Genomic DNA, 72,089 nt, shown 5'->3' with positions numbered 1-72,089 from the left:
CCGGAATGTTCAGAGTTCCGGAATGCACCAAGGTTCCGGAATGTTCGGAATTCCGGAATGTACCAAGGTTCCGGAATGTTCGGAATTCCGGAATGCACCAAGGTTCCGGAATGCACCAAGGTTCCGGAATGTTCGGAATTCCGGAATGCACCAAGGTTCCGGAATGTTCGGAATTCCGGAATGCACCAAGGTTCCGGAATGCACCAAGGTTCCGGAATGTTCGGAATTCCGGAATGCACCAAGGTTCCGGAATGTTCGGAATTCCGGAATGTTCAGAGTTCCGGAATGCACCAAGGTTCCGGAATGTTCAGAGTTCCGGAATGTTCAGAGTTCCGGAATGCACCAAGGTTCCGGAATGTTCAGAGTTCCGGAATGTTCAGAGTTCCGGAATGCACCAAGGTTCCGGAATGTTCGGAATTCCGGAATGCACCAAGGTTCCGGAATGTTCAGAATTCCGGAATGTTCAGAGTTCCGGAATGCACCAAGGTTCCGGAATGTTCGGAATTCCGGAATGCACCAAGGTTCCGGAATGTTCGGAATTCCGGAATGCACCAAGGTTCCGTAATGTTCGGAATTCCGGAATGCACCAAGGTTCCGGAATGTTCGGAATTCCGGATTGCACCAAGGTTCCGGAATGTTCGGAATTCCGGAATGTTCAGAGTTCCGGAATGCACCAAGGTTCCGGAATGCACCAAGGTTCCGGAATGCGCAAAGGTTCCGGAATGTTCGGAGTTCCGGAATGCACCAAGGTTCCGGAATGTTCGGAATTCCGGAATGTTCAGAGTTCCGGAATGCACCAAGGTTCCGGAATGTTCGGAATTCCGGAATGCACCAAGGTTCCGGAATGTTCGGAATTCCGGAATGTTCAGAGTTCCGGAATGTTCAGAGTTCCGGAATGTTCAGAGTTCCGGAATGCACCAAGGTTCCGGAATGTTCGGAATTCCGGAATGCACCAAGGTTCCGGAATGTTCGGAATTCCGGAATGCACCAAGGTTCCGGAATGTTCGGAATTCCGGAATGCACCAAGGTTCCGGAATGTTCGGAATTCCGGAATGCACCAAGGTTCCGGAATGTTCAGAATTCCGGAATGCACCAAGGTTCCGGAATGTTCAGAATTCCGGAATGTTCAGAGTTCCGGAATGCACCAAGGTTCCGGAATGTTTGGAATTCCGGAATGTTCAGAGTTCCGGAATGTTCGGAATTCCGGAATGCACCAAGGTTCCGGAATGTTCCAAGGTTCCGGAATGCACCAAGTTTCCGGAATGTTCGGAATTCCGGAATGCACCAAGGTTCCGTAATGTTCGGAATTCCAGAATGCACCAAGGTTCCGGAATGTTCAGAGTTCCGGAATGCACCAAGGTTCCGGAATGCACCAAGGTTCCGTAATGTTCGGAATTCCGGAATGCACCAAGGTTCCGTAATGTTCGGAATTCCGGAATGCACCAAGGTTCCGGAATGCACCAAGGTTCCGGAATGCGCAAAGGTTCCGGAATGTTCGGAGTTCCGGAAGGTTCAGAGTTCCGGAATGCACCAAGGTTCCGGAATGTTCGGAATTCCGGAATGCACCAAGGTTCCGGAATGTTCAGAATTCCGGAATGTTCAGAGTTCCGGAATGCACCAAGGTTCCGGAATGTTCGGAATTCCGGAATGTTCAGAGTTCCGGAATGCACCAAGGTTCCGGAATGTTCAGAGTTCCGGAATGTTCAGAGTTCCGGAATGCACCAAGGTTCCGGAATGTTCGGAGTTCCGGAATGTTCAGAGTTCCGGAATGCACCAAGGTTCCGGAATGTTCGGAATTCCGGAATGCACCAAGGTTCCAGAATGTTCGGAATTCCGGAATGTTCAGAGTTCCGGAATGCACCAAGGTTCCGGAATGTTCGGAATTCCGGAATGCACCAAGGTTCCGGAATGTTCAGAATTCCGGAATGTTCAGAGTTCCGGAATGCACCAAGGTTCCGGAATGTTCGGAATTCCGGAATGTACCAAGGTTCCGGAATGTTCAGAGTTCCGGAATGCACCAAGGTTCCGGAATGTTCGGAATTCCGGAATGTTCAGAGTTCCGGAATGCACCAAGGTTCCGGAATGTTCGGAATTCCGGAATGTACCAAGGTTCCGGAATGTTCGGAATTCCGGAATGCACCAAGGTTCCGGAATGCACCAAGGTTCCGGAATGTTCGGAATTCCGGAATGCACCAAGGTTCCGGAATGTTCGGAATTCCGGAATGCACCAAGGTTCCGGAATGCACCAAGGTTCCGGAATGTTCGGAATTCCGGAATGCACCAAGGTTCCGGAATGTTCGGAATTCCGGAATGTTCAGAGTTCCGGAATGCACCAAGGTTCCGGAATGTTCAGAGTTCCGGAATGTTCAGAGTTCCGGAATGCACCAAGGTTCCGGAATGTTCGGAATTCCGGAATGCACCAAGGTTCCGGAATGTTCGGAATTCCGGAATGCACCAAGGTTCCGGAATGTTCGGAATTCCGGAATGTACCAAGGTTCCGGAATGTTCAGAATTCCGGAATGTTCAGAGTTCCGGAATGCACCAAGGTTCCGGAATGTTTGGAATTCCGGAATGTTCAGAGTTCCGGAATGTTCGGAATTCCGGAATGCACCAAGGTTCCGGAATGTTCGGAATTCCGGAATGCACCAAGTTTCCGGAATGTTCGGAATTCCGGAATGCACCAAGGTTCCGTAATGTTCGGAATTCCAGAATGCACCAAGGTTCCGGAATGTTCAGAGTTCCGGAATGCACCAAGGTTCCGGAATGCACCAAGGTTCCGGAATGCGCAAAGGTTCCGGAATGTTCGGAGTTCCGGAATGCACCAAGGTTCCGGAATGTTCGGAATTCCGGAATGTTCAGAGTTCCGGAATGCACCAAGGTTCCGGAATGTTCGGAATTCCGGAATGCACCAAGGTTCCGGAATGTTCGGAATTCCGGAATGTTCAGAGTTCCGGAATGTTCAGAGTTCCGGAATGTTCAGAGTTCCGGAATGCACCAAGGTTCCGGAATGTTCGGAATTCCGGAATGCACCAAGGTTCCGGAATGTTCGGAATTCCGGAATGCACCAAGGTTCCGGAATGTTCGGAATTCCGGAATGCACCAAGGTTCCGGAATGTTCGGAATTCCGGAATGCACCAAGGTTCCGGAATGTTCAGAATTCCGGAATGTTCAGAGTTCCGGAATGCACCACGGTTCCGGAATGTTTGGAATTCCGGAATGTTCAGAGTTCCGGAATGTTCGGAATTCCGGAATGCACCAAGGTTCCGGAATGTTCGGAATTCCGGTATGCACCAAGTTTCCGGGATGTTCGGAATTCCGGAATGCACCAAGGTTCCGTAATGTTCGGAATTCCAGAATGCACCAAGGTTCCGGAATGTGTCAGAGTTCCGGAATGCACCAAGGTTCCGGAATGCACCAAGGTTCCGTAATGTTCGGAATTCCGGAATGCACCAAGGTTCCGTAATGTTCGGAATTCCGGAATGCACCAAGGTTCCGGAATGCACCAAGGTTCCGGAATGCGCAAAGGTTCCGGAATGTTCGGAGTTCCGGAAGGTTCAGAGTTCCGGAATGCACCAAGGTTCCGGAATGTTCGGAATTCCGGAATGTTCAGAGTTCCGGAATGCACCAAGGTTCCGGAATGTTCAGAGTTCCGGAATGTTCAGAGTTCCGGAATGCACCAAGGTTCCGGAATGTTCGGAATTCCGGAATGCACCAAGGTTCCGGAATGTTCGGAATTCCGGAATGTTCAGAGTTCCGGAATGCACCAAGGTTCCGGAATGTTCGGAATTCCGGAATGCACCAAGGTTCCGGAATGTTCAGAATTCCGGAATGTTCAGAGTTCCGGAATGCACCAAGGTTCCGGAATGTTCGGAATTCCGGAATGTACCAAGGTTCCGGAATGTTCAGAGTTCCGGAATGCACCAAGGTTCCGGAATGTTCGGAATTCCGGAATGTTCAGAGTTCCGGAATGCACCAAGGTTCCGGAATGTTCGGAATTCCGGAATGTACCAAGGTTCCGGAATGTTCGGAATTCCGGAATGCACCAAGGTTCCGGAATGCACCAAGGTTCCGGAATGTTCGGAATTCCGGAATGCACCAAGGTTCCGGAATGTTCGGAATTCCGGAATGCACCAAGGTTCCGGAATGCACCAAGGTTCCGGAATGTTCGGAATTCCGGAATGCACCAAGGTTCCGGAATGTTCGGAATTCCGGAATGTTCAGAGTTCCGGAATGCACCAAGGTTCCGGAATGTTCAGAGTTCCGGAATGTTCAGAGTTCCGGAATGCACCAAGGTTCCGGAATGTTCAGAATTCCGGAATGCACCAAGGTTCCGGAATGTTCGGAATTCCGGAATGTTCAGAGTTCCGGAATGCACCAAGGTTCCGGAATGTTCAGAGTTCCGGAATGTTCAGAGTTCCGGAATGCACCAAGGTTCCGGAATGTTCGGAATTCCGGAATGCACCAAGGTTCCGGAATGTTCGGAATTCCGGAATGTTCAGAGTTCCGGAATGCACCAAGGTTCCGGAATGTTCGGAATTCCGGAATGCACCAAGGTTCCGGAATGTTCAGAATTCCGGAATGTTCAGAGTTCCGGAATGCACCAAGGTTCCAGAATGTTCGGAATTCCGGAATGTACCAAGGTTCCGGAATGTTCAGAGTTCCGGAATGCACCAAGGTTCCGGAATGTTCGGAATTCCGGAATGTTCAGAGTTCCGGAATGCACCAAGGTTCCGGAATGTTCGGAATTCCGGAATGTACCAAGGTTCCGGAATGTTCGGAATTCCGGAATGCACCAAGGTTCCGGAATGCACCAAGGTTCCGGAATGTTCGGAATTCCGGAATGCACCAAGGTTCCGGAATGTTCGGAATTCCGGAATGCACCAAGGTTCCGGAATGCACCAAGGTTCCGGAATGTTCGGAATTCCGGAATGCACCAAGGTTCCGGAATGTTCGGAATTCCGGAATGTTCAGAGTTCCGGAATGCACCAAGGTTCCGGAATGTTCGGAATTCCGGAATGCACCAAGGTTCCGGAATGTTCAGAATTCCGGAATGTTCAGAGTTCCGGAATGCACCAAGGTTCCGGAATGTTCGGAATTCCGGAATGTACCAAGGTTCCGGAATGTTCAGAGTTCCGGAATGCACCAAGGTTCCGGAATGTTCGGAATTCCGGAATGTTCAGAGTTCCGGAATGCACCAAGGTTCCGGAATGTTCGGAATTCCGGAATGTACCAAGGTTCCGGAATGTTCGGAATTCCGGAATGCACCAAGGTTCCGGAATGCACCAAGGTTCCGGAATGTTCGGAATTCCGGAATGCACCAAGGTTCCGGAATGTTCGGAATTCCGGAATGCACCAAGGTTCCGGAATGCACCAAGGTTCCGGAATGTTCGGAATTCCGGAATGCACCAAGGTTCCGGAATGTTCGGAATTCCGGAATGTTCAGAGTTCCGGAATGCACCAAGGTTCCGGAATGTTCAGAGTTCCGGAATGTTCAGAGTTCCGGAATGCACCAAGGTTCCGGAATGTTCAGAGTTCCGGAATGTTCAGAGTTCCGGAATGCACCAAGGTTCCGGAATGTTCGGAATTCCGGAATGCACCAAGGTTCCGGAATGTTCAGAATTCCGGAATGTTCAGAGTTCCGGAATGCACCAAGGTTCCGGAATGTTCGGAATTCCGGAATGCACCAAGGTTCCGGAATGTTCGGAATTCCGGAATGCACCAAGGTTCCGTAATGTTCGGAATTCCGGAATGCACCAAGGTTCCGGAATGTTCGGAATTCCGGATTGCACCAAGGTTCCGGAATGTTCGGAATTCCGGAATGTTCAGAGTTCCGGAATGCACCAAGGTTCCGGAATGCACCAAGGTTCCGGAATGCGCAAAGGTTCCGGAATGTTCGGAGTTCCGGAATGCACCAAGGTTCCGGAATGTTCGGAATTCCGGAATGTTCAGAGTTCCGGAATGCACCAAGGTTCCGGAATGTTCGGAATTCCGGAATGCACCAAGGTTCCGGAATGTTCGGAATTCCGGAATGTTCAGAGTTCCGGAATGTTCAGAGTTCCGGAATGTTCAGAGTTCCGGAATGCACCAAGGTTCCGGAATGTTCGGAATTCCGGAATGCACCAAGGTTCCGGAATGTTCGGAATTCCGGAATGCACCAAGGTTCCGGAATGTTCGGAATTCCGGAATGCACCAAGGTTCCGGAATGTTCGGAATTCCGGAATGCACCAAGGTTCCGGAATGTTCAGAATTCCGGAATGCACCAAGGTTCCGGAATGTTCAGAATTCCGGAATGTTCAGAGTTCCGGAATGCACCAAGGTTCCGGAATGTTTGGAATTCCGGAATGTTCAGAGTTCCGGAATGTTCGGAATTCCGGAATGCACCAAGGTTCCGGAATGTTCCAAGGTTCCGGAATGCACCAAGTTTCCGGAATGTTCGGAATTCCGGAATGCACCAAGGTTCCGTAATGTTCGGAATTCCAGAATGCACCAAGGTTCCGGAATGTTCAGAGTTCCGGAATGCACCAAGGTTCCGGAATGCACCAAGGTTCCGTAATGTTCGGAATTCCGGAATGCACCAAGGTTCCGTAATGTTCGGAATTCCGGAATGCACCAAGGTTCCGGAATGCACCAAGGTTCCGGAATGCGCAAAGGTTCCGGAATGTTCGGAGTTCCGGAAGGTTCAGAGTTCCGGAATGCACCAAGGTTCCGGAATGTTCGGAATTCCGGAATGCACCAAGGTTCCGGAATGTTCAGAATTCCGGAATGTTCAGAGTTCCGGAATGCACCAAGGTTCCGGAATGTTCGGAATTCCGGAATGTTCAGAGTTCCGGAATGCACCAAGGTTCCGGAATGTTCAGAGTTCCGGAATGTTCAGAGTTCCGGAATGCACCAAGGTTCCGGAATGTTCGGAGTTCCGGAATGTTCAGAGTTCCGGAATGCACCAAGGTTCCGGAATGTTCGGAATTCCGGAATGCACCAAGGTTCCAGAATGTTCGGAATTCCGGAATGTTCAGAGTTCCGGAATGCACCAAGGTTCCGGAATGTTCGGAATTCCGGAATGCACCAAGGTTCCGGAATGTTCGGAATTCCGGAATGTACCAAGGTTCCGGAATGTTCAGAGTTCCGGAATGCACCAAGGTTCCGGAATGTTCGGAATTCCGGAATGTTCAGAGTTCCGGAATGCACCAAGGTTCCGGAATGTTCGGAATTCCGGAATGTACCAAGGTTCCGGAATGTTCGGAATTCCGGAATGCACCAAGGTTCCGGAATGCACCAAGGTTCCGGAATGTTCGGAATTCCGGAATGCACCAAGGTTCCGGAATGTTCGGAATTCCGGAATGCACCAAGGTTCCGGAATGCACCAAGGTTCCGGAATGTTCGGAATTCCGGAATGCACCAAGGTTCCGGAATGTTCGGAATTCCGGAATGTTCAGAGTTCCGGAATGCACCAAGGTTCCGGAATGTTCAGAGTTCCGGAATGTTCAGAGTTCCGGAATGCACCAAGGTTCCGGAATGTTCGGAATTCCGGAATGCACCAAGGTTCCGGAATGTTCAGCGTTCCGGAATGTTCAGAGTTCCGGAATGCACCAAGGTTCCGGAATGTTCGGAATTCCGGAATGTTCAGAGTTCCGGAATGTTCAGAATTCCGGAATGCACCAAGGTTCCGGAATGTTCGGAGTTCCGGAATGCACCAAGGTTCCGGAATGTTCGGAATTCCGGAATGCACCAAGGTTCCGGAATGTTCGGAATTCCGGAATGCACCAAGGTTCCGGAATGTTCAGAGTTCCGGAATGTTCGGAATTCCGGAATGTTCAGAGTTCCGGAATGCACCAAGGTTCCGGAATGGTCGGAATTCCGGAATGTACCAAGGTTCCGGAATGCACCAAGGTTCCGGAATGTTCAGAGTTCCGGAATGTTCAGAGTTCCGGAATGCACCAAGGTTCCGGAATGTTCGGAATTCCGGAATGTTCAGAGTTCCGGAATGCACCAAGGTTCCGGAATGTTCGGAATTCCGGAATGTACCAAGGTTCCGGAATGTTCGGAATTCCGGAATGCACCAAGGTTCCGGAATGCACCAAGGTTCCGGAATGTTCGGAATTCCGGAATGCACCAAGGTTCCGGAATGTTCGGAATTCCGGAATGCACCAAGGTTCCGGAATGCACCAAGGTTCCGGAATGTTCGGAATTCCGGAATGCACCAAGGTTCCGGAATGTTCGGAATTCCGGAATGTTCAGAGTTCCGGAATGCACCAAGGTTCCGGAATGTTCAGAGTTCCGGAATGTTCAGAGTTCCGGAATGCACCAAGGTTCCGGAATGTTCGGAATTCCGGAATGCACCAAGGTTCCGGAATGTTCAGAGTTCCGGAATGTTCAGAGTTCCGGAATGCACCAAGGTTCCGGAATGTTCGGAATTCCGGAATGTTCAGAGTTCCGGAATGCACCAAGGTTCCGGAATGTTCAGAGTTCCGGAATGTTCAGAGTTCCGGAATGCACCAAGATTCCGGAATGTTCGGAATTCCGGAATGTACCAAGGTTCCGGAATGTTCAGAGTTCCGGAATGCACCAAGGTTCCGGAATGTTCGGAATTCCGGAATGTTCAGAGTTCCGGAATGCACCAAGGTTCCGGAATGTTCGGAATTCCGGAATGTACCAAGGTTCCGGAATGTTCGGAATTCCGGAATGCACCAAGGTTCCGGAATGCACCAAGGTTCCGGAATGTTCGGAATTCCGGAATGCACCAAGGTTCCGGAATGTTCGGAATTCCGGAATGCACCAAGGTTCCGGAATGCACCAAGGTTCCGGAATGTTCGGAATTCCGGAATGCACCAAGGTTCCGGAATGTTCGGAATTCCGGAATGTTCAGAGTTCCGGAATGCACCAAGGTTCCGGAATGTTCAGAATTCCGGAATGTTCGGAGTTCCGGAATGCACCAAGGTTCCGGAATGTTCGGAATTCCGGAATGCACCAAGGTTCCGGAATGTTCGGAATTCCGGAATGCACCAAGGTTCCGTAATGTTCGGAATTCCGGAATGCACCAAGGTTCCGGAATGTTCGGAATTCCGGATTGCACCAAGGTTCCGGAATGTTCGGAATTCCGGAATGTTCAGAGTTCCGGAATGCACCAAGGTTCCGGAACGCACCAAGGTTCCGGAATGCGCAAAGGTTCCGGAATGTTCGGAATTCCGGAATGCACCAAGGTTCCGGAATGTTCGGAATTCCGGAATGCACCAAGGTTCCGGAATGTTCAGAGTTCCGGAATGTTCAGAGTTCCGGAATGTTCAGAGTTCCGGAATGCACCAAGGTTCCGGAATGTTCGGAATTCCGGAATGCACCAAGGTTCCGGAATGTTCGGAATTCCGGAATGCACCAAGGTTCCGGAATGTTCAGAGTTCCGGAATGTTCGGAATTCCGGAATGTTCAGAGTTCCGGAATGTTCAGAGTTCCGGAATGCACCAAGGTTCCGGAATGTTCGGAATTCCGGAATTCAGAGTTCCGTAATGCACCAAGGTTCCGGAATGTTCGGAATTCCGGAATGTACCAAGGTTCCGGAATGTTCAGAGTTCCGGAATGCACCAAGGTTCCGGAATGTTCGGAATTCCGGAATGTTCAGAGTTCCGGAATGCACCAAGGTTCCGGAATGTTCGGAATTCCGGAATGCACCAAGGTTCCGGAATGTTCGGAATTCCGGAATGCACCAAGGTTCCGGAATGTTCGGAATTCCGGAATGCACCAAGGTTCCGGAATGTTCGGAGTTCCGGAATGCACCAAGGTTCCGGAATGTTCGGAATTCCGGAATGCACCAAGGTTCCGGAATGTTCAGAGTTCCGGAATGTTCAGAGTTCCGGAATGCACCAAGGTTCCGGAATGTTCAGAGTTCCGGAATGTTCAGAGTTCCGGAATGCACCAAGGTTCCGGAATGTTCGGAATTCCGGAATGCACCAAGGTTCCGGAATGTTCGGAATTCCGGAATGCACCAAGGTTCCGGAATGTTCGGAATTCCGGAATGTTCAGAGTTCCGGAATGCACCAAGGTTCCGGAATGTTCGGAATTCCGGAATGCACCAAGGTTCCGGAATGTTCGGAATTCCGGAATGTTCAGAGTTCCGGAATGCACCAAGGTTCCGGAATGTTCAGAGTTCCGGAATGTTCAGAGTTCCGGAATGCACCAAGGTTCCGGAATGTTCGGAATTCCGGAATGCACCAAGGTTCCGGAATGTTCGGAATTCCGGAATGCACCAAGGTTCCGTAATGTTCGGAATTCCGGAATGCACCAAGGTTCCGGAATGTTCGGAATTCCGGATTGCACCAAGGTTCCGGAATGTTCGGAATTCCGGAATGTTCAGAGTTCCGGAATGCACCAAGGTTCCGGAATGCACCAAGGTTCCGGAATGCGCAAAGGTTCCGGAATGTTCGGAGTTCCGGAATGCACCAAGGTTCCGGAATGTTCGGAATTCCGGAATGTTCAGAGTTCCGGAATGCACCAAGGTTCCGGAATGTTCGGAATTCCGGAATGCACCAAGGTTCCGGAATGTTCGGAATTCCGGAATGTTCAGAGTTCCGGAATGTTCAGAGTTCCGGAATGTTCAGAGTTCCGGAATGCACAAAGGTTCCGGAATGTTCGGAATTCCGGAATGCACCAAGGTTCCGGAATGTTCGGAATTCCGGAATGCACCAAGGTTCCGGAATGTTCGGAATTCCGGAATGCACCAAGGTTCCGGAATGTTCGGAATTCCGGAATGCACCAAGGTTCCGGAATGTTCGGAATTCCGGAATGCACCAAGGTTCCGGAATGTTCGGAATTCCGGAATGCACCAAGGTTCCGGAATGTTCGGAATTCCGGAATGCACCAAGGTTCCGGAATGTTCAGAATTCCGGAATGTACCAAGGTTCCGGAATGTTCAGAATTCCGGAATGTTCAGAGTTCCGGAATGCACCAAGGTTCCGGAATGTTTGGAATTCCGGAATGTTCAGAGTTCCGGAATGTTCGGAATTCCGGAATGCACCAAGGTTCCGGAATGTTCGGAATTCCGGAATGCACCAAGTTTCCGGAATGTTCGGAATTCCGGAATGCACCAAGGTTCCGGAATGCGCAAAGGTTCCGGAATGTTCGGAGTTCCGGAAGGTTCAGAGTTCCGGAATGCACCAAGGTTCCGGAATGTTCGGAATTCCGGAATGTTCAGAGTTCCGGAATGCACCAAGGTTCCGGAATGTTCAGAGTTCCGGAATGTTCAGAGTTCCGGAATGCACCAAGGTTCCGGAATGTTCGGAATTCCGGAATGCACCAAGGTTCCGGAATGTTCGGAATTCCGGAATGTTCAGAGTTCCGGAATGCACCAAGGTTCCGGAATGTTCGGAATTCCGGAATGCACCAAGGTTCCGGAATGTTCAGAATTCCGGAATGTTCAGAGTTCCGGAATGCACCAAGGTTCCGGAATGTTCGGAATTCCGGAATGTACCAAGGTTCCGGAATGTTCGGAATTCCGGAATGCACCAAGGTTCCGGAATGCACCAAGGTTCCGGAATGTTCGGAATTCCGGATTGCACCAAGGTTCCGGAATGTTCGGAATTCCGGAATGTTCAGAGTTCCGGAATGCACCAAGGTTCCGGAATGCACCAAGGTTCCGGAATGCGCAAAGGTTCCGGAATGTTCGGAGTTCCGGAATGCACCAAGGTTCCGGAATGTTCGGAATTCCGGAATGTTCAGAGTTCCGGAATGCACCAAGGTTCCGGAATGTTCGGAATTCCGGAATGCACCAAGGTTCCGGAATGTTCGGAATTCCGGAATGTTCAGAGTTCCGGAATGTTCAGAGTTCCGGAATGTTCAGAGTTCCGGAATGCACCAAGGTTCCGGAATGTTCGGAATTCCGGAATGCACCAAGGTTCCGGAATGTTCGGAATTCCGGAATGCACCAAGGTTCCGGAATGTTCGGAATTCCGGAATGCACCAAGGTTCCGGAATGTTCGGAATTCCGGAATGCACCAAGGTTCCGGAATGTTCAGAATTCCGGAATGCACCAAGGTTCCGGAATGTTCAGAATTCCGGAATGTTCAGAGTTCCGGAATGCACCAAGGTTCCGGAATGTTTGGAATTCCGGAATGTTCAGAGTTCCGGAATGTTCGGAATTCCGGAATGCACCAAGGTTCCGGAATGTTCCAAGGTTCCGGAATGCACCAAGTTTCCGGAATGTTCGGAATTCCGGAATGCACCAAGGTTCCGTAATGTTCGGAATTCCAGAATGCACCAAGGTTCCGGAATGTTCAGAGTTCCGGAATGCACCAAGGTTCCGGAATGCACCAAGGTTCCGTAATGTTCGGAATTCCGGAATGCACCAAGGTTCCGTAATGTTCGGAATTCCGGAATGCACCAAGGTTCCGGAATGCACCAAGGTTCCGGAATGCGCAAAGGTTCCGGAATGTTCGGAGTTCCGGAAGGTTCAGAGTTCCGGAATGCACCAAGGTTCCGGAATGTTCGGAATTCCGGAATGCACCAAGGTTCCGGAATGTTCAGAATTCCGGAATGTTCAGAGTTCCGGAATGCACCAAGGTTCCGGAATGTTCGGAATTCCGGAATGTTCAGAGTTCCGGAATGCACCAAGGTTCCGGAATGTTCAGAGTTCCGGAATGTTCAGAGTTCCGGAATGCACCAAGGTTCCGGAATGTTCGGAGTTCCGGAATGTTCAGAGTTCCGGAATGCACCAAGGTTCCGGAATGTTCGGAATTCCGGAATGCACCAAGGTTCCAGAATGTTCGGAATTCCGGAATGTTCAGAGTTCCGGAATGCACCAAGGTTCCGGAATGTTCGGAATTCCGGAATGCACCAAGGTTCCGGAATGTTCGGAATTCCGGAATGTACCAAGGTTCCGGAATGTTCAGAGTTCCGGAATGCACCAAGGTTCCGGAATGTTCGGAATTCCGGAATGTTCAGAGTTCCGGAATGCACCAAGGTTCCGGAATGTTCGGAATTCCGGAATGTACCAAGGTTCCGGAATGTTCGGAATTCCGGAATGCACCAAGGTTCCGGAATGCACCAAGGTTCCGGAATGTTCGGAATTCCGGAATGCACCAAGGTTCCGGAATGTTCGGAATTCCGGAATGCACCAAGGTTCCGGAATGCACCAAGGTTCCGGAATGTTCGGAATTCCGGAATGCACCAAGGTTCCGGAATGTTCGGAATTCCGGAATGTTCAGAGTTCCGGAATGCACCAAGGTTCCGGAATGTTCAGAGTTCCGGAATGTTCAGAGTTCCGGAATGCACCAAGGTTCCGGAATGTTCGGAATTCCGGAATGCACCAAGGTTCCGGAATGTTCAGCGTTCCGGAATGTTCAGAGTTCCGGAATGCACCAAGGTTCCGGAATGTTCGGAATTCCGGAATGTTCAGAGTTCCGGAATGTTCAGAATTCCGGAATGCACCAAGGTTCCGGAATGTTCGGAGTTCCGGAATGCACCAAGGTTCCGGAATGTTCGGAATTCCGGAATGCACCAAGGTTCCGGAATGTTCGGAATTCCGGAATGCACCAAGGTTCCGGAATGTTCAGAGTTCCGGAATGTTCGGAATTCCGGAATGTTCAGAGTTCCGGAATGCACCAAGGTTCCGGAATGGTCGGAATTCCGGAATGTACCAAGGTTCCGGAATGCACCAAGGTTCCGGAATGTTCAGAGTTCCGGAATGTTCAGAGTTCCGGAATGCACCAAGGTTCCGGAATGTTCGGAATTCCGGAATGTTCAGAGTTCCGGAATGCACCAAGGTTCCGGAATGTTCGGAATTCCGGAATGTACCAAGGTTCCGGAATGTTCGGAATTCCGGAATGCACCAAGGTTCCGGAATGCACCAAGGTTCCGGAATGTTCGGAATTCCGGAATGCACCAAGGTTCCGGAATGTTCGGAATTCCGGAATGCACCAAGGTTCCGGAATGCACCAAGGTTCCGGAATGTTCGGAATTCCGGAATGCACCAAGGTTCCGGAATGTTCGGAATTCCGGAATGTTCAGAGTTCCGGAATGCACCAAGGTTCCGGAATGTTCAGAGTTCCGGAATGTTCAGAGTTCCGGAATGCACCAAGGTTCCGGAATGTTCGGAATTCCGGAATGCACCAAGGTTCCGGAATGTTCAGAGTTCCGGAATGTTCAGAGTTCCGGAATGCACCAAGGTTCCGGAATGTTCGGAATTCCGGAATGTTCAGAGTTCCGGAATGCACCAAGGTTCCGGAATGTTCAGAGTTCCGGAATGTTCAGAGTTCCGGAATGCACCAAGATTCCGGAATGTTCGGAATTCCGGAATGTACCAAGGTTCCGGAATGTTCAGAGTTCCGGAATGCACCAAGGTTCCGGAATGTTCGGAATTCCGGAATGTTCAGAGTTCCGGAATGCACCAAGGTTCCGGAATGTTCGGAATTCCGGAATGTACCAAGGTTCCGGAATGTTCGGAATTCCGGAATGCACCAAGGTTCCGGAATGCACCAAGGTTCCGGAATGTTCGGAATTCCGGAATGCACCAAGGTTCCGGAATGTTCGGAATTCCGGAATGCACCAAGGTTCCGGAATGCACCAAGGTTCCGGAATGTTCGGAATTCCGGAATGCACCAAGGTTCCGGAATGTTCGGAATTCCGGAATGTTCAGAGTTCCGGAATGCACCAAGGTTCCGGAATGTTCAGAATTCCGGAATGTTCGGAGTTCCGGAATGCACCAAGGTTCCGGAATGTTCGGAATTCCGGAATGCACCAAGGTTCCGGAATGTTCGGAATTCCGGAATGCACCAAGGTTCCGTAATGTTCGGAATTCCGGAATGCACCAAGGTTCCGGAATGTTCGGAATTCCGGATTGCACCAAGGTTCCGGAATGTTCGGAATTCCGGAATGTTCAGAGTTCCGGAATGCACCAAGGTTCCGGAACGCACCAAGGTTCCGGAATGCGCAAAGGTTCCGGAATGTTCGGAATTCCGGAATGCACCAAGGTTCCGGAATGTTCGGAATTCCGGAATGCACCAAGGTTCCGGAATGTTCAGAGTTCCGGAATGTTCAGAGTTCCGGAATGTTCAGAGTTCCGGAATGCACCAAGGTTCCGGAATGTTCGGAATTCCGGAATGCACCAAGGTTCCGGAATGTTCGGAATTCCGGAATGCACCAAGGTTCCGGAATGTTCAGAGTTCCGGAATGTTCGGAATTCCGGAATGTTCAGAGTTCCGGAATGTTCAGAGTTCCGGAATGCACCAAGGTTCCGGAATGTTCGGAATTCCGGAATTCAGAGTTCCGTAATGCACCAAGGTTCCGGAATGTTCGGAATTCCGGAATGTACCAAGGTTCCGGAATGTTCAGAGTTCCGGAATGCACCAAGGTTCCGGAATGTTCGGAATTCCGGAATGTTCAGAGTTCCGGAATGCACCAAGGTTCCGGAATGTTCGGAATTCCGGAATGCACCAAGGTTCCGGAATGTTCGGAATTCCGGAATGCACCAAGGTTCCGGAATGTTCGGAATTCCGGAATGCACCAAGGTTCCGGAATGTTCGGAGTTCCGGAATGCACCAAGGTTCCGGAATGTTCGGAATTCCGGAATGCACCAAGGTTCCGGAATGTTCAGAGTTCCGGAATGTTCAGAGTTCCGGAATGCACCAAGGTTCCGGAATGTTCAGAGTTCCGGAATGTTCAGAGTTCCGGAATGCACCAAGGTTCCGGAATGTTCGGAATTCCGGAATGCACCAAGGTTCCGGAATGTTCGGAATTCCGGAATGCACCAAGGTTCCGGAATGTTCGGAATTCCGGAATGTTCAGAGTTCCGGAATGCACCAAGGTTCCGGAATGTTCGGAATTCCGGAATGCACCAAGGTTCCGGAATGTTCGGAATTCCGGAATGTTCAGAGTTCCGGAATGCACCAAGGTTCCGGAATGTTCAGAGTTCCGGAATGTTCAGAGTTCCGGAATGCACCAAGGTTCCGGAATGTTCGGAATTCCGGAATGCACCAAGGTTCCGGAATGTTCGGAATTCCGGAATGCACCAAGGTTCCGTAATGTTCGGAATTCCGGAATGCACCAAGGTTCCGGAATGTTCGGAATTCCGGATTGCACCAAGGTTCCGGAATGTTCGGAATTCCGGAATGTTCAGAGTTCCGGAATGCACCAAGGTTCCGGAATGCACCAAGGTTCCGGAATGCGCAAAGGTTCCGGAATGTTCGGAGTTCCGGAATGCACCAAGGTTCCGGAATGTTCGGAATTCCGGAATGTTCAGAGTTCCGGAATGCACCAAGGTTCCGGAATGTTCGGAATTCCGGAATGCACCAAGGTTCCGGAATGTTCGGAATTCCGGAATGTTCAGAGTTCCGGAATGTTCAGAGTTCCGGAATGTTCAGAGTTCCGGAATGCACAAAGGTTCCGGAATGTTCGGAATTCCGGAATGCACCAAGGTTCCGGAATGTTCGGAATTCCGGAATGCACCAAGGTTCCGGAATGTTCGGAATTCCGGAATGCACCAAGGTTCCGGAATGTTCGGAATTCCGGAATGCACCAAGGTTCCGGAATGTTCGGAATTCCGGAATGCACCAAGGTTCCGGAATGTTCGGAATTCCGGAATGCACCAAGGTTCCGGAATGTTCGGAATTCCGGAATGCACCAAGGTTCCGGAATGTTCAGAATTCCGGAATGTACCAAGGTTCCGGAATGTTCAGAATTCCGGAATGTTCAGAGTTCCGGAATGCACCAAGGTTCCGGAATGTTTGGAATTCCGGAATGTTCAGAGTTCCGGAATGTTCGGAATTCCGGAATGCACCAAGGTTCCGGAATGTTCGGAATTCCGGAATGCACCAAGTTTCCGGAATGTTCGGAATTCCGGAATGCACCAAGGTTCCGGAATGCGCAAAGGTTCCGGAATGTTCGGAGTTCCGGAAGGTTCAGAGTTCCGGAATGCACCAAGGTTCCGGAATGTTCGGAATTCCGGAATGTTCAGAGTTCCGGAATGCACCAAGGTTCCGGAATGTTCAGAGTTCCGGAATGTTCAGAGTTCCGGAATGCACCAAGGTTCCGGAATGTTCGGAATTCCGGAATGCACCAAGGTTCCGGAATGTTCGGAATTCCGGAATGTTCAGAGTTCCGGAATGCACCAAGGTTCCGGAATGTTCGGAATTCCGGAATGCACCAAGGTTCCGGAATGTTCAGAATTCCGGAATGTTCAGAGTTCCGGAATGCACCAAGGTTCCGGAATGTTCGGAATTCCGGAATGTACCAAGGTTCCGGAATGTTCGGAATTCCGGAATGCACCAAGGTTCCGGAATGCACCAAGGTTCCGGAATGTTCGGAATTCCGGAATGCACCAAGGTTCCGGAATGTTCGGAATTCCGGAATGCACCAAGGTTCCGGAATGCACCAAGGTTCCGGAATGTTCGGAATTCCGGAATGCACCAAGGTTCCGGAATGGTCGGAATTCCGGAATGTACCAAGGTTCCGGAATGCACCAAGGTTCCGGAATGTTCAGAGTTCCGGAATGTTCAGAGTTCCGGAATGCACCAAGGTTCCGGAATGTTCAGAGTTCCGGAATGTTCAGACTTCCGGAATGCACCAAGGTTCCGGAATGTTCGGAATTCCGGAATGCACCAAGGTTCCGGAATGTTCGGAATTCCGGAATGCACCATGGTTCCGGAATGTTCGGAATTCCGGAATGCACCAAGGTTCCGGAATGTTCAGAGTTCCGGAATGCACCAAGGTTCCGGAATGTTCAGAGTTCCGGAATGTTCAGAGTTCCGGAATGCACCAAGGTTCCGGAATGTTCAGAGTTCCGGAATGTTCAGAGTTCCGGAATGCACCAAGGTTCCGGAATGTTCGGAATTCCGGAATGCACCAAGGTTCCGGAATGTTCGGAATTCCGGAATGCACCAAGGTTCCGGAATGTTCGGAATTCCGGAATGTTCAGAGTTCCGGAATGCACCAAGGTTCCGGAATGTTCGGAATTCCGGAATGCACCAAGGTTCCGGAATGTTCGGAATTCCGGAATGTTCAGAGTTCCGGAATGCACCAAGGTTCCGGAATGTTCAGAGTTCCGGAATGTTCAGAGTTCCGGAATGCACCAAGGTTCCGGAATGTTCGGAATTCCGGAATGCACCAAGGTTCCGGAATGTTCGGAATTCCGGAATGTTCGGAGTTCCGGAATGCACCAAGGTTCCGGAATGTTCGGAATTCTGGAATGCACCAAGGTTCCGGAATGTTCGGAATTCCGGAATGCACCAAGGTTCCGTAATGTTCGGAATTCCGGAATGCACCAAGGTTCCGGAATGTTCGGAATTCCGGATTGCACCAAGGTTCCGGAATGTTCGGAATTCCGGAATGTTCAGAGTTCCGGAATGCACCAAGGTTCCGGAATGCACCAAGGTTCCGGAATGCGCAAAGGTTCCGGAATGTTCGGAGTTCCGGAATGCACCAAGGTTCCGGAATGTTCGGAATTCCGGAATGTTCAGAGTTCCGGAATGTTCAGAGTTCCGGAATGTTCAGAGTTCCGGAATGCACCAAGGTTCCGGAATGTTCGGAATTCCGGAATGCACCAAGGTTCCGGAATGTTCGGAATTCCGGAATGCACCAAGGTTCCGGAATGTTCGGAATTCCGGAATGCACCAAGGTTCCGGAATGTTCGGAATTCCGGAATGCACCAAGGTTCCGGAATGTTCGGAATTCCGGAATGCACCAAGGTTCCGGAATGTTCAGAATTCCGGAATGTACCAAGGTTCCGGAATGTTCAGAATTCCGGAATGTTCAGAGTTCCGGAATGCACCAAGGTTCCGGAATGTTTGGAATTCCGGAATGTTCAGAGTTCCGGAATGTTCGGAATTCCGGAATGCACCAAGGTTCCGGAATGTTCGGAATTCCGGAATGCACCAAGTTTCCGGAATGTTCGGAATTCCGGAATGCACCAAGGTTCCGTAATGTTCGGAATTCCAGAATGCACCAAGGTTCCGGAATGTTCAGAGTTCCGGAATGCACCAAGGTTCCGGAATGCACCAAGGTTCCGGAATGTTCGGAATTCCGGAATGCACCAAGGTTCCGGAATGTTCGGAATTCCGGAATGTTCAGAGTTCCGGAATGCACCAAGGTTCCGGAATGTTCAGAGTTCCGGAATGCACCAAGGTTCCGGAATGTTCGGAATTCCGGAATGCACCAAGGTTCCGTAATGTTCGGAATTCCGGAATGCACCAAGGTTCCGTAATGTTCGGAATTCCAGAATGCACCAAGGTTCCGGAATGTTCAGAGTTCCGGAATGCACCAAGGTTCCGGAATGCACCAAGGTTCCGGAATGTTCGGAATTCCGGAATGCACCAAGGTTCCGGAATGTTCGGAATTCCGGAATGTTCAGAGTTCCGGAATGCACCAAGGTTCCGGAATGTTCAGAGTTCCGGAATGTTCAGAGTTCCGGAATGCACCAAGGTTCCGGAATGTTCGGAATTCCGGAATGCACCAAGGTTCCGGAATGTTCGGAATTCCGGAATGTTCGGAGTTCCGGAATGTTCAGAGTTCCGGAATGCACCAAGGTTCCGGAATGTTCGGAATTCCGGAATGTTCAGAGTTCCGGAATGCACCAAGGTTCCGGAATGTTCAGAGTTCCGGAATGTTCAGAGTTCCGGAATGCACCAAGGTTCCGGAATGTTCGGAGTTCCGGAATGTTCAGAGTTCCGGAATGCACCAAGGTTCCGGAATGTTCGGAATTCCGGAATGCACCAAGGTTCCGGAATGCACCAAGGTTCCGGAATGCGCAAAGGTTCCGGAATGTTCGGAGTTCCGGAATGTTCAGAGTTCCGGAATGCACCAAGGTTCCGGAATGTTCGGAATTCCGGAATGTTCAGAGTTCCGGAATGCACCAAGGTTCCGGAATGTTCAGAGTTCCGGAATGTTCAGAGTTCCGGAATGCACCAAGGTTCCGGAATGTTCGGAGTTCCGGAATGTTCAGAGTTCCGGAATGCACCAAGGTTCCGGAATGTTCGGAATTCCGGAATGCACCGAGGTTCCGGAATGCACCAAGGTTCCGGAATGCGCAAAGGTTCCGGAATGTTCGGAGTTCCGGAATGTTCAGAGTTCCGGAATGCACCAAGGTTCCGGAATGTTCGGAATTCCGGAATGTTCAGAGTTCCGGAATGCACCAAGGTTCCGGAATGTTCGGAGTTCCGGAATGTTCAGAGTTCCGGAATGTTCGGAATTCCGGAATGCACCAAGGTTCCGGAATGCACCAAGGTTCCGGAATGCGCAAAGGTTCCGGAATGTTCGGAGTTCCGGAATGTTCAGAGTTCCGGAATGCACCAAGGTTCCGGAATGTTCGGAATTCCGGAATGTTCAGAGTTCCGGAATGCACCAAGGTTCCGGAATGTTCAGAGTTCCGGAATGTTCAGAGTTCCGGAATGCACCAAGGTTCCGGAATGTTCGGAGTTCCGGAATGTTCAGAGTTCCGGAATGCACCAAGGTTCCGGAATGTTCGGAATTCCGGAATGCACCAAGGTTCCGGAATGCACCAAGGTTCCGGAATGCGCAAAGGTTCCGGAATGTTCGGAGTTCCGGAATGTTCAGAGTTCCGGAATGCACCAAGGTTCCGGAATGTTCGGAATTCCGGAATGCACCAAGGTTCCGGAATGTTCAGAATTCCGGAATGTTCAGAGTTCCGGAATGCACCAAGGTTCCGGAATGTTCGGAATTCCGGAATGCACCAAGGTTCCGGAATGTTCGGAATTCCGGAATGCACCAAGGTTCCGGAATGTTCGGAATTCCGGAATGCACCAAGGTTCCGTAATGTTCAGAGTTCCGGAATGCACCAAGGTTCCGGAATGTTCGGAGTTCCGGAATGTTCAGAGTTCCGGAATGCACCAAGGTTCCGGAATGTTCGGAGTTCCGGAATGTTCAGAGTTCCGGAATGTTCGGAATTCCGGAATGCACCAAGGTTCCGGAATGCACCAAGGTTCCGGAATGCGCAAAGGTTCCGGAATGTTCGGAGTTCCGGAATGTTCAGAGTTCCGGAATGCACCAAGGTTCCGGAATGTTCGGAATTCCGGAATGTTCAGAGTTCCGGAATGCACCAAGGTTCCGGAATGTTCAGAGTTCCGGAATGTTCAGAGTTCCGGAATGCACCAAGGTTCCGGAATGTTCGGAGTTCCGGAATGTTCAGAGTTCCGGAATGCACCAAGGTTCCGGAATGTTCGGAATTCCGGAATGCACCAAGGTTCCGGAATGCACCAAGGTTCCGGAATGCGCAAAGGTTCCGGAATGTTCGGAATTCCGGAATGTTCAGAGTTCCGGAATGCACCAAGGTTCCGGAATGTTCGGAATTCCGGAATGTTCAGAGTTCCGGAATGCACCAAGGTTCCGGAATGTTCAGAGTTCCGGAATGTTCAGAGTTCCGGAATGCACCAAGGTTCCGGAATGTTCGGAGTTCCGGAATGTTCAGAGTTCCGGAATGCACCAAGGTTCCGGAATGTTCGGAATTCCGGAATGTTCAGAGTTCCGGAATGCACCAAGGTTCCGGAATGTTCGGAATTCCGGAATGCACCAAGGTTCCGGAATGTTCGGAATTCCGGAATGCACCAAGGTTCCGGAATGTTCGGAATTCCGGAATGTTCAGAGTTCCGGAATGCACCAAGGTTCCGGAATGTTCGGAATTCCGGAATGCACCAAGGTTCCGGAATGTTCGGAATTCCGGAATGTTCAGAGTTCCGGAATGCACCAAGGTTCCGGAATGTTCGGAATTCCAGAATGCACCAAGGTTCCGTAATGTTCGGAATTCCGGAATGCACCAAGGTTCCGGAATGTTCGGAATTCCGGAATGCACCAAGGTTCCGTAATGTTCGGAATTCCGGAATGCACCAAGGTTCCGGAATGTTCGGAATTCCGGAATGCACCAAGGTTCCGGAATGCACCAAGGTTCCGGAATGCGCAAAGGTTCCGGAATGTTCGGAGTTCCGGAATGTTCAGAGTTCCGGAATGCACCAAGGTTCCGGAATGTTCGGAATTCCGGAATGTTCAGAGTTCCGGAATGCACCAAGGTTCCGGAATGTTCGGAATTCCGGAATGTACCAAGGTTCCGGAATGTTCAGAGTTCCGGAATGCACCAAGGTTCCGGAATGTTCGGAATTCCGGAATGTTCAGAGTTCCGGAATGCACCAAGGTTCCGGAATGTTCGGAATTCCGGAATGTACCAAGGTTCCGGAATGTTCGGAATTCCGGAATGCACCAAGGTTCCGGAATGCACCAAGGTTCCGGAATGTTCGGAATTCCGGAATGCACCAAGGTTCCGGAATGTTCGGAATTCCGGAATGCACCAAGGTTCCGGAATGCACCAAGGTTCCGGAATGTTCGGAATTCCGGAATGCACCAAGGTTCCGGAATGTTCGGAATTCCGGAATGTTCAGAGTTCCGGAATGCACCAAGGTTCCGGAATGTTCAGAGTTCCGGAATGTTCAGAGTTCCGGAATGCACCAAGGTTCCGGAATGTTCGGAATTCCGGAATGCACCAAGGTTCCGGAATGTTCAGAGTTCCGGAATGTTCAGAGTTCCGGAATGCACCAAGGTTCCGGAATGTTCGGAATTCCGGAATGTTCAGAGTTCCGGAATGCACCAAGGTTCCGGAATGTTCAGAGTTCCGGAATGTTCAGAGTTCCGGAATGCACCAAGATTCCGGAATGTTCGGAATTCCGGAATGTACCAAGGTTCCGGAATGTTCAGAGTTCCGGAATGCACCAAGGTTCCGGAATGTTCGGAATTCCGGAATGTTCAGAGTTCCGGAATGCACCAAGGTTCCGGAATGTTCGGAATTCCGGAATGTACCAAGGTTCCGGAATGTTCGGAATTCCGGAATGCACCAAGGTTCCGGAATGCACCAAGGTTCCGGAATGTTCGGAATTCCGGAATGCACCAAGGTTCCGGAATGTTCGGAATTCCGGAATGCACCAAGGTTCCGGAATGCACCAAGGTTCCGGAATGTTCGGAATTCCGGAATGCACCAAGGTTCCGGAATGTTCGGAATTCCGGAATGCACCAAGGTTCCGGAATGCACCAAGGTTCCGGAATGTTCGGAGTTCCGGAATGCACCAAGGTTCCGGAATGTTCGGAATTCCGGAATGCACCAAGGTTCCGGAATGTTCGGAATTCCGGAATGCACCAAGGTTCCGGAATGTTCAGAGTTCCGGAATGTTCGGAATTCCGGAATGTTCAGAGTTCCGGAATGCACCAAGGTTCCGGAATGGTCGGAATTCCGGAATGTACCAAGGTTCCGGAATGCACCAAGGTTCCGGAATGTTCAGAGTTCCGGAATGTTCAGAGTTCCGGAATGCACCAAGGTTCCGGAATGTTCAGAGTTCCGGAATGTTCAGAGTTCCGGAATGCACCAAGGTTCCGGAATGTTCAGAGTTCCGGAATGTTCAGAGTTCCGGAATGCACCAAGGTTCCGGAATGTTCGGAATTCCGGAATGCACCAAGGTTCCGGAATGTTCGGAATTCCGGAATGTTCAGAGTTCCGGAATGCACCAAGGTTCCGGAATGTTCAGAGTTCCGGAATGTTCAGAGTTCCGGAATGCACCAAGGTTCCGGAATGTTCGGAATTCCGGAATGCACCAAGGTTCCGGAATGTTCAGAATTCCGGAATGTTCAGAGTTCCGGAATGCACCAAGGTTCCGGAATGTTCGGAATTCCGGAATGCACCAAGGTTCCGGAATGTTCGGAATTCCGGAATGCACCAAGGTTCCGTAATGTTCGGAATTCCGGAATGCACCAAGGTTCCGGAATGTTCGGAATTCCGGATTGCACCAAGGTTCCGGAATGTTCGGAATTCCGGAATGTTCAGAGTTCCGGAATGCACCAAGGTTCCGGAATGCACCAAGGTTCCGGAATGCGCAAAGGTTCCGGAATGTTCGGAGTTCCGGAATGCACCAAGGTTCCGGAATGTTCGGAATTCCGGAATGTTCAGAGTTCCGGAATGCACCAAGGTTCCGGAATGTTCGGAATTCCGGAATGCACCAAGGTTCCGGAATGTTCGGAATTCCGGAATGTTCAGAGTTCCGGAATGTTCAGAGTTCCGGAATGTTCAGAGTTCCGGAATGCACCAAGGTTCCGGAATGTTCGGAATTCCGGAATGCACCAAGGTTCCGGAATGTTCGGAATTCCGGAATGCACCAAGGTTCCGGAATGTTCGGAATTCCGGAATGCACCAAGTTTCCGGAATGTTCGGAATTCCGGAATGCACCAAGGTTCCGTAATGTTCGGAATTCCAGAATGCACCAAGGTTCCGGAATGTTCAGAGTTCCGGAATGCACCAAGGTTCCGGAATGTTCGGAATTCCGGAATGCACCAAGGTTCCGGAATGTTCAGAGTTCCGGAATGCACCAAGGTTCCGGAATGTTCGGAATTCCGGAATGCACCAAGGTTCCGGAATGTTCAGACTTCCGGAATGCACCAAGGTTCCGGAATGTTCGGAATTCCGGAATGTTCAGAGTTCCGGAATGCACCAAGGTTCCGGAATGTTCGGAATTCCGGAATGCACCAAGGTTCCGGAATGTTCGGAATTCCGGAATGCACCAAGGTTCCGGAATGTTCGGAGTTCCGGAATGTTCAGAGTTCCGGAATGTACCAAGGTTCCGGAATGTTCAGAGTTTCGGAATGCACCAAGGTTCCGGAATGTTCGGAGTTCCGGAATGCACCAAGGTTCCGGAATGTTCGGAATTCCGGAATGCACCAAGGTTCCGGAATGTTCGGAATTCCGGAATGCACCAAGGTTCCGGAATGCACCAAGGTTCCGGAATGCACCAAGGTTCCGGAATGTTCGGAATTCCGGAATGTTCAGAGTTCCGGAATGTACCAAGGTTCCGGAATGTTCAGAGTTTCGGAATGCACCAAGGTTCCGGAATGTTCGGAATTCCGGAATGCACCAAGGTTCCGGAATGTTCGGAATTCCGGAATGCACCAAGGTTCCGGAATGTTCGGAGTTCCGGAATGTTCAGAGTTCCGGAATGCACCAAGGTTCCGGAATGTTCGGAATTCCGGAATGCACCAAGGTTCCGGAATGCACCAAGGTTCCGGAATGCGCAAAGGTTCCGGAATGTTCGGAGTTCCGGAATGTTCAGAGTTCCGGAATGCACCAAGGTTCCGGAATGTTCGGAATTCCGGAATGTTCAGAGTTCCGGAATGCACCAAGGTTCCGGAATGTTCAGAGTTCCGGAATGTTCAGAGTTCCGGAATGCACCAAGGTTCCGGAATGTTCGGAGTTCCGGAATGTTCAGAGTTCCGGAATGCACCAAGGTTCCGGAATGTTCGGAATTCCGGAATGCACCGAGGTTCCGGAATGCACCAAGGTTCCGGAATGCGCAAAGGTTCCGGAATGTTCGGAGTTCCGGAATGTTCAGAGTTCCGGAATGCACCAAGGTTCCGGAATGTTCGGAATTCCGGAATGTTCAGAGTTCCGGAATGCACCAAGGTTCCGGAATGTTCAGAGTTCCGGAATGTTCAGAGTTCCGGAATGCACCAAGGTTCCGGAATGTTCGGAGTTCCGGAATGTTCAGAGTTCCGGAATGCACCAAGGTTCCGGAATGTTCGGAGTTCCGGAATGTTCAGAGTTCCGGAATGTTCGGAATTCCGGAATGCACCAAGGTTCCGGAATGCACCAAGGTTCCGGAATGCGCAAAGGTTCCGGAATGTTCGGAGTTCCGGAATGTTCAGAGTTCCGGAATGCACCAAGGTTCCGGAATGTTCGGAATTCCGGAATGTTCAGAGTTCCGGAATGCACCAAGGTTCCGGAATGTTCAGAGTTCCGGAATGTTCAGAGTTCCGGAATGCACCAAGGTTCCGGAATGTTCGGAGTTCCGGAATGTTCAGAGTTCCGGAATGCACCAAGGTTCCGGAATGTTCGGAATTCCGGAATGCACCAAGGTTCCGGAATGCACCAAGGTTCCGGAATGCGCAAAGGTTCCGGAATGTTCGGAATTCCGGAATGTTCAGAGTTCCGGAATGCACCAAGGTTCCGGAATGTTCGGAATTCCGGAATGTTCAGAGTTCCGGAATGCACCAAGGTTCCGGAATGTTCAGAGTTCCGGAATGTTCAGAGTTCCGGAATGCACCAAGGTTCCGGAATGTTCGGAGTTCCGGAATGTTCAGAGTTCCGGAATGCACCAAGGTTCCGGAATGTTCGGAATTCCGGAATGTTCAGAGTTCCGGAATGCACCAAGGTTCCGGAATGTTCGGAATTCCGGAATGCACCAAGGTTCCGGAATGTTCGGAATTCCGGAATGCACCAAGGTTCCGGAATGTTCGGAATTCCGGAATGTTCAGAGTTCCGGAATGCACCAAGGTTCCGGAATGTTCGGAATTCCGGAATGCACCAAGGTTCCGGAATGTTCGGAATTCCGGAATGTTCAGAGTTCCGGAATGCACCAAGGTTCCGGAATGTTCGGAATTCCAGAATGCACCAAGGTTCCGTAATGTTCGGAATTCCGGAATGCACCAAGGTTCCGGAATGTTCGGAATTCCGGAATGCACCAAGGTTCCGTAATGTTCGGAATTCCGGAATGCACCAAGGTTCCGGAATGTTCGGAATTCCGGAATGCACCAAGGTTCCGGAATGCACCAAGGTTCCGGAATGCGCAAAGGTTCCGGAATGTTCGGAGTTCCGGAATGTTCAGAGTTCCGGAATGCACCAAGGTTCCGGAATGTTCGGAATTCCGGAATGTTCAGAGTTCCGGAATGCACCAAGGTTCCGGAATGTTCGGAATTCCGGAATGTACCAAGGTTCCGGAATGTTCAGAGTTCCGGAATGCACCAAGGTTCCGGAATGTTCGGAATTCCGGAATGTTCAGAGTTCCGGAATGCACCAAGGTTCCGGAATGTTCGGAATTCCGGAATGTACCAAGGTTCCGGAATGTTCGGAATTCCGGAATGCACCAAGGTTCCGGAATGCACCAAGGTTCCGGAATGTTCGGAATTCCGGAATGCACCAAGGTTCCGGAATGTTCGGAATTCCGGAATGCACCAAGGTTCCGGAATGCACCAAGGTTCCGGAATGTTCGGAATTCCGGAATGCACCAAGGTTCCGGAATGTTCGGAATTCCGGAATGTTCAGAGTTCCGGAATGCACCAAGGTTCCGGAATGTTCAGAGTTCCGGAATGTTCAGAGTTCCGGAATGCACCAAGGTTCCGGAATGTTCGGAATTCCGGAATGCACCAAGGTTCCGGAATGTTCAGAGTTCCGGAATGTTCAGAGTTCCGGAATGCACCAAGGTTCCGGAATGTTCGGAATTCCGGAATGTTCAGAGTTCCGGAATGCACCAAGGTTCCGGAATGTTCAGAGTTCCGGAATGTTCAGAGTTCCGGAATGCACCAAGATTCCGGAATGTTCGGAATTCCGGAATGTACCAAGGTTCCGGAATGTTCAGAGTTCCGGAATGCACCAAGGTTCCGGAATGTTCGGAATTCCGGAATGTTCAGAGTTCCGGAATGCACCAAGGTTCCGGAATGTTCGGAATTCCGGAATGTACCAAGGTTCCGGAATGTTCGGAATTCCGGAATGCACCAAGGTTCCGGAATGCACCAAGGTTCCGGAATGTTCGGAATTCCGGAATGCACCAAGGTTCCGGAATGTTCGGAATTCCGGAATGCACCAAGGTTCCGGAATGCACCAAGGTTCCGGAATGTTCGGAATTCCGGAATGCACCAAGGTTCCGGAATGTTCGGAATTCCGGAATGTTCAGAGTTCCGGAATGCACCAAGGTTCCGGAATGTTCGGAGTTCCGGAATGCACCAAGGTTCCGGAATGTTCGGAATTCCGGAATGCACCAAGGTTCCGGAATGTTCGGAATTCCGGAATGCACCAAGGTTCCGGAATGTTCAGAGTTCCGGAATGTTCGGAATTCCGGAATGTTCAGAGTTCCGGAATGCACCAAGGTTCCGGAATGGTCGGAATTCCGGAATGTACCAAGGTTCCGGAATGCACCAAGGTTCCGGAATGTTCAGAGTTCCGGAATGTTCAGAGTTCCGGAATGCACCAAGGTTCCGGAATGTTCAGAGTTCCGGAATGTTCAGAGTTCCGGAATGCACCAAGGTTCCGGAATGTTCAGAGTTCCGGAATGTTCAGAGTTCCGGAATGCACCAAGGTTCCGGAATGTTCGGAATTCCGGAATGCACCAAGGTTCCGGAATGTTCGGAATTCCGGAATGTTCAGAGTTCCGGAATGCACCAAGGTTCCGGAATGTTCAGAGTTCCGGAATGTTCAGAGTTCCGGAATGCACCAAGGTTCCGGAATGTTCGGAATTCCGGAATGCACCAAGGTTCCGGAATGTTCAGAATTCCGGAATGTTCAGAGTTCCGGAATGCACCAAGGTTCCGGAATGTTCGGAATTCCGGAATGCACCAAGGTTCCGGAATGTTCGGAATTCCGGAATGCACCAAGGTTCCGTAATGTTCGGAATTCCGGAATGCACCAAGGTTCCGGAATGTTCGGAATTCCGGATTGCACCAAGGTTCCGGAATGTTCGGAATTCCGGAATGTTCAGAGTTCCGGAATGCACCAAGGTTCCGGAATGCACCAAGGTTCCGGAATGCGCAAAGGTTCCGGAATGTTCGGAGTTCCGGAATGCACCAAGGTTCCGGAATGTTCGGAATTCCGGAATGTTCAGAGTTCCGGAATGCACCAAGGTTCCGGAATGTTCGGAATTCCGGAATGCACCAAGGTTCCGGAATGTTCGGAATTCCGGAATGTTCAGAGTTCCGGAATGTTCAGAGTTCCGGAATGTTCAGAGTTCCGGAATGCACCAAGGTTCCGGAATGTTCGGAATTCCGGAATGCACCAAGGTTCCGGAATGTTCGGAATTCCGGAATGCACCAAGGTTCCGGAATGTTCGGAATTCCGGAATGCACCAAGTTTCCGGAATGTTCGGAATTCCGGAATGCACCAAGGTTCCGTAATGTTCGGAATTCCAGAATGCACCAAGGTTCCGGAATGTTCAGAGTTCCGGAATGCACCAAGGTTCCGGAATGTTCGGAATTCCGGAATGCACCAAGGTTCCGGAATGTTCAGAGTTCCGGAATGCACCAAGGTTCCGGAATGTTCGGAATTCCGGAATGTTCAGAGTTCCGGAATGTACCAAGGTTCCGGAATGTTCAGAGTTCCGGAATGCACCAAGGTTCCGGAATGTTCGGAATTCCGGAATGTTCAGAGTTCCGGAATGCACCAAGGTTCCGGAATGTTCGGAATTCCGGAATGCACCAAGGTTCCGGAATGTTCAGAGTTCCGGAATGCACCAAGGTTCCGGAATGTTCGGAATTCCGGAATGTTCAGAGTTCCGGAATGCACCAAGGTTCCGGAATCTTCGGAATTCCGGAATGTTCAGAGTTCCGGAATTTTCAGAGTTCCGGAATGCACCAAGGTTCCGGAATGTTCGGAATTCCGGAATGTTCAGAGTTCGGGAATGCACCAAGGTTCCGGAATGTTCGGAATTCCGGAATGTTCAGAGTTCCGGAATGTTCAGAGTTCCGGAATGCACCAAGGTTCCGGAATGTTCGGAATTCCGGAATGTTCAGAGTTCCGGAATGTTTGGAGTTCCAGAATGCACCAAGGTTCCGGAATGTTCGGAGTTCCGGATTGCACCAAGGTTCCGGAATTCAGAGTTCCGGAATGCAGCAAGGTTCTGGAATTTTCAGGTTTTGCAGCTGTTTGAGCTAAGATTGTTGAGCTGCAAAACCTGTTTTCCCAGCACAGGGACCTTGAGTTCTACAGGATAAAGCCATAAACATGTGTATCCGAGTCTTCTATCAAAAGTTACAGCTATTTATATGAAGTTGTACAAAAACGCTTTCTTTCGCCAAGACAGTGTGTTTCTCACTGTTACATGCATTTGAATGGGGAACTCGACCGAAACAAAGTAATAGTTTTCATTATGTGAATAACTTGGAAATCTTAGCTCAAACAGCTGCAAAACCTGTTTTCCCAGCACAGGGACCTTGAGTTCTATAAGATAAAGCCATAAACATGTGTATCCGAGTCTTCTATCAAAAGTTACAGCTATTTATATGAAGTTGTACAAAAACGCTTTCTTTCGCCAAGACAGTGCGTTTCTTACTGTTGCATGCATTTGAAGTGGGAACTCGACCGAAATAAAGTAATAGTTTTCATTATGTGAATAACTTGGAAATCTTAGCTCAAACAGCTGCAAAACCTGTTTTCCCAGCACAGGGACCTTGAGTTCTACAGGATAAAGCCATAAACATGTGTATCCGAGTCTTCTATCAAAAGTTACAGCTATTTCTATGAAGTTGTACAAAAACGCTTTCTTTCGCCAAGACAGTGCGTTTCTCACTGTTACATGCATTTGAAGTGGGAACTCGACCGAAATAAAGTAATAGTTTTCATTATGTGAATAACTTGGAAATCTTAGCTCAAACAGCTGCAAAACCTGTTTTCCCAGCACAGGGACCTTGAGTTCTACAGGATAAAGCCATAAACATGTGTATCCGAGTCTTCTATCAAAAGTTACAGCTATTTATATGAAGTTGTACAAAAACGCTTTCTTTCGCCAAGACAGTGTGTTTCTCACTGTTACATGCATTTGAATGGGGAACTCGACCGAAACAAAGTAATAGTTTTCATTATGTGAATAACTTGGAAATCTTAGCTCAAACAGCTGCAAAACCTGTTTTCCCAGCACAGGGACCTTGAGTTCTATAAGATAAAGCCATAAACATGTGTATCCGAGTCTTCTATCAAAAGTTACAGCTATTTATATGAAGTTGTACAAAAACGCTTTCTTTCGCCAAGACAGTGCGTTTCTCACTGTTACATGCATTTGAAGTGGGAACTCGACCGAAACAAAGTATAGGTTTTCATTATGTGAATAACTTGGAAATCTTAGCTCAAACAGCTGCAAAACCTGTTTGCCCAGCACGGGGACCTTGAGTTCTATAAGATAAAGCCATAAACATGTGTATCCGAGTCTTCTATCAAAAGTTACAGCTATTTATATGAAGTTGTACGAAAATGCTTTCTTTCGCCAAGACAGTGCGTTTCTTACTGTTCCGGTGGAGTTCCCCATTCAAATGCATGTAACAGTGAGAAATGCACTGTCTTGGTGAAAGAAAGCGTTTTTGTACAACTTCATATAAATAGCTGTAACTGTTGATAAAAGACTCAAACAAACATGTTTATGGCTTTATCTTATAGAACTCAAGGTCTCCGTGCTGGGAAAACAGGTTTTGCAGCTGTTTGAGCTAAGATTTCCAAGTTATTCACATAATGAAAACTTATACTTTGTTTCGGTCGAGTTCCCCATTCAAATGCATGTAACAGTGAGAAACGCACTGTCTTGGCGAAAGAAAGCGTTTTTGTACAACTTCATAGAAATAGCTGTAACTTTTGATAGAAGACTCGGATACACATGTTTATGGCTTTATCTTATAGAACTCAAGGTCTCCGTGCTGGGCAAACAGGTTTTGCAGCTGTTTGAGCTAAGATTTCCAAGTTATTCACATAATGAAAACTTATACTTTGTTTCGGTCGAGTTCCCACTTCAAATGCATGTAACAGTGAGAAACGCACTGTCTTGGCGAAAGAAAGCGTTTTTGTACAACTTCATAGAAATAGCTGTAACTTTTGATAGAAGACTCGGATACACATGTTTATGGCTTTATCTTATAGAACTCAAGGTCTCCGTGCTGGGCAAACAGGTTTTGCAGCTGTTTGAGCTAAGATTTCCAAGTTATTCACATAATGAAAACCTATACTTTGTTTCAGTCGAGTTCCCCATTCAAATGCATGTAACAGTGAGAAACGCACTGTCTTGGCGAAAGAAAGCGTTTTTGTACAACTTCATAGAAATAGCTGTAACTTTTGATAGAAGACTCGGATACACATGTTTATGGCTTTATCTTATAGAACTCAAGGTCTCCGTGCTGGGCAAACAGGTTTTGCAGCTGTTTGAGCTAAGATTTCCAAGTTATTCACATAATGAAAACTTATACTTTGTTTCGGTCGAGTTCCCACTTCAAATGCATGTAACAGTGAGAAACGCACTGTCTTGGCGAAAGAAAGCGTTTTTGTACAACTTCATAGAAATAGCTGTAACTTTTGATAGAAGACTCGGATACACATGTTTATGGCTTTATCTTATAGAACTCAAGGTCTCCGTGCTGGGCAAACAGGTTTTGCAGCTGTTTGAGCTAAGATTTCCAAGTTATTCACATAATGAAAACCTATACTTTGTTTTGGTCGAGTTCCCCATTCAAATGCATGTAACAGTGAGAAACGCACTGTCTTGGCGAAAGAAAGCGTTTTTGTACAACTTCATATAAATAGCTGTAACTTTTGATAGAAGACTCGGATACACATGTTTATGGCTTTATCTTATAGAACTCAAGGTCTCCGTGCTGGGAAAACAGGTTTTGCAGCTGTTTGAGCTAAGATTTCCAAGTTATTCACATAATGAAAACCTATACTTTGTTTCGGTCGAGTTCCCCATTCAAATGCATGTAACAGTGAGAAACGCACTGTCTTGGCGAAAGAAAGCGTTTTTGTACAACTTCATATAAATAGCTGTAACTTTTGATAGAAGACTCGGATACACATGTTTATGGCTTTATCTTATAGAACTCAAGGTCCCCGTGCTGGGAAAACAGGTTTTGCAGCTGTTTGAGCTAAGATTTCCAAGTTATTCACATAATGAAAACCTATACTTTGTTTCGGTCGAGTTCCCACTTCAAATGCATGTAACAGTGAGAAACGCACTGTCTTGGCGAAAGAAAGCGTTTTTGTACAACTTCATATAAATAGCTGTAACTTTTGATAGAAGACTCAGACAAACATGTTTATGGCTTTATCTTATAGAACTCAAGGTCTCCGTGCTGGGAAAACAGGTTTTGCAGCTGTTTGAGCTAAGATTTCCAAGTTATTCACATAATGAAAACTTATACTTTGTTTCGGTCGAGTTCCCCATTCAAATGCATGTAACAGTGAGAAACGCACTGTCTTGGCGAAAGAAAGCGTTTTTGTACAACTTCATAGAAATAGCTGTAACTTTTGATAGAAGACTCGGATACACATGTTTATGGCTTTATCTTATAGAACTCAAGGTCTCCGTGCTGGGCAAACAGGTTTTGCAGCTGTTTGAGCTAAGATTTCCAAGTTATTCACATACTGAAAACTATTACTTTGTTTCGGGCGAGTTCCCCATTCAAATGCATGTAACAGTGAGAAACGCACTGTCTTGGCGAAAGAAAGCGTTTTTGTACAACTTCATATAAATAGCTGTAACTTTTGATAGAAGACTCGGATACACATGTTTATGGCTTTATCTTATAGAACTCAAGGTCCCTGTGCTGGGAAAACAGGTTTTGCAGCTGTTTGAGCTAAGATTTCCAAGTTATTCACATAATGAAAACCTATACTTTGTTTCGGTCGAGTTCCCCATTCAAATGCATGTAACAGTGAGAAACGCACTGTCTTGGCGAAAGAAAGCGTTTTTGTACAACTTCATATAAATAGCTGTAACTTTTGATAGAAGACTCGGATACACATGTTTATGGCTTTATCTTATAGAACTCAAGGTCCCTGTGCTGGGAAAACAGGTGTTGCAGCTGTTTGAGCTAACATTTCCAAGTTATTCACATACTGAAAACTATTACTTTGTTTCGGGCGAGTTCCCCATTCAAATGCATCTAACAGTGAGAAACGCACTGTCTTGGCGAAAGAAAGCGTTTTTGTACAACTTCATATAAATAGCTGTAACTTTTGATAGAAGACTCAGACAAACATGTTTATGGCTTTATCTTATAGAACTCAAGGTCCCTGTGCTGGAAAAACAGGTTTTGCAGCTGTTTGAGCTAAGATTTCCAAGTTATTCACATAATGAAAACTATTACTTTGTTTCGGTCGAGTTCCCACTTCAAATGCATGCAACAGTAAGAAACGCACTGTCTTGGCGAAAGAAAGCATTTTCGTACAACTTCATATAAATAGCTGTAACTTTTGATAGAAGACTCGGATACACATGTTTATGGCTTTATCCTGTAGAACTCAAGGTCCCCGTGCTGGGAAAACAGGTTTTGCAGCTGTTTGAGCTAAGATTTCCAAGTTATTCACATAATGAAAACCTATACTTTGTTTCGGTCGAGTTCCCACTTCAAATGCATGTAACAGTGAGAAACGCACTGTCTTGGCGAAAGAAAGCGTTTTTGTACAACTTCATATAAATAGCTGTAACTTTTGATAGAAGACTCGGATACACATGTTTATGGCTTTATCTTATAGAACTCAAGGTCCCTGTGCTGGGAAAACAGGTTTTGCAGCTGTTTGAGCTAAGATTTCCAAGTTATTCACATAATGAAAACTATTACTTTATTTCGGTCGAGTTCCCACTTCAAATGCATGCAACAGTAAGAAACGCACTGTCTTGGCGAAAGAAAGCGTTTTTGTACAACTTCATATAAATAGCTGTAACTTTTGATAGAAGACTCGGATACACATGTTTATGGCTTTATCTTATAGAACTCAAGGTCCCTGTGCTGGGAAAACAGGTTTTGCAGCTGTTTGAGCTAAGATTTCCAAGTTATTCACATACTGAAAACTATTACTTTGTTTCGGGCGAGTTCCCCATTCAAATGCATGTAACAGTGAGAAACGCACTGTCTTGGCGAAAGAAAGCGTTTTTGTACAACTTCATATAAATAGCTGTAACTTTTGATAGAAGACTCGGACACACATGTTTATGGCTTTATCTTATAGAACTCAAGGTCCCTGTGCTGGGAAAACAGGTTTTGCAGCTGTTTGAGCTAAGATTTCCAAGTTATTCACATAATGAAAACCTATACTTTGTTTCGGTCGAGTTCCCCATTCAAATGCATGTAACAGTGAGAAACGCACTGTCTTGGCGAAAGAAAGCGTTTTTGTACAACTTCATATAAATAGCTGTAACTTTTGATAGAAGACTCGGATACACATGTTTATGGCTTTATCTTATAGAACTCAAGGTCCCTGTGCTGGGAAAACAGGTGTTGCAGCTGTTTGAGCTAACATTTCCAAGTTATTCACATACTGAAAACTATTACTTTGTTTCGGGCGAGTTCCCCATTCAAATGCATCTAACAGTGAGAAACGCACTGTCTTGGCGAAAGAAAGCGTTTTTGTACAACTTCATATAAATAGCTGTAACTTTTGATAGAAGACTCAGACAAACATGTTTATGGCTTTATCTTATAGAACTCAAGGTCCCTGTGCTGGAAAAACAGGTTTTGCAGCTGTTTGAGCTAAGATTTCCAAGTTATTCACATAATGAAAACTATTACTTTGTTTCGGTCGAGTTCCCACTTCAAATGCATGCAACAGTAAGAAACGCACTGTCTTGGCGAAAGAAAGCGTTTTTGTACAACTTCATAGAAATAGCTGTAACTTTTGATAGAAGACTCGGATACACATGTTTATGGCTTTATCTTATAGAACTCAAGGTCTCCGTGCTGGGCAAACAGGTTTTGCAGCTGTTTGAGCTAAGATTTCCAAGTTATTCACATACTGAAAACTATTACTTTGTTTCGGGCGAGTTCCCCATTCAAATGCATGTAACAGTGAGAAACGCACTGTCTTGGCGAAAGAAAGCGTTTTTGTACAACTTCATATAAATAGCTGTAACTTTTGATAGAAGACTCGGATACACATGTTTATGGCTTTATCTTATAGAACTCAAGGTCCCTGTGCTGGGAAAACAGGTTTTGCAGCTGTTTGAGCTAAGATTTCCAAGTTATTCACATAATGAAAACCTATACTTTGTTTCGGTCGAGTTCCCCATTCAAATGCATGTAACAGTGAGAAACGCACTGTCTTGGCGAAAGAAAGCGTTTTTGTACAACTTCATATAAATAGCTGTAACTTTTGATAGAAGACTCGGATACACATGTTTATGGCTTTATCTTATAGAACTCAAGGTCCCTGTGCTGGGAAAACAGGTGTTGCAGCTGTTTGAGCTAACATTTCCAAGTTATTCACATACTGAAAACTATTACTTTGTTTCGGGCGAGTTCCCCATTCAAATGCATCTAACAGTGAGAAACGCACTGTCTTGGCGAAAGAAAGCGTTTTTGTACAACTTCATATAAATAGCTGTAACTTTTGATAGAAGACTCAGACAAACATGTTTATGGCTTTATCTTATAGAACTCAAGGTCCCTGTGCTGGAAAAACAGGTTTTGCAGCTGTTTGAGCTAAGATTTCCAAGTTATTCACATAATGAAAACTATTACTTTGTTTCGGTCGAGTTCCCACTTCAAATGCATGCAACAGTAAGAAACGCACTGTCTTGGCGAAAGAAAGCATTTTCGTACAACTTCATATAAATAGCTGTAACTTTTGATAGAAGACTCGGATACACATGTTTATGGCTTTATCCTGTAGAACTCAAGGTCCCCGTGCTGGGAAAACAGGTTTTGCAGCTGTTTGAGCTAAGATTTCCAAGTTATTCACATAATGAAAACCTATACTTTGTTTCGGTCGAGTTCCCACTTCAAATGCATGTAACAGTGAGAAACGCACTGTCTTGGCGAAAGAAAGCGTTTTTGTACAACTTCATATAAATAGCTGTAACTTTTGATAGAAGACTCGGATACACATGTTTATGGCTTTATCTTATAGAACTCAAGGTCCCTGTGCTGGGAAAACAGGTTTTGCAGCTGTTTGAGCTAAGATTTCCAAGTTATTCACATAATGAAAACTATTACTTTATTTCGGTCGAGTTCCCACTTCAAATGCATGCAACAGTAAGAAACGCACTGTCTTGGCGAAAGAAAGCGTTTTTGTACAACTTCATATAAATAGCTGTAACTTTTGATAGAAGACTCGGATACACATGTTTATGGCTTTATCTTATAGAACTCAAGGTCCCTGTGCTGGGAAAACAGGTTTTGCAGCTGTTTGAGCTAAGATTTCCAAGTTATTCACATACTGAAAACTATTACTTTGTTTCGGGCGAGTTCCCCATTCAAATGCATGTAACAGTGAGAAACGCACTGTCTTGGCGAAAGAAAGCGTTTTTGTACAACTTCATATAAATAGCTGTAACTTTTGATAGAAGACTCGGACACACATGTTTATGGCTTTATCTTATAGAACTCAAGGTCCCTGTGCTGGGAAAACAGGTTTTGCAGCTGTTTGAGCTAAGATTTCCAAGTTATTCACATAATGAAAACCTATACTTTGTTTCGGTCGAGTTCCCCATTCAAATGCATGTAACAGTGAGAAACGCACTGTCTTGGCGAAAGAAAGCGTTTTTGTACAACTTCATATAAATAGCTGTAACTTTTGATAGAAGACTCGGATACACATGTTTATGGCTTTATCTTATAGAACTCAAGGTCCCTGTGCTGGGAAAACAGGTGTTGCAGCTGTTTGAGCTAACATTTCCAAGTTATTCACATACTGAAAACTATTACTTTGTTTCGGGCGAGTTCCCCATTCAAATGCATCTAACAGTGAGAAACGCACTGTCTTGGCGAAAGAAAGCGTTTTTGTACAACTTCATATAAATAGCTGTAACTTTTGATAGAAGACTCAGACAAACATGTTTATGGCTTTATCTTATAGAACTCAAGGTCCCTGTGCTGGAAAAACAGGTTTTGCAGCTGTTTGAGCTAAGATTTCCAAGTTATTCACATAATGAAAACTATTACTTTGTTTCGGTCGAGTTCCCACTTCAAATGCATGCAACAGTAAGAAACGCACTGTCTTGGCGAAAGAAAGCATTTTCGTACAACTTCATATAAATAGCTGTAACTTTTGATAGAAGACTCGGATACACATGTTTATGGCTTTATCCTGTAGAACTCAAGGTCCCCGTGCTGGGAAAACAGGTTTTGCAGCTGTTTGAGCTAAGATTTCCAAGTTATTCACATAATGAAAACCTATACTTTGTTTCGGTCGAGTTCCCACTTCAAATGCATGTAACAGTGAGAAACGCACTGTCTTGGCGAAAGAAAGCGTTTTTGTACAACTTCATATAAATAGCTGTAACTTTTGATAGAAGACTCGGATACACATGTTTATGGCTTTATCTTATAGAACTCAAGGTCCCTGTGCTGGGAAAACAGGTTTTGCAGCTGTTTGAGCTAAGATTTCCAAGTTATTCACATAATGAAAACTATTACTTTATTTCGGTCGAGTTCCCCATTCAAATGCATGTAACAGTGAGAAACGCACTGTCTTGGCGAAAGAAAGCGTTTTTGTACAACTTCATATAAATAGCTGTAACTTTTGATAGAAGACTCGGATACACATGTTTATGGCTTTATCTTATAGAACTCAAGGTCCCTGTGCTGGGAAAACAGGTGTTGCAGCTGTTTGAGCTAACATTTCCAAGTTATTCACATACTGAAAACTATTACTTTGTTTCGGGCGAGTTCCCCATTCAAATGCATCTAACAGTGAGAAACGCACTGTCTTGGCGAAAGAAAGCGTTTTTGTACAACTTCATATAAATAGCTGTAACTTTTGATAGAAGACTCAGACAAACATGTTTATGGCTTTATCTTATAGAACTCAAGGTCCCTGTGCTGGAAAAACAGGTTTTGCAGCTGTTTGAGCTAAGATTTCCAAGTTATTCACATAATGAAAACTATTACTTTGTTTCGGTCGAGTTCCCACTTCAAATGCATGCAACAGTAAGAAACGCACTGTCTTGGCGAAAGAAAGCATTTTCGTACAACTTCATATAAATAGCTGTAACTTTTGATAGAAGACTCGGATACACATGTTTATGGCTTTATCCTGTAGAACTCAAGGTCCCCGTGCTGGGAAAACAGGTTTTGCAGCTGTTTGAGCTAAGATTTCCAAGTTATTCACATAATGAAAACCTATACTTTGTTTCGGTCGAGTTCCCACTTCAAATGCATGTAACAGTGAGAAACGCACTGTCTTGGCGAAAGAAAGCGTTTTTGTACAACTTCATATAAATAGCTGTAACTTTTGATAGAAGACTCGGATACACATGTTTATGGCTTTATCTTATAGAACTCAAGGTCCCTGTGCTGGGAAAACAGGTTTTGCAGCTGTTTGAGCTAAGATTTCCAAGTTATTCACATAATGAAAACTATTACTTTATTTCGGTCGAGTTCCCACTTCAAATGCATGCAACAGTAAGAAACGCACTGTCTTGGCGAAAGAAAGCGTTTTTGTACAACTTCATATAAATAGCTGTAACTTTTGATAGAAGACTCGGATACACATGTTTATGGCTTTATCTTATAGAACTCAAGGTCCCTGTGCTGGGAAAACAGGTTTTGCAGCTGTTTGAGCTAAGATTTCCAAGTTATTCACATACTGAAAACCAGTGTTGGGTAAGTTACTTTAAAATAGTAACTTAGTTACATTACTAGTTACTTCTCTCAAAAGTAACTCAGTTACTTCAAGTTACTCGTTACTTTCAAAGTAACTAGTTACTAGGGAAAGTAACTCTGGTTTTACTCAGAATTCTCTTGTTAATGTGTTTCTTCCATAACTTTGCCAGTCTTCTAGCTTGCTTACTTGCCACAAGTGCACTGTGCCACCTACCAATAGAAAGGAAAAGATAATGTGCATATTTCCACGAGAGAAATCCCACGCCTGGACCGTCATTGACTGCTGCCATGATTCTAGCCTACGTCACAGCGTCATGTGCGCCTTTTACATCCAACACAAAAACTGCAGTCGTGGTGCTTTGATTGTACTCAGAACTTGGAAATTCTGCCTTCTGAATAGGAAGATGTAGGCAACACCAGACTGCAGATGAGCTGCATACAGGGCTGGACTGGGACAGAAAATTGTCCCGGGCATTTTGACTAGGAAAAATCATAAAGCCTTTGAATGAAAATAAACACTGTTGTGACAGTGATGTACACTGTTTTGATGGTATATATGCATCAATCTATCAATCGTTTGTTGTAGAGCTGGGCGATATGAGATTTTTTCATATCACGATATGTTTTTTTCATTTCAGGCGATAACGATATCTATCACGATATAAGCCAAATAACTATATTTGTAAGATTTAAATGTGCCGTTGCTCACAAGTAAAATGTGAAATAATCAGCAGCTTGTTTTTATTTAAATATTTATTCCCCATAATAAGTTCAACAGGGTAGATGTACTTAAGGAACATGAGACTTTTTCAGATAAATAAAGGCAAATATTGCAAACTACACAAAAGGCAGCCGCTAAAGCGTTTAAGTTTCAAAATAGAACAAACGAAACAGACTAAATTGTCAATTCCACTTAGAAACAAAATATTAATTCTAAAAATAAATCTTAGTTTGTTTTACAGAAGAACAGACAAAACTGACTAACTTTTGTCAATATCAAATAAACTGAGAACTAAAAGGAAATTCTCAATCTCTCCTTGTTGTATAGCTGAGCTTTTCAAACAGTTTTAACAGTTACTTTAGTCTGACAAAAGCTGAATGACGAATTAGCGCTTCCAGTCAGAGACTGAGGCTACGTCCACACGTACACGGGTATTTTTGAAAACGGAGATTTTCCGTTTTCGTTTTAAAAAATAATCCCGTCCACACATAAAGGCAGAAATGAAGGAAACTGCTATGAACATGCCAAAGCAGCAGGTGGCGCTAGATTCCTAACCGTGCAGAAATGTTGGCCAATCAGAAGTCTAGAAGCCTCGGTGGGAAAAAGTAAACAAAGCTGGGGCATAGAAGCAGAACCGAGTCGTATGTGTGGACGGACAGTAACTGTGTGTATATGTAAGCATTTAAACACTGCAGAGAGTAGAATTAACAGTAACAGTATTGTAGAAATTCATTTCACCGAAACAATAACGTGGCGCACAGTGTGACGCATGCACCAGTTTATTGTATTTCCAGACTTGCTTTCGGCACAATTTGCAGTGCACGCTACTCTGTTTTTTGTCAGACTTGAAATAGCCGAAATACCTTCACACTACGGAACTTCTATGGCTCTTCCGTTCGACAATCTCTCCGGCATTGGAACCATCATCTGTTTTCTCTTCGGTCACGCTCGGTTGATTTTTCTAGTCGGCACACTCATTTCCTCCATTACGCGCTGGCTGCTTCCCAAACAAACACACGTGCGGCTTGGCACTTGTGCGGTACGTAACAAGTCACGCGACGTGACGCTGCGGCTGTGATTGGTTCGGCTCTGTGCTACTTAATTTGGATTGGCTGACCTTTTTTTTTTTTTTTTTTAAGAGGACAAGAGCGGCGAGGTCTATCGCGATAGCTTAATTTCTCTATCGAGTAAAAGTTATATCGCGATACATATCGTTATCGTTCTATCGCCCAGCTCTAGTTTGTTGTAAGATTCAGATAATTATTTTTTTAAAAGCTAGACATTTTAAATGAGAATAAGAAAGAAAAGTATTTCTTTGTGCCCCCCAATTCCCCGTTAATGCCCTACATGCCCCCCTGGCAACACTTTGCTAGATCCGCCCCTGCACAGTTACCAGCTGTCAGCTACCTAAAAAAGGATCCTGGGGTTATTTGTCTCCCAGAAACAGTTCATAACTTCCCTTCAACTCATTCATGTCACCTAAAAGGTAAACCTGTTTCTCCATCACCTGTTCAAACAAACAAGAGAGCCGATCAGCTGATCATTGATCAGTTTTCATGATTGAAGCAGAAACGGGAGAGGGAGGGGGGAGAGGATGAGAGAAGAAGAGGCAGCTGTGCAGTAAAGACACAGAATAACTCCAGCTTTGTGTCTTTTTCATTGTAGCTGAATTACGGGACAAACTGTTCCTTTTCACCTCAATAAGAAACGCGTAATATTTTCTCTGAATACCAGGCGGGACGGTTGGCAACTCTAATAACTTATGAACAAAATAAAGTTCAACATCATTAACTTCATAGCACCCACCCAGCTGTATAGAAACTCTGTCATGCTAGCTAGCACGCAGTACGGAAAAAGTCAGAATAACGAAAATAAACTCCACCTAAACTTGGTTCATATCTGACCCAGAGAGACTGCAGGTCATAACTTCTTACCTGAAGTTCAGTTCACACTTGGACCGGCGGCCGCCTCGGGTCTCTTTTCCTTCTGCGTCCCTTTTCCCTCATCCACCTGCTGGCCTCCACCACTTGCTAATGTTACTGAATCTGTGGAAGCTCCGCGATAGCCACCACACGAAGTAACGAGTAACGACCCTATCTAAATCCCAGTAACGACTAACGCGTTCCTGATTTTGGCATAATAACTAGTTACCGTGCTCGTTACCACAATAATAACGTAGTTACTGTAACGCGTTACTTAATAACGCGTTAGTCCCAACACTGCTGAAAACTATTACTTTGTTTCGGGCGAGTTCCCCATTCAAATGCATCTAACAGTGAGAAACGCACTGTCTTGGCGAAATAAAGCGTTTTTGTACAACTTCATATAAATAGCTGTAACTTTTGATAGAAGACTCAGACAAACATGTTTATGGCTTTATCTTATAGAACTCAAGGTCCCTGTGCTGGAAAAACAGGTTTTGCAGCTGTTTGAGCTAAGATTTCCAAGTTATTCACATAATGAAAACTATTACTTTGTTTCGGTCGAGTTCCCACTTCAAATGCATGCAACAGTAAGAAACGCACTGTCTTGGCGAAAGAAAGCATTTTCGTACAACTTCATATAAACAGCTGTAACTTTTGATAGAAGACTCGGATACACATGTTTATGGCTTTATCCTTTAGAACTCAAGGTCCCCGTGCTGGGAAAACAGGTTTTGCAGCTGTTTGAGCTAAGATTTTAAAATTAGTCACATAATGAAAACCTATACTTTGTTTTGGTCGAGTTACCCATTCAAATGCATGTAACAGTGAGAAACGCACTGTCTTGGCGAAAGAAAGCGTTTTTGTACAACTTCATATAAATAGCTGTAACCTTTGATAGAAGACTCAGACAAACATGTTTATGGCTTTATCTTATAGAACTCAAGGTCCCTGTGCTGGAAAAACAGGTTTTGCAGCTGTTTGAGCTAAGATTTCCAAGTTATTCACATAATGAAAACTATTACTTTGTTTCGGTCGAGTTCCCACTTCAAATGCATGCAACAGTAAGAAACGCACTGTCTTGGCGAAAGAAAGCGTTTTTGTACAACTTCATATAAACAGCTGTAACTTTTGATAGAAGACTCGGATACACATGTTTATGGCTTTATCCTTTAGAACTCAAGGTCCCCGTGCTGGGAAAACAGGTTTTGCAGCTGTTTGAGTTAAGATTTTAAAATTAGTCACATAATGAAAACCTATACTTTGTTTTGGTCGAGTTACCCATTCAAATGCATGTAACAGTGAGAAACGCACTGTCTTGGCGAAAGAAAGCGTTTTTGTACAACTTCATATAAACAGCTGTAACTTTTGATAGAAGACTCGGATACACATGTTTATGGCTTTATCCTTTAGAACTCAAGGTCCCCGTGCTGGGAAAACAGGTTTTGCAGCTGTTTGAGCTAAGATTTTAAAATTATTGTTACGGCCCGGCTCTGCTAGGCGGCAGCGGACGTAACATAAACGAGCCCAGAGACCAAGGAGTTAGATAGGACGACAAACATAAGGTTTATTAACACAACTGAAATCCGTTAGTGAAACAACTCACTAGGCAGCAGAGAAACGTTAAACAAACACCACGATTAATAACACCAGTAGAGCACTGCTCTACTAAACGTCTCGCAGGAGGCAACACAAAACACAGGCAGAAGGCAAAAGGCAAAAGGGAGGGACTCTCTGTACAGTCTGTTCAAATCAACAAGTCCCTCGACGAATGAAGACTCCTCAGCCTTTTATACTATCAGGTAACTGCAGTCAGCTGTGTCACTTGTCATAACTGCAGACAGCTGTGTCACTTGTCCGTCGTACTCCAGGCTCCTGCGGGAGCCAATGGTGTGTGTAGTCTGACAGGCTCGGATCCGCATGAAGTTGGGGCGGGCATATGTCCGGGCCAGCCAATCCCCCGTGAGTCCTGGAGCACTGTAGATTCCAGGGAGGAAGGCGGGGCCACCTGAGGCCAGCGGCCGTAACACCCCTCCCCTTAAAATACCAACTATGTTGGGCTGAAGCCAACGTTACAGAGTATAAACAACAACAAAAGACAAAAGCAGTAAAACATGTTTACAAACGGGACAGACCGTCAGCTAAAACATTTTCAGTCCCCTTTTTGTGGTGGATACTTAAGTTGTATTCCTGCAACAACAGAGCCCAGCGCATAAGGCGCTGGTTGTGATTAAACATACGCGCGAGGAACACAAGTGGGTTGTGGTCTGTGTACACGACAAGAGGCAACATGCTGGACCCCAGGTACACGTGAAAGTGCTGAAGAGCCAACAACAAAGCCAGGGTCTCCTTTTCAATGGTGGAGTAGTTTAACTGATTTTTATTGAACTTGCGGGAAAAGTAACAAACGGGGTGGTTCAAACCCATCAAGTCTTCTTGCAACAGCACTGCCCCAGCCCCGACAGCACTGGCATCAACCTCGAGTTTGAATGGTCGCGTCAAATCAGGTGCAGCTAACACAGGAGAATGGCAGAGGAGGGCTTTTGCACTCTCAAAAGCATCCTGACACTCACTCGACCAGCTAAACTCAACCTTTGGGCTGAGCAGGTCAGTCAATGGCTTTACTACAGAGGAGAAATTCTTACAAAAGTTCCTGTAGTAGCCCACCATCCCTAGAAACCGACGTAACTCACGCCTGGTGGTAGGCGTGGGAAACTGTTTAATCACTTCCACTTTGGCATCTATGGGCCGGACCTGTCCACGTCCCACCTCCCTGCCTAAGTACGTCACAGTAGCTTTGGCAAACTCACACTTAGCTAAGTTGAGAGTTAGGGTAGCTTGTGCCAAACGGTGAAATACCTGTTGTAACGTTTCCAAATGATCTTGCCATGTTTCAGTGTAAACTACTAGATCATCTAGGTAGGCACTGCAGTTGGACAGACCACGGAGGACTTTATTTACTAGCCTCTGGAAGGTGGCAGGAGCGTTACACATGCCGAAAGCCATGACTGTGTACTGTAAAAAATCATCGGGTGTAACAAAGGCAGCGATGTTAGAGGCACGTTCAGTTAAAGGGACCTGCCAGTAACCCTTAAGAAGATCTAACTTGGAGACATACTGAGCAGTCCCAATACTGTCTACACAATCCTCAACCCTTGGGAGAGGATGTGAGTCAGCCACAGTCACAGAGTTCACCTTCCGGAAGTCTGTAATAAAACGGGGCGAGCCATCTGGCTTAGACTCCACTATACAAGGCGAGCTCCAGGGGCTTTGACTGGGCTTCGCTAAACCATGTTGCAGCAGATAGTCAGCCTCCTGTTTCATGAGCACGCGCTTATGGGGGCTGGCTCGATAAGGATGCTGCTTAATAGGTTTAGCGCCCTGGACATCAATGTCATGCTCTAGCACCGTAGTGGCAGTTGGCACATCCCCGAATAAACAGGTGTATTCCCTAATTAAGGCAATTAGGTCCTCTTGCTGCTCTGACATCAGATGCCCAAGCAAACCCGGCAATGCTTTTAGCATTTCAGAGTTAGACAAACGGGGTCTAGAACAGGTGGGATAACATAGTTTTAACCCATCACCCCCATCCGCCCCTCCTTCCTCCTGGTGGCTTGAGGCTACAATAGGAACACAGAGCCCTGCAGGCTTTGGTGTTGACCGCGGATGGTACAGTTTCAACATGTTTACGTGACAGACACGTGTTTTGCGTCTGCGGTCGGGAGTGCAAATTACATAATCTGTCTCCCCTCTCTTTTCACAAACTTTAAATGGGCCACTATACCTAGTAGACAAGGCTGAGCCAGGGACAAGCAAGAGCACGAGAACCTGGTCACCCACCTGAAAGGTTCTTTTAACAGAAGCCTTATCATAATGGCGTTTCATCTTTCCCTGTGACGCGGCAAGGTGTTGCTTAGCCAGAGCGTTGGCTTGATTCAAACGCTCACGGAAGTGTTTTACATAACTGCTGACGTTTGTTTTGAAAACCCCTTGTGGGCTCAAAAACGCCTCTTTCAGAGCTTTGAGGGGTCCCCGTGGCCTATGGCCAAATACTAGCTCAGAGGGACTAAACCCAAGTGACTCCTGAACGGCGTCACGGGCAGCAAATAACACAAATGGAACACCCTCGTCCCAGCTTTTATCACTCTCCAGGCAGTATTTGCGTAGCATCGTCTTCAAGGTCTGGTGCCACCGCTCTAATGCACCTTGCGATTCAGGATGGTAAGCAGAGGACACAATATGCTTAACACCCAGAGTGCTAACTGCTTGTTTGAATACCTTAGACTGAAAGTTCGAGCCCTGGTCGGTTTGTACGACCTTAGGCAAGCCAAACACTGAAAAGAAGGTTGTCAACGCCTTAACAACAGATCTCGCTGTAATTTTATGTAACGGGACAGCCTCGGGGAAGCGGGTAGCGGCACACATGATCGTGAGTAGGTATTGCTTTCCTGATTTTGTTCTAGGTAGTGGACCCACACAGTCTACTATGACATGGTCAAACGGCTGATCCACTACAGGAATGGGACACAACGGAGCCGGGGGTATGACCTGATTGGGTTTACCTGCAATCTGACATACATGGCAACTGTTGCAAAATTTAGAAACATCACGCTTCATACCAGGCCAAAAGAAATGTTTTAATAGTAGCTGGTATGTTTTTGTGATGCCCAAGTGTCCTGACCACTGGCTTTCATGGGCAAGGGCCAGGATCTTCTGCCGGTACGCAGAGGGCACTACAATCTGCTTGACCTTACTCCAATCTGCACCTTCTGCACCTGGTGGAGACCACTGACGCATTAGAACATCATGTTCTATGAAATAGGCTTGTTGCTCCTTTTTGGCTTGCTCAGCACTTACCATACGTTTGAAACAGCTCTTTATTGTTTCATCAGCTAATTGAGCTGCTGACAGCTGGTCTCTAGTCAAGGGCAGTACGGAGTCCTTAGGAAATGGATCAGGCTCCTCAGGCGTCACAGAGTCTGGAGGTGACAGAACATTGTTTCTGTTAGTGGGTACATCATTCTCCCCGGAAAACGAGGACATCAACACAGAATCAGAGAGGGCAATATCAGTATCTTTCCGAGCTTGTGCTCGAGTAATTGCACAGGCTGGATACAGCCCAGGGTGCATAGACACATCAGAAGTTTTCTGATTCAGGGGGTTGTCTAAAACCTCCAGACGGGGGAGCACTACCCCTCCTGCGATGTCGTTGCCCAACAGCATGGCCACACCCTCTATTGGCAAGGCCGGGCAAACGGCAACAGGGAAAAATCCTGTAGCAAGGCTAGATTTAATAAAAATTCTGTGAACTGGTCTAGGAGCGTAACCCATCTCTATCCCCCGCAGAACAGAATTAAAACCACATTCACTTTTAGCAGAAAATGGTAATACACTTGAGAGGATGACAGTTTGAGAACCTCCAGTGTCCCTTAAAATACGCACAGGTTTTAACTCGGATGGATTGTCTGTTAGCGATACTAAGCCATCAAAAATGAATGGTTCGAAACAGGGGTCAGGCACCCTACCACCACACTCATGGTCCTCGTGACGGGCCTCAGCTTTTACAAAACCCACCCCTTTGGGTGGCTGAGCATGTGATGTTTTGCGTTTTAATGCTAAACAGTCAGCAATCACATGTCCGGTTTTATGACAGTAAAAACATTCACGGTGTTCCCTGGACCCAGACTCTTTAGCTGTGTGGCGCTGCTGCACAGGGCTAACCCGTGGCTTCTCACTGTCAGTAAATGAGGCTTTGTGAGTGAGTACAAACTCATCAGCAAGAACAGCAGCAGATGTGAGTGACGTCACTTTCTGTTCATTCAAATACAGCACAATACGCTCAGGAATGCATTTCTTAAAGTCCTCTAACAAAACTAGTTCGCGCAGAGCGTCATAGTCAGTCGCTTTTGACGCAACACACCACTTATCAAAGAGAACCCCCTTTTCTCTTGCAAACTCCACATAAGTCTGCGACAGCAATCTCTTTTGCTGGCGAAACCTCTGCCTATAGGCCTCTGGAACTAGCTCATAGGCCTTCATGACAGCTGCTTTAACACACGAGTAATCTAAACTGTCCTTTAAAGAAAGAGCAGCCACCACCTCTTGAGCTTTGCCGGACAGGTTGCACTGTAGCAAAAGAGGCCAAATCTCGCTAGGCCACTGCAGCGCACCAGCGATACGTTCAAATGCTGCAAAGTATGTATCCACCTCAGTTTCTCTAAAAGTGGGCACTAAAGAAATGCACTTATCAATTTTAAAAGCAGAAGTGGACGTGGAGGTGGGACCGGAATGGACAGCAGAGACAGATGAGGCTTGAGACTGTGACTCCAGCTCAAGCTGTCGGAGCCTAACGGCCTTGTCTGCCTCTATTTCCAGCCTCCTTATTTCAAGCTGAACCTGCCGGTTCTGAGCCTTCTCCTCAGCCTCCATCTGGAGACGTGCCAGCCGCACCTTCAGCCGAGCTCCTTCTCTCCCTTCGGAACTCCCAGAAGAGAGTGGATCATAGCGAGGAAGCGTGCGCGGCGTTTTTCCCCGCTCATCCCCCTCACCATCCCCACTGGAACCATTCTGGCCCTCTTCAACTACGGCAGCTTGGCTTGGCACACCAGAGACCACAGGCAAAACAGGCGCTTGAAGCACCCCAGCACCCACCAACTTGTCCACCACTAAGGCTTTTATTTCACTCTTACGGAGAGTTTTCGAAACCTGCAGCTGAAAGTGATCCACAATTTGCAGCAAATCATTTTTGCGACAGCTATTAATAATCTCAAGAGACGGGGCAGCTAAAAAGTGCTGTAAACAAAACGCAGCTGACATAGTGCTTAATCTTTAGCCAACTCAATTTCTCCTTTTTTTTTTTTTTTTTTTTTTTTTTTTGACCCCCACTCCCAGGAACAAAGACCCCCTATGAGGGATCCCGGACGAGCCCCCACTTATGTTACGGCCCGGCTCTGCTAGGCGGCAGCAGACGTAACATAAACGAGCCCAGAGACCAAGGAGTTAGATAGGACGACAAACATAAGGTTTATTAACACAACTGAAATCCGTTAGTGAAACAACTCACTAGGCAGCAGAGAAACGTTAAACAAACACCACGATTAATAACACCAGTAGAGCACTGCTCTACTAAACGTCTCGCAGGAGGCAACACAAAACACAGGCAGAAGGCAAAAGGCAAAAGGGAGGGACTCTCTGTACAGTCTGTTCAAATCAACAAGTCCCTCGACGAATGAAGACTCCTCAGCCTTTTATACTATCAGGTAACTGCAGTCAGCTGTGTCACTTGTCATAACTGCAGACAGCTGTGTCACTTGTCCGTCGTACTCCAGGCTCCTGCGGGAGCCAATGGTGTGTGTAGTCTGACAGGCTCGGATCCGCATGAAGTTGGGGCGGGCATATGTCCGGGCCAGCCAATCCCCCGTGAGTCCTGGAGCACTGTAGATTCCAGGGAGGAAGGCGGGGCAACCTGAGGCCAGCGGCCGTAACAATTATTCACATAATGAAAACCTATACTTTGTTTTGGTCGAGTTACCCATTCAAATGCATGTAACAGTGAGAAACGCACTGTCTTGGCGAAAGAAAGCGTTTTTGTACAACTTCATATAAATAGCTGTAACTTTTGATAGAAGACTTGGATACACATGTTTATGGCTTTATCTTATAGAACTCAAGGTCCCTGTGCTGGGAAAACAGGTTTTGCAGCTGTTTGAGCTAAGATTTCCAAGTTATTCACATAATGAAAACTATTACTTTGTTTCGGTCGAGTTCCCACTTCAAATGCATGTAACAGTGAGAAGCACACTGTCTTGGCGAAATAAAGCGTTTTTGTACAACTTCATATAAATAGCTGTAACTTTTGATAGAAGACTCGGATACACATGTTTATGGCTTTATCCTGTAGAACTCAAGGTCCCCGTGCTGGGAAAACAGGTTTTGCAGCTGTTTGAGCTAAGATTTCCAAGTTATTCACATAATGAAAACCTATACTTTGTTTCGGTCGAGTTCCCACTTCAAATGCATGTAACAGTGAGAAACGCACTGTCTTGGCGAAAGAAAGCGTTTTTGTACAACTTCATATAAATAGCTGTAACTTTTGATAGAAGACTCGGATACACATGTTTATGGCTTTATCTTATAGAACTCAAGGTCCCTGTGCTGGGAAAACAGGTTTTGCAGCTGTTTGAGCTAAGATTTCCAAGTTATTCACATACTGAAAACTATTACTTTGTTTCGGTCGAGTTCCCACTTCAAATGCATCTAACAGTGAGAAACGCACTGTCTTGGCGAAATAAAGCGTTTTTGTACAACTTCATATAAATAGCTGTAACTTTTGATAGAAGACTCAGACAAACATGTTTATGGCTTTATCTTATAGAACTCAAGGTCCCTGTGCTGGAAAAACAGGTTTTGCAGCTGTTTGAGCTAAGATTTCCAAGTTATTCACATAATGAAAACTATTACTTTGTTTCGGTCGAGTTCCCACTTCAAATGCATGCAACAGTAAGAAACGCACTGTCTTGGCGAAAGAAAGCATTTTCGTACAACTTAATATAAATAGCTGTAACTTTTGATAGAAGACTCGGATACACATGTTTATGGCTTTATCCTGTAGAACTCAAGGTCCCCGTGCTGGGAAAACAGGTTTTGCAGCTGTTTGAGCTAAGATTTTAAAATTATTCACATACTGAAAACCTATACTTTGTTTTGGTCGAGTTACCCATTCAAATGCATGCAACAGTAAGAAACGCACTGTCTTGGCGAAAGAAAGCGTTTTTGTACAACTTCATATAAATAGCTGTAACTTTTGATAGAAGACTCGGATACACATGTTTATGGCTTTATCTTATAGAACTCAAGGTCCCTGTGCTGGGAAAACAGGTTTTGCAGCTGTTTGAGCTAAGATTTCCAAGTTATTCACATAATGAAAACCTATACTTTGTTTCGGTCGAGTTCCCCATTCAAATGCATGTAACAGTGAGAAACGCACTGTCTTGGCGAAAGAAAGCGTTTTTGTACAACTTCATATAAATAGCTGTAACTTTTGATAGAAGACTCGGATACACATGTTTATGGCTTTATCTTATAGAACTCAAGGTCCCTGTGCTGGGAAAACAGGTTTTGCAGCTGTTTGAGCTAAGATTTCCAAGTTATTCACATAATGAAAACCTATACTTTGTTTCGGTCGAGTTCCCACTTCAAATGCATGCAACAGTAAGAAACGCACTGTCTTGGCGAAAGAAAGCGTTTTTGTACAACTTCATATAAATAGCTGTAACTTTTGATAGAAGACTCGGATACACATGTTTATGGCTTTATCTTATAGAACTCAAGGTCCCTGTGCTGGGAAAACAGGTTTTGCAGCTGTTTGAGCTAAGATTTCCAAGTTATTCACATAATGAAAACCTATACTTTGTTTCGGTTGAGTTTCCACTTCAAATGCATCTAACAGTGAGAAACGCACTGTCTTGGCGAAAGAAAGCTATTTTGTACAACTTCATATAAATAGCTGTAACTTTTGATAGAAGACTCAGACAAACATGTTTATGGCTTTATCTTATAGAACTCAAGGTCCCTGTGCTGGGAAAACAGGTTTTGCAGCTGTTTGAGCTAAGATTTCCAAGTTATTCACATAATGAAAACCTATCCTTTGTTTCGGGCGAGTTCCCCATTCAAATGCATCTAACAGTGAGAAACGCACTGTCTTGGCGAAAGAAAGCGTTTTTGTACAACTTCATATAAATAGCTGTAACTTTTGATAGAAGACTCAGACAAACATGTTTATGGCTTTATCTTATAGAACTCAAGGTCCCTGTGCTGGAAAAACAGGTTTTGCAGCTGTTTGAGCTAAGATTTCCAAGTTATTCACATAATGAAAACTATTACTTTGTTTCGGTCGAGTTCCCACTTCAAATGCATGCAACAGTAAGAAACGCACTGTCTTGGCGAAAGAAAGCATTTTCGTACAACTTCATATAAACAGCTGTAACTTTTGATAGAAGACTCGGATACACATGTTTATGGCTTTATCCTTTAGAACTCAAGGTCCCCGTGCTGGGAAAACAGGTTTTGCAGCTGTTTGAGCTAAGATTTTAAAATTAGTCACATAATGAAAACCTATACTTTGTTTTGGTCGAGTTACCCATTCAAATGCATGTAACAGTGAGAAACGCACTGTCTTGGCGAAAGAAAGCGTTTTTGTACAGCTTCATATAAATAGCTGTAACTTTTGATAGAAGACTCGGATACACATGTTTATGGCTTTATCTTATAGAACTCAAGGTCCCTGTGCTGGGAAAACAGGTTTTGCAGCTGTTTGAGCTAAGATTTTAAAATTATTGTTACGGCCCGGCTCTGCTAGGCGGCAGCGGACGTAACATAAACGAGCCCAGAGACCAAGGAGTTAGATAGGACGACAAACATAAGGTTTATTAACACAACTGAAATCCGTTAGTGAAACAACTCACTAGGCAGCAGAGGAACGTTAAACAAACACCACGATTAATAACACCAGTAGAGCACTGCTCTACTAAACGTCTCGCAGGAGGCAACACAAAACACAGGCAGAAGGCAAAAGGCAAAAGGGAGGGACTCTCTGTACAGTCTGTTCAAATCAACAAGTCCCTCGACGAATGAAGACTCCTCAGCCTTTTATACTATCAGGTAACTGCAGTCAGCTGTGTCACTTGTCATAACTGCAGACAGCTGTGTCACTTGTCCGTCGTACTCCAGGCTCCTGCGGGAGCCAATGGTGTGTGTAGTCTGACAGGCTCGGATCCGCATGAAGTTGGGGCGGGCATATGTCCGGGCCAGCCAATCCCCCGTGAGTCCTGGAGCACTGTAGATTCCAGGGAGGAAGGCGGGGCCACCTGAGGCCAGCGGCCGTAACACCCCTCCCCTTAAAATACCAACTATGTTGGGCTGAAGCCAACGTTACAGAGTATAAACAACAACAAAAGACAAAAGCAGTAAAACATGTTTACAAACGGGACAGACCGTCAGCTAAAACATTTTCAGTCCCCTTTTTGTGGTGGATACTTAAGTTGTATTCCTGCAACAACAGAGCCCAGCGCATAAGGCGCTGGTTGTGATTAAACATACGCGCGAGGAACACAAGTGGGTTGTGGTCTGTGTACACGACAAGAGGCAACATGCTGGACCCCAGGTACACGTGAAAGTGCTGAAGAGCCAACAACAAAGCCAGGGTCTCCTTTTCAATGGTGGAGTAGTTTAACTGATTTTTATTGAACTTGCGGGAAAAGTAACAAACGGGGTGGTTCAAACCCATCAAGTCTTCTTGCAACAGCACTGCCCCAGCCCCGACAGCACTGGCATCAACCTCGAGTTTGAATGGTCGCGTCAAATCAGGTGCAGCTAACACAGGAGAATGGCAGAGGAGGGCTTTTGCACTCTCAAAAGCATCCTGACACTCACTCGACCAGCTAAACTCAACCTTTGGGCTGAGCAGGTCAGTCAATGGCTTTACTACAGAGGAGAAATTCTTACAAAAGTTCCTGTAGTAGCCCACCATCCCTAGAAACCGACGTAACTCACGCCTGGTGGTAGGCGTGGGAAACTGTTTAATCACTTCCACTTTGGCATCTATGGGCCGGACCTGTCCACGTCCCACCTCCCTGCCTAAGTACGTCACAGTAGCTTTGGCAAACTCACACTTAGCTAAGTTGAGAGTTAGGGTAGCTTGTGCCAAACGGTGAAATACCTGTTGTAACGTTTCCAAATGATCTTGCCATGTTTCAGTGTAAACTACTAGATCATCTAGGTAGGCACTGCAGTTGGACAGACCACGGAGGACTTTATTTACTAGCCTCTGGAAGGTGGCAGGAGCGTTACACATGCCGAAAGCCATGACTGTGTACTGTAAAAAATCATCGGGTGTAACAAAGGCAGCGATGTTAGAGGCACGTTCAGTTAAAGGGACCTGCCAGTAACCCTTAAGAAGATCTAACTTGGAGACATACTGAGCAGTCCCAATACTGTCTACACAATCCTCAACCCTTGGGAGAGGATGTGAGTCAGCCACAGTCACAGAGTTCACCTTCCGGAAGTCTGTAATAAAACGGGGCGAGCCATCTGGCTTAGACTCCACTATACAAGGCGAGCTCCAGGGGCTTTGACTGGGCTTCGCTAAACCATGTTGCAGCAGATAGTCAGCCTCCTGTTTCATGAGCACGCGCTTATGGGGGCTGGCTCGATAAGGATGCTGCTTAATAGGTTTAGCGCCCTGGACATCAATGTCATGCTCTAGCACCGTAGTGGCAGTTGGCACATCCCCGAATAAACAGGTGTATTCCCTAATTAAGGCAATTAGGTCCTCTTGCTGCTCTGACATCAGATGCCCAAGCAAACCCGGCAATGCTTTTAGCATTTCAGAGTTAGACAAACGGGGTCTAGAACAGGTGGGATAACATAGTTTTAACCCATCACCCCCATCCGCCCCTCCTTCCTCCTGGTGGCTTGAGGCTACAATAGGAACACAGAGCCCTGCAGGCTTTGGTGTTGACCGCGGATGGTACAGTTTCAACATGTTTACGTGACAGACACGTGTTTTGCGTCTGCGGTCGGGAGTGCAAATTACATAATCTGTCTCCCCTCTCTTTTCACAAACTTTAAATGGGCCACTATACCTAGTAGACAAGGCTGAGCCAGGGACAAGCAAGAGCACGAGAACCTGGTCACCCACCTGAAAGGTTCTTTTAACAGAAGCCTTATCATAATGGCGTTTCATCTTTCCCTGTGACGCGGCAAGGTGTTGCTTAGCCAGAGCGTTGGCTTGATTCAAACGCTCACGGAAGTGTTTTACATAACTGCTGACGTTTGTTTTGAAAACCCCTTGTGGGCTCAAAAACGCCTCTTTCAGAGCTTTGAGGGGTCCCCGTGGCCTATGGCCAAATACTAGCTCAGAGGGACTAAACCCAAGTGACTCCTGAACGGCGTCACGGGCAGCAAATAACACAAATGGAACACCCTCGTCCCAGCTTTTATCACTCTCCAGGCAGTATTTGCGTAACATCGTCTTCAAGGTCTGGTGCCACCGCTCTAATGCACCTTGCGATTCAGGATGGTAAGCAGAGGACACAATATGCTTAACACCCAGAGTGCTAACTGCTTGTTTGAATACCTTAGACTGAAAGTTCGAGCCCTGGTCGGTTTGTACGACCTTAGGCAAGCCAAACACTGAAAAGAAGGTTGTCAACGCCTTAACAACAGATCTCGCTGTAATTTTATGTAACGGGACAGCCTCGGGGAAGCGGGTAGCGGCACACATGATCGTGAGTAGGTATTGCTTTCCTGATTTTGTTCTAGGTAGTGGACCCACACAGTCTACTATGACATGGTCAAACGGCTGATCCACTACAGGAATGGGACACAACGGAGCCGGGGGTATGACCTGATTGGGTTTACCTGCAATCTGACATACATGGCAACTGTTGCAAAATTTAGAAACATCACGCTTCATACCAGGCCAAAAGAAATGTTTTAATAGTAGCTGGTATGTTTTTGTGATGCCCAAGTGTCCTGACCACTGGCTTTCATGGGCAAGGGCCAGGATCTTCTGCCGGTACGCAGAGGGCACTACAATCTGCTTGACCTTACTCCAATCTGCACCTTCTGCACCTGGTGGAGACCACTGACGCATTAGAACATCATGTTCTATGAAATAGGCTTGTTGCTCCTTTTTGGCTTGCTCAGCACTTACCATACGTTTGAAACAGCTCTTTATTGTTTCATCAGCTAATTGAGCTGCTGACAGCTGGTCTCTAGTCAAGGGCAGTACGGAGTCCTTAGGAAATGGATCAGGCTCCTCAGGCGTCACAGAGTCTGGAGGTGACAGAACATTGTTTCTGTTAGTGGGTACATCATTCTCCCCGGAAAACGAGGACATCAACACAGAATCAGAGAGGGCAATATCAGTATCTTTCCGAGCTTGTGCTCGAGTAATTGCACAGGCTGGATACAGCCCAGGGTGCATAGACACATCAGAAGTTTTCTGATTCAGGGGGTTGTCTAAAACCTCCAGACGGGGGAGCACTACCCCTCCTGCGATGTCGTTGCCCAACAGCATGGCCACACCCTCTATTGGCAAGGCCGGGCAAACGGCAACAGGGAAAAATCCTGTAGCAAGGCTAGATTTAATAAAAATTCTGTGAACTGGTCTAGGAGCGTAACCCATCTCTATCCCCCGCAGAACAGAATTAAAACCACATTCACTTTTAGCAGAAAATGGTAATACACTTGAGAGGATGACAGTTTGAGAACCTCCAGTGTCCCTTAAAATACGCACAGGTTTTAACTCGGATGGATTGTCTGTTAGCGATACTAAGCCATCAAAAATGAATGGTTCGAAACAGGGGTCAGGCACCCTACCACCACACTCATGGTCCTCGTGACGGGCCTCAGCTTTTACAAAACCCACCCCTTTGGGTGGCTGAGCATGTGATGTTTTGCGTTTTAATGCTAAACAGTCAGCAATCACATGTCCGGTTTTATGACAGTAAAAACATTCACGGTGTTCCCTGGACCCAGACTCTTTAGCTGTGTGGCGCTGCTGCACAGGGCTAACCCGTGGCTTCTCACTGTCAGTAAATGAGGCTTTGTGAGTGAGTACAAACTCATCAGCAAGAACAGCAGCAGATGTGAGTGACGTCACTTTCTGTTCATTCAAATACAGCACAATACGCTCAGGAATGCATTTCTTAAAGTCCTCTAACAAAACTAGTTCGCGCAGAGCGTCATAGTCAGTCGCTTTTGACGCAACACACCACTTATCAAAGAGAACCCCCTTTTCTCTTGCAAACTCCACATAAGTCTGCGACAGCAATCTCTTTTGCTGGCGAAACCTCTGCCTATAGGCCTCTGGAACTAGCTCATAGGCCTTCATGACAGCTGCTTTAACACACGAGTAATCTAAACTGTCCTTTAAAGAAAGAGCAGCCACCACCTCTTGAGCTTTGCCGGACAGGTTGCACTGTAGCAAAAGAGGCCAAATCTCGCTAGGCCACTGCAGCGCACCAGCGATACGTTCAAATGCTGCAAAGTATGTATCCACCTCAGTTTTTCCCCGCTCATCCCCCTCACCATCCCCACTGGAACCATTCTGGCCCTCTTCAACTACGGCAGCTTGGCTTGGCACACCAGAGACCACAGGCAAAACAGGCGCTTGAAGCACCCCAGCACCCACCAACTTGTCCACCACTAAGGCTTTTATTTCACTCTTACGGAGAGTTTTCGAAACCTGCAGCTGAAAGTGATCCACAATTTGCAGCAAATCATTTTTGCGACAGCTATTAATAATCTCAAGAGACGGGGCAGCTAAAAAGTGCTGTAAACAAAACGCAGCCGACATAGTGCTTAATCTTTAGCCAACTCAATTTCTCCTTTTTTTTTTTTTTTTTTTTTTTTTTGACCCCCACTCCCAGGAACAAAGACCCCCTATGAGGGATCCCGGACGAGCCCCCACTTATGTTACGGCCCGGCTCTGCTAGGCGGCAGCGGACGTAACATAAACGAGCCCAGAGACCAAGGAGTTAGATAGGACGACAAACATAAGGTTTATTAACACAACTGAAATCCGTTAGTGAAACAACTCACTAGGCAGCAGAGAAACGTTAAACAAACACCACGATTAATAACACCAGTAGAGCACTGCTCTACTAAACGTCTCGCAGGAGGCAACACAAAACACAGGCAGAAGGCAAAAGGCAAAAGGCAAAAGGCAAAAGGGAGGGACTCTCTGTACAGTCTGTTCAAATCAACAAGTCCCTCGACGAATGACGACTCCTCAGCCTTTTATACTATCAGGTAACTGCAGTCAGCTGTGTCACTTGTCATAACTGCAGACAGCTGTGTCACTTGTCCGTCGTACTCCAGGCTCCTGCGGGAGCCAATGGTGTGTGTAGTCTGACAGGCTCGGATCCGCATGAAGTTGGGGCGGGCATATGTCCGGGCCAGCCAATCCCCCGTGAGTCCTGGAGCACTGTAGATTCCAGGGAGGAAGGCGGGGCAACCTGAGGCCAGCGGCCGTAACAATTATTCACATAATGAAAACCTATACTTTGTTTTGGTCGAGTTACCCATTCAAATGCATGTAACAGTGAGAAACGCACTGTCTTGGCGAAAGAAAGCGTTTTTGTACAACTTCATATAAATAGCTGTAACTTTTGATAGAAGACTCGGATACACATGTTTATGGCTTTATCTTATAGAACTCAAGGTCCCTGTGCTGGGAAAACAGGTTTTGCAGCTGTTTGAGCTAAGATTTCCAAGTTATTCACATAATGAAAACTATTACTTTGTTTCGGTCGAGTTCCCACTTCAAATGCATGTAACAGTGAGAAGCACACTGTCTTGGCGAAATAAAGCGTTTTTGTACAACTTCATATAAATAGCTGTAACTTTTGATAGAAGACTCGGATACACATGTTTATGGCTTTATCCTGTAGAACTCAAGGTCCCCGTGCTGGGAAAACAGGTTTTGCAGCTGTTTGAGCTAAGATTTTAAAATTATTCACATAATGAAAACCTATACTTTGTTTTGGTCGAGTTACCCATTCAAATGCATGTAACAGTGAGAAACGCACTGTCTTGGCGAAAGAAAGCGTTTTTGTACAACTTCATATAAATAGCTGTAACTTTTGATAGAAGACTCGGATACACATGTTTATGGCTTTATCTTATAGAACTCAAGGTCCCTGTGCTGGGAAAACAGGTTTTGCAGCTGTTTGAGCTAAGATTTCCAAGTTATTCACATACTGAAAACTATTACTTTGTTTCGGTCGAGTTACCCATTCAAATGCATGCAACAGTAAGAAACGCACTGTCTTGGCGAAATAAAGCGTTTTTGTACAACTTCAAATAAATAGCTGTAACTTTTGATAGAAGACTCGGATATACATGTTTATGGCTTTATCTTATAGAACTCAAGGTCCCCGTGCTGGGAAAACAGGTTTTGCAGCTGTTTGAGCTAAGATTTCCAAGTTATTCACATAATGAAAACTATTACTTTATTTCGGTCGAGTTCCCACTTCAAATGCATGCATCAGTAAGAAACGCACTGTCTTGGCGAAAGAAAGCGTTTTTGTACAACTTCATATAAATAGCTGTAACTTTTGATAGAAGACTCGGATACACATGTTTATGGCTTTATCTTATAGAACTCAAGGTCCCCGTGCTGGGAAAACAGGTTTTGCAGCTGTTTGAGCTAAGATTTCCAAGTTATTCACATAATGAAAACTATTACTTTGTTTCGGTCGAGTTCCCCATTCAAATGCATGTAACAGTGAGAAACACACTGTCTTGGCAAAATAAAGCGTTTTTGTACAACTTCATATAAATAGCTGTAACTTTTGATAGAAGACTCGGATACACATGTTTATGGCTTTATCTTATAGAACTCAAGGTCCCTGTGCTGGGAAAACAGGTTTTGCAGCTGTTTGAGCTAAGATTTCCAAGTTATTCACATAATGAAAACTATTACTTTGTTTCGGTCGAGTTCCCCATTCAAATGCATGCAACAGTGAGAAACGCACTGTCTTGGCGAAAGAAAGCGTTTTTGTACAACTTCATATAAATAGCTGTAACTTTTGATAGAAGACTCGGATACACATGTTTATGGCTTTATCTTATAGAACTCAAGGTCCCTGTGCTGGGAAAACAGGTTTTGCAGCTGTTTGAGCTAAGATTTCCAAGTTATTCACATAATGAAAACTATTACTTTGTTTCGGTCGAGTTCCCACTTCAAATGCATGCAACAGTAAGAAACGCACTGTCTTGGCGAAAGAAAGCATTTTCGTACAACTTCATATAAATAGCTGTAACTTTTGATAGAAGACTCGGATACACATGTTTATGGCTTTATCCTGTAGAACTCAAGGTCCCCGTGCTGGGAAAACAGGTTTTGCAGCTGTTTGAGCTAAGATTTTAAAATTATTCACATAATGAAAACCTATACTTTGTTTTGGTCGAGTTACCCATTCAAATGCATGTAACAGTGAGAAACGCACTGTCTTGGCGAAAGAAAGCGTTTTTGTACAACTTCATATAAATAGCTGTAACTTTTGATAGAAGACTCGGATACACATGTTTATGGCTTTATCTTATAGAACTCAAGGTCCCTGTGCTGGGAAAACAGGTTTTGCAGCTGTTTGAGCTAAGATTTCCAAGTTATTCACATACTGAAAACTATTACTTTGTTTCGGTCGAGTTACCCATTCAAATGCATGCAACAGTAAGAAACGCACTGTCTTGGCGAAATAAAGCGTTTTTGTACAACTTCATATAAATAGCTGTAACTTTTGATAGAAGACTCGGATATACATGTTTATGGCTTTATCTTATAGAACTCAAGGTCCCCGTGCTGGGAAAACAGGTTTTGCAGCTGTTTGAGCTAAGATTTCCAAGTTATTCACATAATGAAAACTATTACTTTATTTCGGTCGAGTTCCCACTTCAAATGCATGCATCAGTAAGAAACGCACTGTCTTGGCGAAAGAAAGCGTTTTTGTACAACTTCATATAAATAGCTGTAACTTTTGATAGAAGACTCGGATACACATGTTTATGGCTTTATCTTATAGAACTCAAGGTCGCTGTGCTGGGAAAACAGGTTTTGCAGCTGTTTGAGCTAAGATTTCCAAGTTACACATAATGAAAACCTATACTTTGTTTCGGTCGAGTTCCCCATTCAAATGCATGTAATCGTAAGAAACGCACTGTCTTGGCGAAAGAAAGCGTTTTTGTACAACTTCATATAAATAGCTGTAACTTTTGATAGAAGACTCGGATACACATGTTTATGGCTTTATCTTATAGAACTCAAGGTCCCTGTGCTGGGAAAACAGGTTTTGCAGCTGTTTGAGCTAAGATTTCCAAGTTATTCACATAATGAAAACTATTACTTTATTTCGGTCGAGTTCCCACTTCAAATGCATGCAACAGTAAGAAACGCACTGTCTTGGCGAAAGAAAGCGTTTTTGTACAACTTCATATAAATAGCTGTAACTTTTGATAGAAGACTCGGATACACATGTTTATGGCTTTATCTTATAGAACTCAAGGTCCCTGTGCTGGGAAAACAGGTTTTGCAGCTGTTTGAGCTAAGATTTCCAAGTTATTCACATAATGAAAACTATTACTTTATTTCGGTCGAGTTCCCACTTCAAATGCATGCCACAGTAAGAAACGCACTGTCTTGGCGAAAGAAAGCGTTTTTGTACAACTTCATATAAATAGCTGTAACTTTTGATAGAAGACTCGGATACACATGTTTATGGCTTTATCTTATAGAACTCAAGGTCCCCGTGCTGGGCAAATAGGTTTTGCAGCTGTTTGAGCTAAGATTTCCAAGTTATTCACATAATGAAAACCTATACTTTGTTTCGGTCGAGTTCCCCATTCAAATGCATGTAACAGTGAGAAACGCACTGTCTTGGCGAAAGAAAGCGTTTTTGTACAACTTCATATAAATAGCTGTAACTTTTGATAGAAGACTCGGATACACATGTTTATGGCTTTATCTTATAGAACTCAAGGTCTCCGTGCTGGGCAAACAGGTTTTGCAGCTGTTTGAGCTAAGATTTCCAAGTTATTCACATAATGAAAACCTATACTTTGTTTCGGTCGAGTTCCCACTTCAAATGCATGTAACAGTGAGAAACGCACTGTCTTGGCGAAAGAAAGCGTTTTTGTACAACTTCATATAAATAGCTGTAACTTTTGATAGAAGACTCGGATACACATGTTTATGGCTTTATCTTATAGAACTCAAGGTCCCCGTGCTGGGAAAACAGGTTTTGCAGCTGTTTGAGCTAAGATTTCCAAGTTATTCACATAATGAAAACTATTACTTTGTTTCGGTCGAGTTCCCCATTCAAATGCATGTAACAGTGAGAAACACACTGTCTTGGCAAAATAAAGCGTTTTTGTACAACTTCATATAAATAGCTGTAACTTTTGATAGAAGACTCGGATACACATGTTTATGGCTTTATCCTGTAGAACTCAAGGTCCCCGTGCTGGGAAAACAGGTTTTGCAGCTGTTTGAGCTAAGATTTCCAAGTTATTCACATAATGAAAACCTATACTTTGTTTCGGTCGAGTTCCCACTTCAAATGCATGTAACAGTGAGAAACGCACTGTCTTGGCGAAAGAAAGCGTTTTTGTACAACTTCATATAAATAGCTGTAACTTTTGATAGAAGACTCGGATACACATGTTTATGGCTTTATCTTATAGAACTCAAGGTCCCTGTGCTGGGAAAACAGGTTTTGCAGCTGTTTGAGCTAAGATTTCCAAGTTATTCACATAATGAAAACCTATACTTTGTTTCGGTCGAGTTCCCACTTCAAATGCATGCAACAGTAAGAAACGCACTGTCTTGGCGAAAGAAAGCATTTTCGTACAACTTCATATAAATAGCTGTAACTTTTGATAGAAGACTCGGATACACATGTTTATGGCTTTATCCTGTAGAACTCAAGGTCCCCGTGCTGGGAAAACAGGTTTTGCAGCTGTTTGAGCTAAGATTTTAAAATTATTCACATAATGAAAACCTATACTTTGTTTTGGTCGAGTTCCCACTTCAAATGCATGTAACAGTGAGAAACACACTGTCTTGGCGAAATAAAGCGTTTTTGTACAACTTCATATAAATAGCTGTAACTTTTGATAGAAGACTCGGATACACATGTTTATGGCTTTATCCTGTAGAACTCAAGGTCCCCGTGCTGGGAAAACAGGTTTTGCAGCTGTTTGAGCTAAGATTTCCAAGTTATTCACATAATGAAAACCTATACTTTGTTTCGGTCGAGTTCCCACTTCAAATGCATGCAACAGTAAGAAACACACTGTCTTGGCGAAAGAAAGCGTTTTTGTACAACTTCATATAAATAGCTGTAACTTTTGATAGAAGACTCGGATACACATGTTTATGGCTTTATCTTATAGAACACAAGGTCCCTGTGCTGGGAAAACAGGTTTTGCAGCCGTTTGAGCTAAGATTTCCAAGTTTTTCACATACTGAAAACTATTACTTTGTTTTGGTCGAGTTCCCCATTCAAATGCATCTAACAGTGAGAAACGCACTGTCTTGGCGAAATAAAGCGTTTTTGTACAACTTCATATAAATAGCTGTAACTTTTGATAGAAGACTCAGACAAACATGTTTATGGCTTTATCTTATAGAACTCAAGGTCCCTGTGCTGGAAAAACAGGTTTTGCAGCTGTTTGAGCTAAGATTTCCAAGTTATTCACATAATGAAAACCTATACTTTGTTTCGGTCGAGTTCCCACTTCAAATGCATGTAACAGTGAGAAACGCACTGTCTTGGCGAAAGAAAGCGTTTTTGTACAACTTCATATAAATAGCTGTAACTTTTGATAGAAGACTCGGATACACATGTTTATGGCTTTATCTTATAGAACTCAAGGTCCCTGTGCTGGGAAAACAGGTTTTGCAGCTGTTTGAGCTAAGATTTCCAAGTTATTCACATACTGAAAACTATTACTTTGTTTCGGTCGAGTTCCCACTTCAAATGCATCTAACAGTGAGAAACGCACTGTCTTGGCGAAATAAAGCGTTTTTGTACAACTTCATATAAATAGCTGTAACTTTTGATAGAAGACTCGGATACACATGTTTATGGCTTTATCTTATAGAACTCAAGGTCCCTGTGCTGGGAAAACAGGTTTTGCAGCCGTTTGAGCTAAGATTTCCAAGTTATTCACATACTGAAAACTATTACTTTGTTTCGGGCGAGTTCCCCATTCAAATGCATCTAACAGTGAGAAACGCACTGTCTTGGCGAAAGAAAGCGTTTTTGTACAACTTCAAATAAATAGCTGTAACTTTTGATAGAAGACTCAGACAAACATGTTTATGGCTTTATCTTATATAACTCAAGGTCCCTGTGCTGGGAAAACAGGTTTTGCAGCCGTTTGAGCTAAGATTTCCAAGTTATTCACATAATGAAAACTATTACTTTGTTTCGGTCGAGTTCCCACTTCAAATGCATGCAACAGTAAGAAACGCACTGTCTTGGTGAAAGAAAGCATTTTCGTACAACTTCATATAAATAGCTGTAACTTTTGATAGAAGACTCGGATACACATGTTTATGGCTTTATCTTATAGAACTCAAGGTCCCCGTGCTGGGAAAACAGGTTTTGCAGCTGTTTGAGCTAAGATTTTAAAATTATTCACATAATGAAAACCTATACTTTGTTCTGGTCGAGTTACCCATTCAAATGCATGTAACAGTGAGAAACACACTGTCTTGGCGAAATAAAGCGTTTTTGTACAACTTCATATAAATAGCTGTAACTTTTGATAGAAGACTCGGATACACATGTTTATGGCTTTATCTTATAGAACTCAAGGTCCCTGTGCTGGGAAAACAGGTTTTGCAGCTGTTTGAGCTAAGATTTCCAAGTTATTCACATAATGAAAACTATTACTTTGTTTCGGTCGAGTTCCCACTTCAAATGCATGCAACAGTAAGAAACGCACTGTCTTGGCGAAAGAAAGCATTTTCGTACAACTTCATATAAATAGCTGTAACTTTTGATAGAAGACTCGGATACACATGTTTATGGCTTTATCTTATAGAACTCAAGGTCCCCGTGCTGGGAAAACAGGTTTTGCAGCTGTTTGAGCTAAGATTTTAAAATTATTCACATAATGAAAACCTATACTTTGTTTTGGTCGAGTTACCCATTCAAATGCATGTAACAGTGAGAAACACACTGTCTTGGCGAAATAAAGCGTTTTTGTACAACTTCATATAAATAGCTGTAACTTTTGATAGAAGACTCGGATACACATGTTTATGGCTTTATCTTATAGAACTCAAGGTCCCTGTGCTGGGAAAACAGGTTTTGCAGCTGTTTGAGCTAAGATTTCCAAGTTATTCACATAATGAAAACTATTACTTTATTTCGGTCGAGTTCCCACTTCAAATGCATGCAACAGTAAGAAACGCACTGTCTTGGCGAAAGAAAGCGTTTTTGTACAACTTCATATAAATAGCTGTAACTTTTGATAGAAGACTCAGACAAACATGTTTATGGCTTTATCTTATAGAACTCAAGGTCCCTGTGCTGGGAAAACAGGTTTTGCAGCTGTTTGAGCTAAGATTTCCAAGTTATTCACATAATGAAAACTATTACTTTGTTTCGGTCGAGTTCCCACTTCAAATGCATGCAACAGTAAGAAACGCACTGTCTTGGCGAAAGAAAGCATTTTCGTACAACTTCATATAAATAGCTGTAACTTTTGATAGAAGACTCGGATACACATGTTCATGGCTTTATCCTGTAGAACTCAAGGTCCCTGTGCTGGGAAAACAGGTTTTGCAGCTGTTTGAGCTAAGATTTCCAAGTTATTCACATAATGAAAACCTATACTTTGTTTCGGTCGAGTTCCCCATTCAAATGCATGTAACAGTGAGAAACGCACTGTCTTGGCGAAAGAAAGCGTTTTTGTACAACTTCATATAAATAGCTGTAACTTTTGATAGAAGACTCGGATACACATGTTTATGGCTTTATCTTATAGAACTCAAGGTCTCCGTGCTGGGCAAACAGGTTTTGCAGCTGTTTGAGCTAAGATTTCCAAGTTATTCACATAATGAAAACCTATACTTTGTTTCGGTCGAGTTCCCCATTCTAATGCATGTAACAGTGAGAAACGCACTGTCTTGGCGAAAGAAAGCGTTTTTGTACAACTTCATATAAATAGCTGTAACTTTTGATAGAAGACTCGGATACACATGTTTATGGCTTTATCTTATAGAACTCAAGGTCCCCGTGCTGGGAAAACAGGTTTTGCAGCTGTTTGAGCTAAGATTTCCAAGTTATTCACATAATGAAAACTATTACTTTGTTTCGGTCGAGTTCCCCATTCAAATGCATGTAACAGTGAGAAACACACTGTCTTGGCAAAATAAAGCGTTTTTGTACAACTTCATATAAATAGCTGTAACTTTTGATAGAAGACTCGGATACACATGTTTATGGCTTTATCCTGTAGAACTCAAGGTCCCCGTGCTGGGAAAACAGGTTTTGCAGCTGTTTGAGCTAAGATTTCCAAGTTATTCACATAATGAAAACCTATACTTTGTTTCGGTCGAGTTCCCACTTCAAATGCATGTAACAGTGAGAAACGCACTGTCTTGGCGAAAGAAAGCGTTTTTGTACAACTTCATATAAATAGCTGTAACTTTTGATAGAAGACTCGGATACACATGTTTATGGCTTTATCTTATAGAACTCAAGGTCCCTGTGCTGGGAAAACAGGTTTTGCAGCTGTTTGAGCTAAGATTTCCAAGTTATTCACATAATGAAAACCTATACTTTGTTTCGGTCGAGTTCCCACTTCAAATGCATGCAACAGTAAGAAACGCACTGTCTTGGCGAAAGAAAGCATTTTCGTACAACTTCATATAAATAGCTGTAACTTTTGATAGAAGACTCGGATACACATGTTTATGGCTTTATCCTGTAGAACTCAAGGTCCCCGTGCTGGGAAAACAGGTTTTGCAGCTGTTTGAGCTAAGATTTTAAAATTATTCACATAATGAAAACCTATACTTTGTTTTGGTCGAGTTCCCACTTCAAATGCATGTAACAGTGAGAAACACACTGTCTTGGCGAAATAAAGCGTTTTTGTACAACTTCATATAAATAGCTGTAACTTTTGATAGAAGACTCGGATACACATGTTTATGGCTTTATCCTGTAGAACTCAAGGTCCCCGTGCTGGGAAAACAGGTTTTGCAGCTGTTTGAGCTAAGATTTCCAAGTTATTCACATAATGAAAACCTATACTTTGTTTCGGTCGAGTTCCCACTTCAAATGCATGCAACAGTAAGAAACACACTGTCTTGGCGAAAGAAAGCGTTTTTGTACAACTTCATATAAATAGCTGTAACTTTTGATAGAAGACTCGGATACACATGTTTATGGCTTTATCTTATAGAACACAAGGTCCCTGTGCTGGGAAAACAGGTTTTGCAGCCGTTTGAGCTAAGATTTCCAAGTTTTTCACATACTGAAAACTATTACTTTGTTTTGGTCGAGTTCCCCATTCAAATGCATCTAACAGTGAGAAACGCACTGTCTTGGCGAAATAAAGCGTTTTTGTACAACTTCATATAAATAGCTGTAACTTTTGATAGAAGACTCAGACAAACATGTTTATGGCTTTATCTTATAGAACTCAAGGTCCCTGTGCTGGGAAAACAGGTTTTGCAGCTGTTTGAGCTAAGATTTCCAAGTTATTCACATAATGAAAACTATTACTTTGTTTCGGTCGAGTTCCCACTTCAAATGCATGCAACAGTAAGAAACGCACTGTCTTGGCGAAAGAAAGCATTTTCGTACAACTTCATATAAATAGCTGTAACTTTTGATAGAAGACTCGGATACACATGTTCATGGCTTTATCCTGTAGAACTCAAGGTCCCTGTGCTGGGAAAACAGGTTTTGCAGCTGTTTGAGCTAAGATTTCCAAGTTATTCACATAATGAAAACCTATACTTTGTTTCGGTCGAGTTCCCCATTCAAATGCATGTAACAGTGAGAAACGCACTGTCTTGGCGAAAGAAAGCGTTTTTGTACAACTTCATATAAATAGCTGTAACTTTTGATAGAAGACTCGGATACACATGTTTATGGCTTTATCTTATAGAACTCAAGGTCCCTGTGCTGGGAAAACAGGTTTTGCAGCTGTTTGAGCTAAGATTTCCAAGTTATTCACATAATGAAAACTATTACTTTATTTCGGTCGAGTTCCCCATTCAAATGCATGCAACAGTAAGAAACGCACTGTCTTGGCGAAAGAAAGCATTTTCGTACAACTTCATATAAATAGCTGTAACTTTTGATAGAAGACTCGGATACACATGTTCATGGCTTTATCCTGTAGAACTCAAGGTCCCTGTGCTGGGAAAACAGGTTTTGCAGCTGTTTGAGCTAAGATTTCCAAGTTATTCACATAATGAAAACCTATACTTTGTTTCGGTCGAGTTCCCCATTCAAATGCATGTAACAGTGAGAAACGCACTGTCTTGGCGAAAGAAAGCGTTTTTGTACAACTTCATATAAATAGCTGTAACTTTTGATAGAAGACTCGGATACACATGTTTATGGCTTTATCTTATAGAACTCAAGGTCTCCGTGCTGGGCAAACAGGTTTTGCAGCTGTTTGAGCTAAGATTTCCAAGTTATTCACATAATGAAAACCTATACTTTGTTTCGGTCGAGTTCCCCATTCTAATGCATGTAACAGTGAGAAACGCACTGTCTTGGCGAAAGAAAGCGTTTTTGTACAACTTCATATAAATAGCTGTAACTTTTGATAGAAGACTCGGATACACATGTTTATGGCTTTATCTTATAGAACTCAAGGTCCCCGTGCTGGGAAAACAGGTTTTGCAGCTGTTTGAGCTAAGATTTCCAAGTTATTCACATAATGAAAACTATTACTTTGTTTCGGTCGAGTTCCCCATTCAAATGCATGTAACAGTGAGAAACACACTGTCTTGGCAAAATAAAGCGTTTTTGTACAACTTCATATAAATAGCTGTAACTTTTGATAGAAGACTCGGATACACATGTTTATGGCTTTATCCTGTAGAACTCAAGGTCCCCGTGCTGGGAAAACAGGTTTTGCAGCTGTTTGAGCTAAGATTTCCAAGTTATTCACATAATGAAAACCTATACTTTGTTTCGGTCGAGTTCCCACTTCAAATGCATGTAACAGTGAGAAACGCACTGTCTTGGCGAAAGAAAGCGTTTTTGTACAACTTCATATAAATAGCTGTAACTTTTGATAGAAGACTCGGATACACATGTTTATGGCTTTATCTTATAGAACTCAAGGTCCCTGTGCTGGGAAAACAGGTTTTGCAGCTGTTTGAGCTAAGATTTCCAAGTTATTCACATAATGAAAACCTATACTTTGTTTCGGTCGAGTTCCCACTTCAAATGCATGCAACAGTAAGAAACGCACTGTCTTGGCGAAAGAAAGCATTTTCGTACAACTTCATATAAATAGCTGTAACTTTTGATAGAAGACTCGGATACACATGTTTATGGCTTTATCCTGTAGAACTCAAGGTCCCCGTGCTGGGAAAACAGGTTTTGCAGCTGTTTGAGCTAAGATTTTAAAATTATTCACATAATGAAAACCTATACTTTGTTTTGGTCGAGTTCCCACTTCAAATGCATGTAACAGTGAGAAACACACTGTCTTGGCGAAATAAAGCGTTTTTGTACAACTTCATATAAATAGCTGTAACTTTTGATAGAAGACTCGGATACACATGTTTATGGCTTTATCCTGTAGAACTCAAGGTCCCCGTGCTGGGAAAACAGGTTTTGCAGCTGTTTGAGCTAAGATTTCCAAGTTATTCACATAATGAAAACCTATACTTTGTTTCGGTCGAGTTCCCACTTCAAATGCATGCAACAGTAAGAAACACACTGTCTTGGCGAAAGAAAGCGTTTTTGTACAACTTCATATAAATAGCTGTAACTTTTGATAGAAGACTCGGATACACATGTTTATGGCTTTATCTTATAGAACACAAGGTCCCTGTGCTGGGAAAACAGGTTTTGCAGCCGTTTGAGCTAAGATTTCCAAGTTTTTCACATACTGAAAACTATTACTTTGTTTTGGTCGAGTTCCCCATTCAAATGCATCTAACAGTGAGAAACGCACTGTCTTGGCGAAATAAAGCGTTTTTGTACAACTTCATATAAATAGCTGTAACTTTTGATAGAAGACTCAGACAAACATGTTTATGGCTTTATCTTATAGAACTCAAGGTCCCTGTGCTGGAAAAACAGGTTTTGCAGCTGTTTGAGCTAAGATTTCCAAGTTATTCACATAATGAAAACCTATACTTTGTTTCGGTCGAGTTCCCACTTCAAATGCATGTAACAGTGAGAAACGCACTGTCTTGGCGAAAGAAAGCGTTTTTGTACAACTTCATATAAATAGCTGTAACTTTTGATAGAAGACTCGGATACACATGTTTATGGCTTTATCTTATAGAACTCAAGGTCCCTGTGCTGGGAAAACAGGTTTTGCAGCTGTTTGAGCTAAGATTTCCAAGTTATTCACATACTGAAAACTATTACTTTGTTTCGGTCGAGTTCCCACTTCAAATGCATCTAACAGTGAGAAACGCACTGTCTTGGCGAAATAAAGCGTTTTTGTACAACTTCATATAAATAGCTGTAACTTTTGATAGAAGACTCGGATACACATGTTTATGGCTTTATCTTATAGAACTCAAGGTCCCTGTGCTGGGAAAACAGGTTTTGCAGCCGTTTGAGCTAAGATTTCCAAGTTATTCACATACTGAAAACTATTACTTTGTTTCGGGCGAGTTCCCCATTCAAATGCATCTAACAGTGAGAAACGCACTGTCTTGGCGAAAGAAAGCGTTTTTGTACAACTTCAAATAAATAGCTGTAACTTTTGATAGAAGACTCAGACAAACATGTTTATGGCTTTATCTTATATAACTCAAGGTCCCTGTGCTGGGAAAACAGGTTTTGCAGCCGTTTGAGCTAAGATTTCCAAGTTATTCACATAATGAAAACTATTACTTTGTTTCGGTCGAGTTCCCACTTCAAATGCATGCAACAGTAAGAAACGCACTGTCTTGGTGAAAGAAAGCATTTTCGTACAACTTCATATAAATAGCTGTAACTTTTGATAGAAGACTCGGATACACATGTTTATGGCTTTATCTTATAGAACTCAAGGTCCCCGTGCTGGGAAAACAGGTTTTGCAGCTGTTTGAGCTAAGATTTTAAAATTATTCACATAATGAAAACCTATACTTTGTTCTGGTCGAGTTACCCATTCAAATGCATGTAACAGTGAGAAACACACTGTCTTGGCGAAATAAAGCGTTTTTGTACAACTTCATATAAATAGCTGTAACTTTTGATAGAAGACTCGGATACACATGTTTATGGCTTTATCTTATAGAACACAAGGTCCCTGTGCTGGGAAAACAGGTTTTGCAGCCGTTTGAGCTAAGATTTCCAAGTTATTCACATACTGAAAACTATTACTTTGTTTTGGTCGAGTTCCCCATTCAAATGCATGTAACAGTGAGAAACACACTGTCTTGGCGAAATAAAGCGTTTTTGTACAACTTCATATAAATAGCTGTAACTTTTGATAGAAGACTCGGATACACATGTTTATGGCTTTATCTTATAGAACTCAAGGTCCCTGTGCTGGGAAAACAGGTTTTGCAGCTGTTTGAGCTAAGATTTCCAAGTTATTCACATAATGAAAACTATTACTTTGTTTCGGTCGAGTTCCCACTTCAAATGCATGCAACAGTAAGAAACGCACTGTCTTGGCGAAAGAAAGCATTTTCGTACAACTTCATATAAATAGCTGTAACTTTTGATAGAAGACTCGGATACACATGTTTATGGCTTTATCTTATAGAACTCAAGGTCCCCGTGCTGGGAAAACAGGTTTTGCAGCTGTTTGAGCTAAGATTTTAAAATTATTCACATAATGAAAACCTATACTTTGTTTTGGTCGAGTTACCCATTCAAATGCATGTAACAGTGAGAAACACACTGTCTTGGCGAAATAAAGCGTTTTTGTACAACTTCATATAAATAGCTGTAACTTTTGATAGAAGACTCGGATACACATGTTTATGGCTTTATCTTATAGAACTCAAGGTCCCTGTGCTGGGAAAACAGGTTTTGCAGCTGTTTGAGCTAAGATTTCCAAGTTATTCACATAATGAAAACTATTACTTTATTTCGGTCGAGTTCCCACTTCAAATGCATGCAACAGTAAGAAACGCACTGTCTTGGCGAAAGAAAGCGTTTTTGTACAACTTCATATAAATAGCTGTAACTTTTGATAGAAGACTCAGACAAACATGTTTATGGCTTTATCTTATAGAACTCAAGGTCCCTGTGCTGGGAAAACAGGTTTTGCAGCTGTTTGAGCTAAGATTTCCAAGTTATTCACATAATGAAAACTATTACTTTGTTTCGGTCGAGTTCCCACTTCAAATGCATGCAACAGTAAGAAACGCACTGTCTTGGCGAAAGAAAGCATTTTCGTACAACTTCATATAAATAGCTGTAACT

This window comes from Rhamphochromis longiceps, linkage group LG13 (assembly GCF_057381845.1).
Source record: "Rhamphochromis longiceps isolate RC_006_pf linkage group LG13, R_longiceps_female_GT1.1, whole genome shotgun sequence".
NCBI classification, from domain to species: Eukaryota; Metazoa; Chordata; class Actinopteri; order Cichliformes; family Cichlidae; genus Rhamphochromis; species Rhamphochromis longiceps.
This window is presented reverse-complemented; position numbering follows the sequence as displayed.